Source organism: Canis lupus, chromosome 11 (assembly GCF_048164855.1).
Source record: "Canis lupus baileyi chromosome 11, mCanLup2.hap1, whole genome shotgun sequence".
Taxonomy (NCBI): domain Eukaryota; kingdom Metazoa; phylum Chordata; class Mammalia; order Carnivora; family Canidae; genus Canis; species Canis lupus.
The window spans coordinates 67,382,099-67,453,337 of NC_132848.1; the positions used below are offsets into that span (position 1 = coordinate 67,382,099).

The 71,239-nt window shown below is 43.9% G+C and overlaps 2 protein-coding genes across 4 annotated transcripts; one reads left to right on the forward strand and one right to left on the reverse strand.

Moving 5' to 3' along the window:
- Positions 1-4,303: 4,303 nt before the first annotated feature.
- Positions 4,304-29,967, forward strand: CEP68 (centrosomal protein 68). Of its 3 annotated transcripts, XM_072768625.1 has the most exons (8): positions 4,318-4,419; positions 11,956-12,136; positions 15,463-15,868; positions 17,403-18,857; positions 20,067-20,189; positions 22,532-22,628; positions 25,559-25,731; positions 26,585-29,967. In XM_072768625.1, exons 3-8 carry the CDS (start codon positions 15,506-15,508, stop codon positions 26,606-26,608), a joined length of 2,235 nt encoding a protein of 744 aa, XP_072624726.1. In that variant the 5' UTR covers positions 4,318-4,419; positions 11,956-12,136; positions 15,463-15,505; the 3' UTR covers positions 26,609-29,967. The 3 variants fall into 3 exon arrangements, 2 of the variants coding, with proteins under 2 accessions (XP_072624725.1, XP_072624726.1); XM_072768624.1 differs by lacking the exon at positions 11,956-12,136 and having other exon boundaries at positions 4,304-4,419; XR_012003632.1 differs by lacking the exons at positions 11,956-12,136; positions 25,559-25,731; positions 26,585-29,967 and adding an exon at positions 19,477-19,705 and having other exon boundaries at positions 4,304-4,419; positions 22,532-22,544.
- On the reverse strand, positions 29,805-57,789 carry RAB1A (RAB1A, member RAS oncogene family). The gene is made up of 6 exons (XM_072768626.1): positions 57,450-57,789; positions 42,629-42,701; positions 37,876-37,971; positions 33,599-33,694; positions 31,894-32,025; positions 29,805-31,646 (listed from the first exon to the last, which is right to left on the reverse strand). Exons 1-6 carry the CDS (start codon positions 57,470-57,472, stop codon positions 31,449-31,451), a joined length of 618 nt encoding a protein of 205 aa, XP_072624727.1. The 5' UTR covers positions 57,473-57,789; the 3' UTR covers positions 29,805-31,448.
- Between the last annotated feature and the right edge of the window lie 13,450 nt (positions 57,790-71,239).

Genomic DNA, 71,239 nt, shown 5'->3' on the forward strand with positions numbered 1-71,239 from the left:
CTTAGATGCCATATAATTTAGTTTTCATATCTCAAGATCGCTTTTTTCTTTCCTGAACTCAGTCAATCCTCACTTTGCCGTTTTCTACTGTGAGTTTTTAAATATTTTTTTAATATTCTTTATAGCTGCTGTTGCTTGCTAAATGATATTTAATCCATGTTGAGAGAGCTGTGATGCAGTTTTCCTCTGCTTTTTGGTCGTATTCTCTTTAGCTAAAAAGGTTTGATTATTATTTTGTTCTGCGGTTGTTTTATATGGATTCTGTTTTGTTTATCCCAAAGAATCTTGGATCCTCCTGCACCAGAAATAACAGGTGTTTCTACTGAGGGGAAATGACAGTATAGCAGGCATAAGGAATAGGTTGAAGTTACAGCAGGAGCTCAGAAGGAAAGCAAGGAAGGATGATTTCTTAGGAAAGAAAACATCTGGGGGAAAATGGGAATGGTAGATGAATGTGAGCATTTCAAACAAAGTACTGGTAGAAATATGTCACATCTAATGGAAAAAATAAGAGGAGATACAATGAAATCTATGCGGGTAAAAAAAAAAAAATCATTAGCTCCAGGAAAAACAAAAAGCTATAAGAGAAAGGAAACATACCACTATGTGGAACTCCTCTGTAAACAATATTTACCAGATCATGATATAAAAGGTATCTACTGACTTAATTATGAAAATTGTGATATACCAAATTTAAGGTGGATGAGAGAAAATAGGAAAGGAGCTATAATAGGGCTAGGTCCTTATCTAACATAATAAAAAGTCAGCAGATTGGGTCTCATATTCATAAACCAAAAAATAACAAGTACATTATTTAAAAATATGGAAATAACAGAAGAGAAAGTTAAAAATTTGAAAATGAAAGCCTCTAATAAAGGAGATTAAGGGGTTTAATGGGCAGTAGAGGGCAGCTTGGGTGGCTCAGTGGTTTAAGGCCGCCTTCCAGGCTGTGATCCTGGAGACCCGGGACCGAGTCCCACGTTGGGCTCCCTGCATGGAACCTGCTTCTCCCTCTGCCTGTGTCTCTGCCTCTCTCTCTCTCTCTCTCTCTGTGACTATCATAAATAAATAAAAAAAAAAAAATTAAAAAAAAAAATCTTAAAAAAAAAAAAAGGGCAGTAGACTCTTAGAAGTCTTATGAGTTTTGTAGTACTACATGATTTGAAAAAAAAAATACGTGTATGTGTTACTTTAATAACATAAAAAAATGTAATTAAAACAAGATTAGTTAAAGTGCCTGCTGAGAGTTTGTAGTATTGTCCTTCTGGCTAAAGTGCACACTCTGAGCCAAGGGCCACTACAGTTTCCTCCACAGGAGGCAGATGTCAGGGAACCAGCTGGTGAAAGTAGGTGCGGCACCTCTCAAATTATACCTAATGATTCTCCAAAATAGATGCTTCCCTTTCTTTTCATCAGTTGGTTTAGGTACTTAAGGGCAGTGTTCACAGCAGAGCTTCTAACAATGGTTCCCATTGGCTGGAAACTGAGACTGAAATGGTTCTCTCATGTTGGAAGCTGCAATGTTGGCTGATGACGAGACCTGACCAGCAAGGGGATAGACTGGAGGCAATGGCAGGAGGAGTATGACTGGAGCCCAGGAGGTCTCTGAGGGCGCCTCATCACTAGCGTGCCAGAAATACAAGCTAATGGGAACGTACCACATTACATGCAGGGAGGCCCACTAGGACAGACTCCTCAAGCACAAAGATTTGGTTTACCCCAATGGGTAAAGAATCCTGGTCAGCTTGAAGGTAAGGGGAACCTGGAATGAGGAGGAGTGGAGAGGGCAAATGATAAATGCCAATAGAGCTTCATGACCAGTTGCAAAAATGAAGATTGTAGCCTCTCCTGGTATTTTGTTTTGTTTTGTTTTGTTTTTGTTTTGTTTTGTTTTTGTTTTTTGTTTTTTTTTTCTGTGTCATGAATGAGTGTAGATCTTTAGCTATGGTCCATTTTCTTCATCTCCCTTCATTATTGTATTTTCAGTATATGAGTGATGGTTTCTTTTAAATTGTAGTCTGCATACTACAACACTGAGATAGGATGATGATGAAAGTCAGGGTAAAAATGAACCATCAGGTACAGATGTGGACTTGGGGGCATGGAGCCAGAGCCATGCTGTTCTAGCACTCTGGTTAGGGTACATGTGTGAACTTTTAATGCCACTATGAATTGCTTTTCAATTCTTGTGATATTAGTTATCCACTCAAGATTGTTTTGGGTAGGACCATTGACTTGTTCTACTCTAGGTCATGTGCCTGTGTGTAGCTACCAGTAGGCAAGGAGGGTTCTGGTTTCTATTGAAGCTTCTACTAGATCTACTGGTTCCTACTGTGGGAGGAAAGGCCCAGACTCCTTCCAAGACTGAGAGTAAAGGAGGCTCCCTCACATTTGAAGGATACTCAGATGGTGGGTAGCCAATAGATACTCCATGATCGTCTATCCTTCAGTCTGCCCAATGCAACCATCTGTCCTACAACAAAAAAAAATTCACTCATCCCCTCCTCAAAAGAGGACAGCTCTGTCTCATGAATTATTTTATATGCCCCCAAGTCCACATCTGTAGGTGATGGCCCATTTTCCCCCTTTCAGGGGATTTCAGGCAGTTCCTTAAGGAAAGATTACTTGTCAGGCAAAAACAAAAGATGCTCGACAGAAAATTACAGCTGAAAGGAACCTTGAGAGTCATCCATCCTATCCCCTCTTTTGAAGAGGAAACCATACAGGGTAGAAAATGATAAAGGCCATGGAAAAGGTACATACCAAGTGCTGCAGAGTTCAAAAGAGGGCCAGTGCAGGTCTGGTTGAGATAAGGGTCGGCTTGATGAAGGTGGGAGGATTTAACCTGGGACCTGACACACAGTGGGTGGACTATATTGGTCTTTTGCTAAGCTCAAAATTACTTCTGCCCATAGTCTGCTTATCTCAAACTCCACCACCCATAACTGCTTTGGGGTTTTTTTTTTTTTTTAGACTATTTATTTGGCCTTGATTTTTTTTTTTTCTTTAGGCTCCCTTCATTTTGATTTGATGTCCTGATTCTCCATTTGACCTGGTTGCCTATTTGGACTTGGCCGGATTCTCTGTCCAGCTGAATGTCTTGGCTGGAGAAAAGACCCAAGTCTCAGCCTCTGGGGTTAGGTGACTCTCCCAGAGGTCTTTGGTGTATTCAGGAAAGACCAAGGATCACCCTACGCAAATGCCTTCTGATATCAGGCAGGTAACAAATGTGTGAAGAGGCTGGCTATTGATTAATACACAAGTGGTGCTCATGGGATTTAATTTTTATTAAAAAAAACAAAAAACAAAACAAAAGCAAATAAAGTCAATGTGCTGCCCAAACAAAACCTATCTGGGGGCTAGTTTCTGCTTTTGCTGCCAAAAGTTTGTGACTCCCTGTGTAGACACAACCTGTAGCTATCAGGACAGGCTCGAGAAAACTCAACAAGTCTTTGCGTCCTAACTGCCTGCGGCCCAGGAGCTCCCTGAGAAGGACGTTATCCACACCTGGGGGTCAGGCCTTTACAGACTTGTTTGATAAACTAGTGGAGGCATTGCGTGGAAGCCAGATTGCCCAAAGAGCTGCTGAGCAAAAGGATCAGAAAGGAGGAAGGGATCTAACACGGGCACAGCGTGACCCCCCGCCCCATCCCAGCCTGGATTCCGCTGGGACAAGCATCCCAGCCTTCCACCGCGGGCTCCCTCTTCCCCTTGGTCTCCATCACGGATGTCCCACGGGACCTGGCTGTTCAGAGCCTCTGGGTGGCTCCGGGCTCATCCACCCTCCCCGAGCCTGCCTAAGTCCCACCTCACCCCTGGAGTCGCCCCCAACCCCTCGGGCTGGAGCCCTTCCCCTCTTGCGCTTGTTACCCGGGGCGGGGGGCGGGGGAGGAGAAGAGGCACCTGTTCGGGCCTCGGTCACATGTCCGCGCACAGTCACAGACCGTGGGACCGCTCCTCCAACACCGCCGCATGCCCCGCGCCAAATGAACGCAGGGATGCACGCACGACTGAGGCCGCGACCTGCATCCCGCACCCCGGGGAAAGCGCCCCGCGGGGCCACGTGCCCGCAGGACCCCGCTCCCCGGCCTGCAGCAGCGGAGCCGTGCAGGCGAGCGGAGAAGCCCGGCCGAAGAAGACGCGGCCTCCTATTGGCCAGGACGGCGCGAGGGCGGGCTCTGCTCGGGGGAACCGGGCGTCTATTGGTGGATCCCGCAGGCTCCGGGCTGCGATTGGCCGCGCCGCTCCCCGCGGAGGAGGGGCGGGCCGCGGGGGCGTGGCCGGCGCGCGGTCCCGCCCCGGACGCCGCGGGCTCGGGCGTGAGGGCCGCGGTCTCCGCCTGGGACCCCGCGTCGGGGCAGCCGCGTCCGCCCGCCGTCGCCGCAGGCCCGCCGCGGGCCCCGAAGCGCTCGAGGCGAGGTAGGTGGCTGCCCGCGCGCGGGGCCGGGGCCGGGGCTCCAACGCCTTCCCCCGCGCGGCCCGGCCCCCGCGGCCCCGCCGCGCCTCAGGGGCTGTGAGGCCGCACCGGGCCCCGCGTCGCCGCGTCCGCCGCCGGGAAGGGCCTGTGGGGACCCGGCGCCTCGTGCCGCCGCCTCAGCCTTGCGGGCGGGACGGCGGGGGCCGCGCGCCCCGTGAGCCTCGTGAGCCCCGTGAGCCCCGTGAGCCCCGCGCGCCCGGCGGGACCCGGGGCCCGGGGCGGGGCGGCGGCTCGCGCGGAGGTCGTCTCTCAGCCGCTCGGGGTCGTTCCCGCGGGAGCAACGATGGAGACGACGGATGCTTCCCTGGTGCCCCGAGCGCGGCAGCTGCCGACGACAGACAGAAAATGTGCTTTTTCTTTTTTTCTTTTCTTTTTTTTTTTTTTTTTTAAGGGTCACCCTTTCCAACGGTCCTCACCAGAATTGTCCTCATGCACATGCTCACGCCCTTTATGATTATTGGGTTCGGTGTGTTGTTGGGCAGACAAGTGAGCGGAAACCTTGCCAGGGCCCCCGAGCACGTTGGACCTCGCGGGGAGCTCGGGGAGGGGTGGGGGGTGGGGGTGGGGCCTGCGCAGGACGGGTGCTGTTCCTAAGTACCTGCAACAGCTCCTAGCTCTGGGGTGGGAAGGACGGTGTTAGGATGCAGGACGAAATGCCCTAGGTCAGTCTGCCTCGGGTTTGGTTAAAAAAAAAAAAAAAAAAAAAAAGTTGAGGTCACCACTTCTCATCCTCGTTTTCTCCTTCACCTGGATCGATTCTAGGCCACTTGGTACTGAAAAGAGCAAAGAACTCCGTTTTCGCCACCCTTTCCAACGGGCATCACCAGAACTGTCCTCAGCAGCCTGGGGGCGCATGCACGTGCTCAGGTCCTTTATGATTATTGGGTTGGGTTGGGTGTGTTTATTGGTCAGACAAGTGAGCGGAAACCTTGCCAGGCCAGCCCTCCCCGCCTCCCAGCACGTTGGACCTCACGGGGAGCTCGGGGATGGGTGGGGGGAGTGGGGCCTGCATAGAGAGGGGTGGTATTCATAAGTACCCCCCAGGGTGGGAAGGATGTTGTTAGGATGCAGGACGAAATGTGCTAGGTCAGTCTGCCTCGGGTTTGGTTAAAGAAAAGTTGAAGTCACCACTTCACATCCTCGTTTTCTCCTTCACCTGGATCGATTCTAGGCCACTTGGTACTGAAAAAAGCAAAGAACTCCGTTTTCACCTCTTCCGAAGAACTTTTAAAAGCTCCTCCCCATCCCACAGCTAATTAATCACTTCTTCCCTCAGGCTGCCTTCTGCTGCCTCCCCGTTTTTTGTTTTTTGTTTTTTTGTTTTTTTTTACACATCGTGGTTTCTCCAGCTCCTAGCACGGTGCCTGGGTGATTGAAGACAAAAGAAAACAACAACAAAAAACCCCCAGAGGTGTAGCCAAAAGTTGACAAAACAAAAATTTTCATTCCTTTAATTTGTTGGACCATTTATTTATTTATTTTTTTAAAGATTTCATTTATTTATTTATGATAGACACACGGGGTAGGGGGAGGCAGAGACACCGGCTGAGGGAGAAGCAGGCTCCCTGCCGGGGACCTGACCCAGGATTCGATCTCGGGTTTCCAGCATCAAACCGGCCAAAGGCAGGTACTAAACTGCTGAGCCACCCAGGGATCCTCAGGACCAATTTTTTTTTTTTTTTTTTTTAAGATTTTAGTTATTCATTAGACAGAGAGAGAGGTAGGCAGAGACACAGGCAGAGGGAGAAGCAGGCTCCACACAGGGAGCCCAAAGTGGGACTGGATCCTGGGTCTCCAGGATCACACCCTGGGGTGAAGGCGGCGCTAAACTGCTGAGCTACCCAAGCTGCCCAGGACCAATTATCTTTACAGGTTAGGGAAGCAGTTGCCTTTCGGCTCTCTTCAGTTAAATCAGGTTTTATCTGCCATTTTACTAACTCTGGATAAGTCATTTAACTTCTCTGTGCCTTGATGTCCTTATCTGTAAAATAGGAGTTTTAGTAGGACTTACTCCATGGGTTCTGAGGATTAAATAAGATACTGATAAATAGTGCTTAGCATAGTTCACAGGCCAAAGAAAATGTTCAGGTACTGTTAGTGTTTGTTAGGATAAAAATAAATAGATACTTGAATCAGTTTACTAATATTAAGTGTCTGTATAGTATTTGACCCTTCTGGGTCTCTGCCTTTTAGTCCTTTTCTGTTGCTCTATCTTAAGTCCTTAAACCTTTCATAATTCCACCCCTCCCCCCACAGTAAAAGTATTCCATAGATTATCTGTTATTCATTTAGAGTCTCACCACCATATTACAGTAGTAGTTGACATACTCTTAATGTGGTCTTGATATTCAGAATGGTCCTAGAAGAGCAGAGGAGTAAAACAGAAATTTTTAGGGTGATTGGCCCAGAGAGGCAGAGCTCGTGGAGATGGACTCAGAGTGGCTTTTCTCCTTATAATGTAATTCTGTTCTCATGAAGAAACCGTCTCCTGTCTTTGAAGTTATTCACAAACATTGTGAAAAGTGGAAGACGTCATCTTGTTGGCTTTAGACCTGTTGGCCAGACCTAGAGGTGGCAGATAGAACAGAACCCATGGGGACATTGCCTCACTTTCTGCAGGCAGGAAGCAGGCTAGGTTGTGCATTTCCTTCCAGCTGTCCATCCCCTTGACATGTCAGTTTTTCTTAAATTGTTTGGAGTCTCCAAAATAAATACCTTCTCCTTTTCACTTGTAACTATCACAGGAGAATCCTGGGCTCTGACTCTGTTTTTAATGTAGCCATAATGAATCGTGAATCCTTTCTAGAGAATGTGGTTCTTTCTGGGGACTTCTTTCCAGATGTGACATACTATAATTAGCTATTAAAAACCTGCTATAAGGTGTGAACTTTTTCTCATGTCCTGTTGCAAAGACTTCAATGACAAGGACCATAAATTTCCTTCTCAAGTGTGCCCTGGCATAGGATAGTCCCTGAGCGGAGTGCCTCACTGGTTCAGTGCCTCACTGGCTCACTCTGCAGAGCATGCAACTCTTGATCTTGTAAGTTGGAGCCCCCTTTTGGCTGTAGGGATTACTTTTTTAAGATAAAAATCTTAGGGCAGCCCCAGTGGCCCAGCGGTTTGGCCTCGCCTTTGGCCCGGTGTACAATCCTGGAGACCCCGGGGTCGAGTCCCACGTCGGGCTCCCTGCATGGAGTCTGCTTCTCCTTCTGCCTGTGTCTCTGCCTCTCTCTCTCTCTCTCTGTCATGAATAAATAAATAAAAATCTTTAAAAAGAAAACTCAGTGAATGGTTGTAAAGCCATTATAGTAGTTCTTTCCAACGTGTTGAAACAAGCTTACTGACTAACCTGATAATTCTGAAACATTACCAATCACTTGGAGATCCTGTTCAAATGCAAATTATGATTTCAAGACTGGTGGGGACTGCGAATCTACATTCCCAACAGGCTCTGAGATGCTGATGCTGCTGGTCTGCAGACCACATTTTGAATAGGAAAGTACTAACATTAGTACTACACTTGGTTTTTAGAAATATTGCTAAAAACAGGTTTTGTTTTCTTATGGTTTGGGGATAAAGTCTTAGATTATGATTTTTTTTCTATTTTTTTTTCAAAGACCCTATTTATTCATGGAGACACACACAGAGAGAGAGGGGGGCAGAGACACAGGCAGAGGGAGAAGCAGGCTTCATGCAGGGAGCTTGATGTGGGACTCCATCCCAGGACTCCAGGATCACGCCCTGAGGCAAAGAGAGACGCTCAACCACTGGGCCACCCGGGTGTCCCATGTTATTCTATTTTTAAATAATTCTTATATTTTGTTCCAAAAAGTGATATGAAAAATCATTCCAAGCTACTTCCCAAGTAAAAATCTTCCCAAGATTTTAAATAGAATTGAGGCAGATAGGTTGAAAGAAAAGAGGAAATCAAGGATAAGATTAGTATACAAGGTGAGTGCCTTTCTGTCCTAAGCTTTTTTTTTGCTTGGGTAGGATTGCAGATTTGGTGCTGAGCTTTCTAGTAGTCAAAGCAAAGAGGAAAATTTTCTCAGTTTTGCCAATACCTGTGTGGCCTGATAGTAAAAACAAACGGGCTATTCAGTGAAGTACTTGTTTTTGTTACCAAGACAAGAGAATTCTCCAGTGCTTTCTCCAAAAAGAGCATCCTTTGGTACAGTGAGCAACATTCCTGTCAGTAAGATTTTTTATCAGTCTTCATACATGTAACTTGACTGCCTCACAGAAAATACACAGTACAGTACAAGTAGTGGCTTGTGGAACTGCAGTGTGGTTCAGGGCCAGCTTGCAAAGACGGTAGGAGAGATGTTTGTTACAGGAAAGCTGTTTCTCTGCCTTCGTCTTTGGTGGGAACAGAGGGTATAGTTATTAACATGTTGAGTCCTCAGCGTCCTCATAGTTGGATGGGGACCATCTGCTAAGGAGGCCAGAGAGTTTGCAGTTGAGTGGACAGGGGGCTGGAAGCTCAGCCAAGCCCCTTGTAGATGTGGGAGTTACGTCTGTTGAAAGGCCTTCTGAAGACCTGCGGATAAGTTAGCTGGCTGGCCTTGCCGAAAGGTGGTTCCAGTCACTCGCCAGCCCGTGAGTGAGCGAAGGAGGAAGTAAGAGGAACAGTCTGGCTACAGCTTTCCCACCATATTGATTTAGAGGGAGCCAGGGGCTCCTTCTTGGGCACTGGAGGATTCCCTCTGACTAAGCAAAACACAGGGAAGTTGCTCTGAGAGCAAAAGGAAAGAGGCTGCTGGTGCCTGAGCACTCTGGGGATGGCAGTGGCCCATTACCCACCTCTGGGAAACCTGTCTGCCCTCCATAGCTCTGAGCCTCTTTTTACTTGGCTTTGACCTTCAGAGGAGGTGGACACAAGATGGGGCTAGTGTGGAAGACTGTCGGACCTGGGGGCTGAAGTCTGCTGAACAGCCAGGGAGGCAGCAGGTGGAATGATGATTGCTCTTGGCTGTCGGCTGGTCTCAGACCTCTAGCCACGACGTTCCTGGCACCCGTGCTGCTCTGAGGCAGGCCCTGGCCACTTGTGACTGCCCCTTTTGTTGGCCTCCCCCACATATGTATGTACTCCCTCTCGTGCTACCTCCCCACATCATGGGCTTCTGCCTTTAAGCTTCTTTCCCATAAATCTAGTTCCCCCAGAAACTTGCCAGCAACCTGACAATGTTGGGTCCTACCCTGCTTCCTCCCCTTTCCTTGTGGGCAGTTTCCTGTTTTTAGAGAAAGAGCTCTTGTACTAAGAGCCTCTTTGTCTGGTTCTGTGGTCAGCCTCTGCCACTGTGTGTGCACAGCGTTCAGCACTTATGCCAGTGGCCCCCTGTGAAAACACAGGAGTTTGAGGCCTGAACTGGTGGGACTTGCTCTCTCAAGTGATACATGGCCTGTGTAGCCAGTGCAGGTGGCTGGCTGTGTGCACCAGGTACAGAGATGGGCCTTGCCCGAACACAGCTTCCCTGGCAAAGTGGTTGTAGATCAGATTATTTCAAAGGGAGGTCGTGATTTAAGGTATCCTGGAGATAGTCCTTTACAGGGAGGGGGCGGGGAGAGATGGTCCTTTTTCTGATCAAAAGAGGCTTGCTCCCTGGTTATCATTTCCTTTATCAGAATGGTTTAGTTAAGAGAGAGAGACGAGTGTCCTCTCTCCTAATTTGTGGTCCTCCTTCCCCTCCTGGATAGGAGCGGGTGGGAGGAAGCCCTGGCAGCTGTGACAGGACTGCACGAGGGTGGCGCCGCAGATCCCAAGAAGGGTCAGGTGTCCAGGCTTACAGAGTTGGCGTTGCCACATACGTGACGTGTGAGCATATTTTTACTGCAAGGCAAGTGCATGCCAGGCCTACGTCACTCCTAATTATATACGTCTGGTGGTCATGTGGCCTCTGCCGGGGACTCGTGGAGAATTTTAATAGCAAAGTGCGGGTGGTCACTAGAATACCCTGAAGTTTATGCGGCCTGTCTCTTGGTTTGGCCAGTTGTGGTGTGTGTAGACCTTGCCCAGATAGCGGGTTCAGTTCGCCGTTTGTTGTCTGTGCTCTGAGACTCATTACAGCCGTGTGGTGCTCCCGTTAGGGAGGAGGCTGGCTGAGGCCTCGGCCCCTCCCTGGGCCACTGGTCTATAGGAGCGCTGGAAAATACATGATTTCCGAGCAGGAAGGCCCTACGTAAAGTTACAGGCTCTGTGAAGCCATTGCCTCGGGGGACAGTGCTGGTCCTGTACCACAAGTCCTGTCATCATCCAGGGCAGTCCATTTGAAAAGGAGTAAGCTGCTGCTCCTCAGAAGTGTCCACGCAGAATCCCCACGTCTACCCTCACCCCAGGAGGGTAGAAGGAATGCTGTGTAAAATAGAAACCTATGGAAATGAGGGCTGGGCCTTCATGGAGATGCCCACCTGGCCCGTGCAGGCAGGATGGAACCCTGAAGTCTGAAATTTGTGCATTTGGGATCCCTGGGTGGCGCAGCGGTTTGGCGCCTGCCTTTGGCCCAGGGCGCGATCCTGGAGACCCGGGATCGAATCCCACGTCGGGCTCCCGGTGCATGGAGCCTGCTTCTCCCTCTGCCTGTGTCTCTGCCTCTCTCTCTCTCTCTCTGTGACTATCATAAAATAAAAAAAAATAAAAAAAAAAATTTGAAATTTGTGCATTTGCTAGGCCACTTCATGGTGATGTTTTAAAAATGCCTTTGCCTTCAACAGTCATTACTACAAGGAGTTTTCCCTGATTATTTCTATCCCAGCCGATTTCTCCGTTTGTATTGCATAGTGTCTTATATACGCCGTGAATTAGCTCTCGGGGACCGCTTTTAATTCTTTTCTTTCCCATGTATCTGTCTTCTCATAATTTGTGTGGTTGGAGGGGGCACGATTTGCCAGGCAGATTAATAAGTAAGATTATGCGGAGACTGTTTATCCATACTGAGAAAATAAACCTGCCTTTTTCGAGGCACCGTTTCCATGAAAATCATTATTTCAGACCATCTTACCTGGTTGCAGAAGGGCCTCTGGTGACAGTGTTAACCTAGTTCGGGTTTGTCTGCACACTTGAAAATTACCTGGAGGTGTCTCCTGAATAGCTTATAATTCTAGCTCACCACTCCTCACCCCCAGGATAAATGGATCCTTCTTTCCTAAGAAAGAGTCCAGACAAGGCATAAAAACTACATCATCAAAATAAAGACAGATCATTTGTTTGTACCCTTTTCTTGCCGTAGCATCATCTTACTCCTGCCCCAGTCACAAGACCACACTCCTTAGTGGAACAGGAAAGCAGGCAAAAGGAGAATTAGCCACCCATCAGCCTGATTCTGGCCACTGAGAGAATTTCTAGGAATGGAGCAAGAAGTAGAAATTGGGGGCTGCAGGTTATACTTTTCCAGCTGATGGGCTCAGCGATGATCTTCACGTGTAGCTTTCTTTTATTTTTTTTTTTTTTATAAATTTTTTTTTAAATTTATTTATGATAGTCACAGATAGAGAGAGAGAGAGGCAGAGACACAGGCAGAGGGAGAAGCAGGCTCCATGCACCGGGAGCCCGACGTGGGATTCGATCCCAGGTCTTCAGGATCGCGCCCTGGGCCAAAGGCAGGCGCCAAACCACTGCACCACCCAGGGATCCCCACGTGTAGCTTTCTAAGCAGCCACAAGGTGAGGCTGGGGCTCCGTGAAAACCTGTCTCAGCAGGACTTGGTGGCTCATCTCTCTGTCCTGTCACCTCTTCCCTCTCCTCCATGTGCTCATCTGCTTTGTAACTTCCCTTGGTGGTTCATAAATAGCTTGGGTTCAGGAGTCCTACAGTCCTGAATTTGCATCTCTCTCAGCCTTGGTTTGTCCCTCTGTGAAGGGAGATGGGGGACCTGCCTCCGGTGGGAAACTCACTCTCACATACGGCTGGGGGGGGGGGGTTTGTAAATCAGTGCCACCCCTTAGAGGACCACCTGACAATATATGCCAGAGTATGTGCAGGCCTTCACCTCAGCAGTTGCACTTGTGAATGTTGGTGCTGTGCACGTGCCAGCATGCACACAAGGGCTGTGTGCACTTGTTGGTTCCGCTAGGTGCTTTGTTGTTCCTTGCTGCATGGCTTGTAAGGAAAGATTGGAAATAACCCCAGGATCCACCCCTAAGGGACCAGTGAAATAAACCAGAGGGTGGAGTACAGAGCTGGGCAGGGGTGTGAAGGAAGGGAAGCTCCCTTTTTGTGTATTGCTGAGGAAAGGTCTCCAAGATACTTTAAAAAAAGAAGAAGAAAGAAAACATTCTGAGTAAGATGTCCTGTACAGTGTGCTGCTTTTATGTAAAGAGGGAGAAGGATGCGAGAGACTTTGTGTTTGCGTGTGCATCAAGAGGCGAGAGACACACACAGAATGATGGGACCGTTCGCCTGTTTTTATGGGAGTCTCTAATAGTAAATATTCTTTGTCCTGTGAAATGCTGGCTGCTTTTGCTCCCCCTGTTGGGTTCCTTTGTTGTTTGTAAGGTGACTCGTCACACTGATTCTGTGCCCCCCATGACACTGATGGCACCCGCTGACGCTCTGTGTACCCTGGGCACCAGGCACTGTCGTAATGTAAGGTCGGTGTTATTACCACACCTGCGTGTGTACTTGTTTGAGTGAGGACTGGAGACTTAGATCTGCGGCGCATTTCCTATTTCACCCACCTATTACTCTGCAAAAAAATTGTTCTTCTGCCCCCGGCAGTGGTTGTGAGACGTGAGTACGTGTGAAGTGTGTGTGCCCTTCTCTGGGGTGGCCTTGGAACAGGCCCAGAGCCTCGTGTGCCCAGGCGGACAGAGGGGACCCTTCTGTGGTGTGGCTGCCTTCGGGGTGGTGGTGCCCACCCAGTTGCTTCCCAGGGTCGAGTGGGGTGAGCTGCTTCCCCTTTGCTCCCAGCACCTCCTGCTGTCACATTAGCTCCTGGCTTCGGAGGAAGCGAGGGTATTTTTGTCCAAGTTCTGGCTTGGAGGTCGGCCCGGTGTGTTGCAGGTGGCCTCGTTCCCCTCCTGCCCATTTTCCGGCCCAGCCCCACCCCGCAGGGTGCCCAGCAGCAGTTGTCCAGTTGTCCCCTGGACCCTTAGGCTGAGGGAGTGGGGTCCCTGCTATTCCTGAGGCTCTTAAAGGAACGGTTGTATTTTCGGGGCCCGCTCCCTCACTGTCCCTTCTTCCCTCCCTGGGGCTTGCCCTGCTTCTCCCCTGCCCGCCCACCCGGTCCGCGGCCCATCTCCCTGTCACGTGCACACCTTGCACACCTGCCATGCAGCCCGTGCCACCATTGCCCACCTGCATTTGCACAGCTTCAGGTGCGGGATGCTTGTAACCAGGCTGCTGGGGGAGAGTGGCCACCGCGCCCTCTCTGCTCCCTGGCCGTCCTCCCAATGGGAAGCAGCCCCTGCCTACAGCCGCGGCAGGGTTTCCGTGCTTGGGAGGACCCTGCTGCCCCCCCAGGCACAGGGGGCACCGTGGGACCCCGTGGGCTCAGCCAAGGCCTGAGCTGCCCCCTAGAACAGCGCCGTCACCGCCGGGCCGGAGCCGCCTGCCGTGAGAACACTGCACGGAAGCTGTGCGGGGACGCTTCTGTGGTGCTTTCGAGCCCCGGGCCCTGGCCAGCGCGCTGGAAGCCTGGCCTTGACCCGGACCTGCACTTGCTGCCTGGGCACCACGGCCGGTCCTGGCCCTATGGAAGCAGAGGACAAAAGGGTCTGCCACTGTGTCCTCTTCGGAGGGCTCTGGAGCCAAGGAAGAGCCGGACCTGTGTTCTCGGAGGAAGCAGACACCATTTGTTCTTTCTTTTTTTGACCAAAAAAAAAAAAAAAGAAAAGAGGTTGTCCCTTTTTTTTTAAAATATAGTTGACATATTAGTTTCATACGTACAACATAGTGGTTCAACAATCGTATATATCCCACAGTGCTCACCATGACAGGTGGGTAAGTGGAGTCACCAGTTGTCCCCATGCGGTGCCATCACAGTATTATAGATGGTATTTATTCCCCATGCTGGGCTTGCTTACCTGGCAGGCACATCCCCATGACTTCCTTGGTAACGGAAGTTGGTATCTCTTACTCCCCTTCACCTCTCATCCTCCCACCTCCCTCCCCTCTGGCAACCACTCCTTTGTTCTCTATGAGTCTGTTTCTTTTTGTCGGTCTTTGTTTTGATTTTTAAACTCCACATATAAATGAAAACGTGTGGTATTTGTTTTTCTCTGACTTTCTTAGCATGATGCCCTCTAGGTCCAGCCATGTTGTCATGAGTGGCACGATTTCATTCCTTGTTTCCATATTCTTCTTTTCGTTTAAGATTTTATTTATTGAAAGAGAATGAGAGATCACAAGCGGGGGGAGGGGCAGAAGGAGAAGCTGGCCCCCCACTGAGCAGGGAGCCCCCTGTGGGACTCCATCCCCTGACCCTGGGATCATGACCTGAGCCGAAGGCGGACCCTTAACCAACGGAGCCACCCAGGTGCCCTCGTTGTAGTTTTTTGAGGACCCTCCATACTGTGTCCCACAGTGGCTGTACCAGTTATAGTAACTTACAAACACTGCACAAGGGGTTCCCTTTTCTTTACCTCGTGACCAACACTTATTTTCTGTCTTCTTGATTTTAGCCATTCTGACAGGTGTGAGAGGATATCTCATTGTGGTTTTGATTTTGCATTCCCTGGTGATGAGTGATGTTGAGCATCTTTTCATGTGTCTGTTGGCCCACCTGATGTCTGTTCAGGTCGTCTGCCCATTTTTAAAAAATGAGATTATGTTTTTGGCGTTGAGTTGCATGAGTTCTTTATATATTTGGATATTAAACCCTTGTTGGATGCATGATTTGCAGTATCTTCTCCCATTCAGTAGGCTACTTTTTCTTTTTGTTGCTGGTTTCCTTCACTGTGCAAATGTCTGTCTTAATCATGAAAAAGCAAGGTTTCTTGGACACAGATGCAGAGGTTATAACTTTTTCTTTTCCTTTCCCATTTTATAGAGAGCTGAAGGCTTCAGGGGAACCCTGACTTAGGGACATCTCCATGGCTTTGGGAGAAGAAAAGGCAGAGGTGGAGGCGTCCGCAGACACAAAGACCCCGTCCTATGGGCAGTGGAGCTGCAGGGAGCAGGAGGTGGACACCCCGGGCCTTGTGAGCGGGGAGCAGGAGCAGCCACCATGCCTGGAAGCTGCGGGCGGGGCTGCCTCCCCTGTGTGGGGAGCGGAGGGACTGTGTGCCCCTGCCTGCGGTGATGGAGCTGGCTCCAGCCCCTCCGGAGCCTACCAGCCACAGGCCAGCAGCACCAGCAGGGAGCCAGTAGCTGGTATATCTAAGCTTGCTCTTGGTTGCCTGCTTCCTCCGGCTGGCACTGGCACTAGAGACCTTTTGCACTCTGTGGGAAGCCAGGTAGGTAACAAGGCAAATGGGACTGTAGCTTTAACTAGTGTGGGCCTTTGGGAGTGTGTACTCGCGTTTTCTTGCTGTCTTACCTGCTTTCCCAGTTCCTGTACAAGCTGGGCCATCGGGGGAGTCTGGGTGTGATGATTTCTGTTTTACAGGCTCACCTGGAGAGTTGGGCCTTGGGGCCAGCGAGGGGACTCTGTCCACAGCATCTCCTGTTCCTCAAGAGCATGACTGGTGACCTTCTGAAGACTGGGGATGCTGTGGCCACGACCTGTTGCCCAGGGGGCCAGGCTGGGGGAGCTGTGATAGGGGAGCCGTGTCCTGTTTCTGACTTGGTGATCTGAGCTCTTCAGGGGGCCCCTAAGGGTCCAGGCCAGGGGGTTCCTTTGAGCTCTTAGCCTATATCCCTTGGGACCCAGGGCACCTGGCAGAGCCGTGGAGCCCCCGTGCTGGGGGGCACTGTCCCTGGGGAAGAAGAATTTCTTGGGCCTCCCTGACTGCCTGGAAGCTTTGCCTGGTCAAGTCTCATGGCCCAATGAGTCCTGCTTCACTCTATGACCCCAGGCATATCACCAGATCTTTCAGGCCCTCCGTATAATTGGGAAGGTGATCTGGATGATCTGTCCCTGCCAGCTCTGACATCCTGTTGTGTTCTGCTTGGCCTGCCACGGGCATGGCTTTGATGTCTTTGCCGTCACTGGGGCCTTGGCTGCAGCATGCTCCTCCCATGCCGTTCTCTCCTGTGAGCGTGACTGGGAGAGAACGAGGCTGAGCCCGTCTGCCTGGGAGTCAGGGGTGCTCGGGAGCCCGGGCACCTGTGAGTCCGAGGTTTAGCGAGGCAGGGAGCAAGTAAGTAAACCTAGAAATAGGCTGTTGAATGGGCTTGTTAATTGTGGTACCTAGTGTTGGTTGAGCTCCTACCCTGGGCTTTTCACACGCGAGTTGCTTTGATCCTCATGTCCTGAGGAAGTGGTACCGTTACCATTCCCATTTTACAGGTGAGGGAAGTGAGGCCCAGAGTCGTCCATCTGGAAGGTAGCAGTTGGGTTGGCATCAAGTCTGTCTGGTTCCAAAGTATACAGCCTTAACCACTGTTGTCCTGCCTCCCAGGGGGCAGGTTCTTTATGGAGCAGAATGAAAACTCAGAATAAAGAAGCTGAGTTGAGGGGCTCACTTTGTTCATTGCTAACAGGTGTGAGCCAAGTGGGTGGGGCTTGGGGGGTCACCTGGCTGCCTGGTGTGGCTGCGTCCCAAGGCAGGGCTGGCTTCTCTGAGGGTAGGTGTTGTGCCCACTGCCCGCCTGCGGGAAGATGGGAGGGGTGTGGGGACACGGTCTGCCCCCCGGGAGCGTGCTGTGCTTCGTGCTGGCCGCCCGGCCGCACACCGTCTGGTTCCCGCACCGGATGGTCGACTCTCGTCGCCGGGGCTCTCCTGACTATCACCCGGGCCCCAAGGAGAATCCAGAGTTGTCCTCTAGGAGGGAAGTTTGGTTTGCTGTTTTAACCTCAGAGCTTTGTCTTCTGTCTCATCATTGCAGGTGGAGGAGACGAGGCTTTCTGCCTCAGAGGAACTACCTCAGACTCCGAGCGTTGCCAGAGCTGCAGGCCTTCACTCAGGATACGATGCCCACAGCGAGGATGAGCCATCCCCTGTGGAGTGGCCGCGGGCGCCGGACCTCAGCCAGCAGCCCCACAGCCCAGGTGTCCCTTGCCTGCCACAGTGGAGGCCGCTGGGGAGCCGAGCCTCCTCCCCAGGCAGCAGTCTCCAGGGTCACCGGGAAGAGGCTGGACCTCCACGTTGCTCCGCTGCCAAGGTCTCGTCCTCCCTGGAGCTGGTCGGCCGCCACTCGGCCTCCAACGTGGCGGGGCAGGGGCCACGGCTCCAGTGGCCACCACAGCCTGCGTCGTCTGGGGTGGATGCTCCTGGGCTGGGCAGGAGGCGCCTCTCCTTCCAGGCCGAGTACTGGGCCTGTGTGCTGCCAGACTCCCTGCCTCCTTCCCCCGACCGCCACTCCCCGCTCTGGAACCCAAATAAAGAGTATGAAGATCTGCTGGACTACACTTACCCACTCAGGCCCGGGCCTCAACTCCCAAAGCACCTGGACAGCCACACACTGGCCGACCCTCTCCTGCAGGACTCAGGTGTAGACCTTGATAGCTTTTCTGTCTCCCCGGCAAGTACCCTGAAGTCACCCACTAATGGCTCCCAGAATTGCCCATCCGCAGAGGCCTCCGCTCTGCCCTTCTCTAGGCTCAGAGAGCAGAGCCTCACACGGCGGCCCTCTGGAACACCGCAGAAGCAGAGCCACGTGGGGTCGGCCTCTTGTAACCTGCTCGCGTCCACCCCCAGAGCCCCGGGCAGTAGGGATGCTCCTTGGGAGAGTGGAGAGCCAGCCCTGAGGGCTGTGAAGGACTGGCTCCCTGTGGGCAGGCAGCGTGAGCTGAGGACGTGGGACAGAGGCTGGCCCTTGCCCTGGACGGAGAGAGAGAAGGGGGCTGGCCCGGGGGTCTGGCCGCCTGCCCACGCGGAGTCCGGATGGAAACCCGAAGAGGAGCTAGAAAGCGACGATGAGTATCTTGCCCTGCCCACTCGGCTGACGCAGGTTTCTAGTTTAGTCTCCCATCGAGGCTCTGTCCCCCCGTCGGTGACCCTGCCCACCGGGGCTGCTGAAGGGCGCACCTCCCTGGACGCGTCGGACAGTGATGGGCCGGCCTCCCTCCCGTCGGATGCGGGTCGTGGCCGGCTTCCGCCTGGGGCTGCCCGCAGAGCGCCCGGGGGCCCCGGGGGCCCCGACCACCGTTTGCTGCGCTCCTTCATCTGCACAAGGGGCTCGGCCAGGGAAGGTGGTCTGGGGGGCAGCCGGGCCCTGGGGGGCTCCTGCGGGCCACTGAGAGCGCGCTCCTCCTTGCCGGCCGTGTGGGACCCAGACACCGCGGGGCAGCCTCCCGGGAGGGGAGAGCAGGGAAGAGAATCACTCGTGCAGTGCGTGAAGGTAAACTGGGCTCGGGGCCTTTGCCTCCACGTGCGTCTCCGCTCGCGGTAACCCTGAGCACTGGCTCTGCGCTCTGCGCTGTGCCGTGCCCTCCCCTTGCTTTTCAGCGCTCTCCCTTAAGATACGGAGGCCAGGCAGCGAGGGGTTAGCTGACTGCCCACCTCGGGCTGCAGCCGGAGTCTAACCGCCACTGCGCTGCTTCCTAGGGCTCTTGACCCTGAGGGGTAGGAGGTGTGTTGCACGAAGAACGTCCGTGCTCACGAGCCCGTAGGAAATGCTGGGCAGAGGGAAGTGGTGCTCCAGCCCGTAGGCCTGCTGGGAGCTCCGGCTGACCAAGTGGTGGAGCACGGAGCAGGAGTCGGGGGTGCCCAGTGTCCTGGCCATCCTGGCCACCACACCTATAGATGCGTGCCTGTCTGGAGGGGAATGAATGCTCCGTGCACTGGCGTTGGCCACATCAGGCGGATCTGAATTCGAATCGTGGCTCTGCCATATTTGGAATTTCAGCTCAATCTTTTGAGTTTGCTCACCAGTAAAACGTGGAGCCTCCCTCTTCGGGATGTGGTGTGGGTTATGTGAAGTATTTCACGTTGAGGGCTTTGCATCGTCCCTGACACAGGCCACTCGGGAGCGTGGGTCTCTGCACACGGGGAGTCCGCACACGGCCTGGTGTCCTGGGAGGCACAGCCCTGCACACCCACGGCAGCAGGCCGGGTGCGGGAGACCCATGAGCCCACCGTGCAGACGTCTCCCGGCCTCCGAGGGCCTGTGATCTTGTGTGTCGTGTGGAGCAGGAGGACGGATGTTAGCGTGGGCCTCTTTGGGGATAACGGCTGAAATACTGCAAGGCAAGTGCAAAGCTGGGATACGCGGCTTTAATTCACTTGTTTCCTGCCATAGGTTCAAGTTAGTCACCATTCTAGTCATTTATTTTATGTTTTCCCTCTGGGACAGTTAGAAAGTTAGCGGTGGTGCTCACCCGAGTCAAGTTCCGGGGTAGGCGCGTGTGTCCTGGGCTTTTCTCAGCCTGTCGTTGTCGGTGCACAGAGGCTGAGGGAGACCGAAGGGGTCATGGAGCGGGGACAGGCCAGGGACAGGGAGAGGCACTCGGGGAAGGGGGCGCAGTCTGTCTCCCGGAACCCCTGGCCTTGGAAACGCCAGCAGCAGTTTGGTCAGTAATACCGCGCGTTCTCTGCTTTGTCTGCACAGACCTTCTGCTGTCAGCTGGAGGAGCTGATCCGCTGGCTGCGTAACGTGGCGGACGTTACCGACCACCTGATCCCACCCAAGTCCAGTCTTACAGGTCTCAAGTCTTCTCTGCAGCTTTACCGGGTAATTCGCGGTCCTGGCTTCTGGCCGTGCACCTGCCAGTGCTAAGTACTTGATTACAGTGTAAAAGCTCAAATAACTGATTCTCGGTATGTTACGGCGCAGTGACTGCTTGCCCTGAAATCTAATCAGACGCCTTCCTCAAGTTTCTAATGGTGAGAAACTGTAAAATGTGGGAGTTATTTCCCAGACCAAGCAGAGTTTGGAGAAAGTAGATCCTCAATCAAGTATGCTTACGGGTGATTGCAGTGTCCCCGGGGTTAAGTGTAGAACTGGCTCGTTACGAGTCACTAGTCACATACAACTATTTAAAGTCAGTCAAAGATTCATATTTTCCAGTTGCGCTGGCTCCATTCCAGGTGTCCCAGCATCTCGTTTGCTCGCGGCCACCATAGTGAACGGTGTCCATGGGACACTTCCATCATCACAGAACGTTCTGTTGGCCAGTACTGACTAGAATTTGCTTCTCAAGTGTGTTTGTTTGGGGTTGGGGGGGGGGGTTTGTTTTTGTTGGGTTTTCTTTCTTTTTCTTTTTTTTTTTTTGCCTCTTTTTCATTAAGGTTTTATTTTTAAATCTCTTTAATTGTGGGTTCTGGTTAATTTGACTTCAGATCAGGTGTATTTGGAGTGATAGTTTGTGCCTGATGCTCAGAAATAGTGATCAATAGATCCCCCTTCATTCCCAGAAGTGTTGTGAGTTGGATGATAAATTATCGTTTCCCTAAGTCTAACCATAACCTCGACTGAGCTACCCTCAGGCCTCTAGCGTGTCTGGTTGGCCAAGCATTTCTAGCCTTTTCTGAAGGAGCAGAGGCAGTGTATGTGGTCTGAGGCTGATGCTAGTCTAGAAGGGATCTTCTAAGGCAGTTCTTTGAATGTCTACACCCGAATCAGGTGCCTTGGGAGGAGGATATGATTTCCATGTGCCTCCACCAGAGCAGCAGCCCCCCAGCTCCCACCACACCCTGGCAGGAGAGAGGTCCTTTGTTTTCCAACTTAGAGCCAGCTCCTCGCCTGATGGGTCAGCTGTCCCACCTCAGTGGGAGCGCCATTTCCTGCATGTGCAGAGAGGCTGCCCTGGGTTCCTGGCCCAGAGCATGCTTGAGGAAGGAGAAGGGGGTTGGGCTTGACGGGGCCTTCTGTGGCAGCTCCCCAGTGCGTGTGCTGGGCTGAGCAAGATGCGCCCCTTGGGCCCTGGGCAGTACCACCTGGAGAGAGGAAATGCCTGGAAGTTGCCCTCTGACTACCAGGTGGTCTCTGCAGAGTGCCTCAGGCCCATCCCTGTCACAGCAGCTGCCAAATAGAAGTCTCTCCCTCCCTTTTATCCCCACACTCTCTCCTCGGCCTCAACTGGAAGGTTAGCCAGAGCAGCTTCCTTGCTTGGTGAGCTGGGAGTTACCCTCACAAGTCAGTGAACACTAGCCCCCGTGTTACCCGCACAGCCGTGTCGCGTGGCGGAACCACAGTCAGGCCAGGCCCTTCCCCACACGGAATGGTGCACGTCTCTGTGTATGTGGGGGCCCCTTGACCCCTGCTCAGATACCTCAGGCAAGCAGGTGTGTGCACACATATTGTTGATCATGACGGTCTCCTATGCTTTGGCTTAACACAGTGGGCTTATGGCAGCATATAAACTACAGAAGATACCAAAGAATAAAATAATAAGTACAGGTATTAGAGCAAAGGAAAACTAAAGACAGGAAGAGAGTATAATCCAAGAGTAAAATTCTGACTCCAGAATGTGAACCACCAGGTTCTGTGCCTAAAGCTCATTGTGGACTTGACTTTACACATCTTAGTGGCTAAAGGGACATCAGAGAGGACGACAGGGTTCCCAGGTACCCACGGAGGGGAAACAAACCGGCTACTTGGGAGACTTGCAGCTTCCCTGCTTCCTCCCGAGGCCCCAGGTCTGCAGGAGCAAACACGGAGGGTGGTGGGTGAAGGCACCTCTGGCGGCTCTTACCAGGCCCATTGGCATAGAAGGCCCCGTGTTTGGGGAATCCCTTAGCCTTGTGAGCTTAAAGAAAACCCTGAGAGAAATGACAGAAAGAAACCCCGACCCCCAAGCTGTTCACCAACCAGGCTCTGCTAGGGAAAAGGAAACTCTTTGTTTTGTCCAACTGTAAACAGAAAAAAAAGGACTGAGTCTGGATTTACTTTGGACTCAAGGTGAAGTTAGACTAATGTCCTGTTTACTTCAGGAATTCTGAAGGTTGGGGGGGTTTGTCTTCCAGGTGAGAGGGGAGTCAAGCTACCCCTACGAAGGATCATTTTGAGTAAGTTTTACAAAACAATAGTAACGAAGCTTTTTCTTTCTTTTCTCTCTTCTCACATGCTTTAAGCAATTTAAGAAAGATCTAGATGAACACCAGTCCCTGACGGAGAGCGTTGTGCAGAAAGGGGAGATTCTTCTTCAGTGCCTGTTGGAGAACACCCCAGGTGAGACTTGAGCCAGAGCTCCCTCCCTCCCTCCCAGCAGTAGGTCCAGGGGTCACGGGGTCCCCGGTAAGGATCCAGTAGTGCAGGAGCGCCTCCGTCTGCACTGCGTCTGCACTGCTGCCGTAGGTCCCCACTGCCTGCCAGGCCTCATGGCATCCCTGTCCCCCAGCCATGCGGCGAGCCGGGCATGCAAGGGCCGCCCTCTTTTCCCTCGTAGGGACCTGCGTGGGAATGCTGGTTTTCATCCAGGGGGCCCTCAGGGGCTCCCTTCCTTCCCCAGCACAGGCCGGACCCCTCTCTTGTCATCTGTGGTTCGGTGTTGGAGAGCGCTCGGTTGTAAGGGCACAGACTCAAAAAGCTGCGCACCGATGAGAGGACGGGCTTGAGTTCGTTTTGCAGGCTCCCGGTTTAGGAAAATGTAAAATCACAGACTAGGAGCACACCAGGCCCGCAGGGTGCAAGTTGCAGGTGGCCCTGCCCTTGCTGGGGCACACGGGCAGTGGAGGATGAGCTCGGTTAGAGCAAGAACTGGCGGTCCCGAGCGGCCCCTGATTTCCTGTGAGTCTAAGCACGCAAGAGCTGTGACATCCCATCTGTGTGAGGCCTCAGTTCTGGAGTGAGCTGGGGCTCGTGCTGGAAAGAACCCACGGGAGCAAAGCTGGGCGGGACCCTCCTGCTGGAGAGGCACTGAGGTAGCCTGTCCCCACCAGAAGTGGGGGAGCGTGTTAGGGAGCTGCTAGAGTTTCTCACACCGGCAGTGTCCTCTTTCTGGGCCGCACGGTGGTTGTGAGGAGGGCTGTGCTTCACGCTGCAGGACATTTAACAACATCCCTGGCCTTCACCCGTTAGGTACCAGTCACCCCCGCCTCCTCCTCTCCAGTTGTGACAACCCAGAATACCTCCAGACTTGCCACATAGCCCCTAGGGAGAAAAGTGGGTTGAGAACTGGGGACAGGCAGAGGGACAGGGAGCCTCCGAAGGGCTGTGGCAGGGCAGCAATTACCCAGGGTGGATTGTGGGAACCCTTGGCAATCCCTTGCCTGCAGGAGGCCTTTGTTTCAGTTCTTGCACTAGTATTTTTTCGGTTTTATTGGGCCAGAAATTCAGTATGTCAGGCTCCTCTGCTACTTGTAACACCATGAGCGTTACACTGAACGCCGTGCACCAGACACCGTGCTGACACGGTTAACATCAGGTCTCCTCCCATTTAATCAGAGTCCTGTGAGATGATGTTATCACCCCCACCTCAGAGCTGTGAACTGGCCTTGGACCCCAGCCCTCTACGCTGCTGCCTCGCTGCTGCCTCCCCTGCTGCAGGTGCGGGGCCTGAGCTGGAAGGGAAGGAGCTCCAGGCCAGGAAACTGCCCTGGGGCCACTTGTAACAATGGGCCTCTTAGGAGGCTCTTGAACCTTCGTTTAAAAACCAACCCAGTAATACTTCTCAGTGCTTAATCTGGAGTAAGAACGTCCCCCTTTGCCCTGGTCTCATAATGTGAGACATATGAGGTTCCTGTGATTTTCAGAGATGGGCCCCTTGCCCCCCCATCCCCTGCTGGACTGACCGGGAACTTGAGTGTCACGTGAAGATGGGTGTTCCCCGTGACCGTCACAGGGCTTCCCCAGCTAGAGGCATGAGCCTTCAGCGCTCTCCAGGGCGCGCACACCCCTACGCAGCTTTGCAGCCGGCTTTCCTCGTCAGCCACAAGCAGAACCGTAGGGACAAGCAGCACATTTATTCCCCCCCAAAAAATATCTCTCAGCCTCTGCCGGAGGCCTCCCCATGGACAGCACTGGCCTTTTCACTGCTTCAGCGCACACGTGCCCAGTCCTCTCTGGGACCCACGCCACTGGAACCTGTGGGCGTGAAGCCGAACCAGGCTCCTGTGTGTATGGAGTCAGCTACACCATGGAAGGAAGTCTGAATGCGAAAGATTTCATTCTCAGGCCCAGCTTTCTGTTTACTTGGCCCCAACCGAATATTCTAACATAGTACAGTAAAAGTTCAGAAAGAAAAGAAAGGTCCCCCGAATCCCACTGACGAACACACAGGAGGGCGGGGCGCAGCCTGGCAGCGGCCCAGGGCAGTAGCTCCCCGAGGGCTGAGGTCCCCTCCCGGCCCGGTCCCACCCTGCCACCCGCTGCCCGCATCCGCTGCAGAGGGGCGGCTTCCCCTTTCCCTTCCGCTGCTGGCAGATGTTGCGGCCGCAGCAGGAAGCTGGAGAGCGAGAGAACGCGGCTGATAAAGGCTCAGGAAGCCAAGGCAGCCTTTGTGTTTAACAAAGGAAATAAGGTTTCCGAGAGAACGAGCCTGATATGTGTGGTGCACTCCAAACGTGGCCCATCCCTTCCTCGGGGGAGCACTTGGCCCATGGGGGGCGGGGGAATCTGCACCTCACTAAGCTCATCCGCCTGCTTTCAGAGGATTTTCTTTTGAAGTCTGCTTATTGAGGACCCAGAGAAGGGTTCACATTCCCAGGTGACCCGTATGCAGGCCGAGCCCCAGATGCCCCACCCCACCCCACCCCCCGCGGGAGCTGTTAGCCCCTGACAGCCAGAGCCAGCGTCCCCATCTTGGCCTTGGCCTGCCATTCTGGGGAGCCTGCTCCTCAGGATCTGGGCGTGCCCTGCGGCGGGACTCCGAAAGCCAGAGCATACCCGAGTCACGCTTGTGTGCCTTTGTGTGAACCAGGTAAATCCAAAGAGGAGCTCGTGAAATTCTTCTCTTGGCCCTAATCAGGAGGGAACAGATCCTCGGCAACAGCAGTCCCTGGAGTCACTGTTAAAGAGCCTGAACATCCTGAAACTATCGCCACGTTCCTATTTTGTGTAAAATGCTACACCCCTTGGGGATTCTTTAGAAAAGACAGTTACTTACACGTTGTATTTTGGTTTTGGTTTTTGGCCTAACTGCTCTGCACCTCACTTGTCAGTGCTGAAGGATGTCCTCGGGAGAATCTCGAAGCAGCCCAGTGAGCTGGAGGGCCACGCAGACCGCCTGTACGACGCCATCCTAGCCTCTCTGGACATGCTGGCTGGCTGCACCCTCATGCCTGACGACTCGCCAGCAGCACGTGGGAGCCCGGATGTGAGAGGGCTAAGCCTGGTGAGTAGGCACCCCGAGTTCTGGCCAGGGGCCCCGGTGCTGGCGTAGGGCACGCAGCTCCTGCTCCGAGAGCTGGCTAGTTCCTAGACGCTTGCTGAACCAAGGGCTTTCGAAACAAGAGAAGCTAGAAGGCCCTTATCACTGGAGGGAGGTTGGGCGGTGCTTCCCAGGACTTGACTTCACCCCTGCCTGCAGCCTGCCTGGGACCAGGGTGCCCCACGCTCACACTTCTGTGGCCATCCCTTCACCCCCATCCCTTACAGACAACAGGGGCAAAGCTCTGTCCCTAAGCCAGTCAGCCGGCGTCGGCCTCCAGTACGGCCCATCAGGCCGCGTGCTCTGTAGGCTCTTGCGGCGCCCCATCCCCAGCAGCCCCAGCACCAGGTGCCCGTCCCTCCCTCCTAGCAGTGGTCTCAGCACACTGCCTGGCAGACAGGGCGGGGGGGAGACGGAGGGCCACACGCCCTAGAGACCTAACAGTACAACCTCCTTTTGATCTTTGGGAAAATCAGGAAGAGGAGCTAAGAGCCAGAGGGGTTTGGTGCCCAGTGTGGGATCGCCACTGTGCCACTTTCCTCGCGTTCCCACAACTGGACCATACCTTCTCTGAAACTTCCTCTCCCACAACCAGAATGCGGCGCTTAATTTACAGACTTCCTAGGTGACAATTTACTGTAGCCAAGAGGGGATGAAGGATAAAATCAAGGTATGTCAAGAGGAGGGAATCCCTGTACTTGCCTCCGGGATTTGAGCAATGGTCATTTCAGGTCTAAAATGAATACAAGTGATTGCTGTTGTCACTTCTTCCTCTGCAGCATCCCACCTGTAAAAAGTGTGTCCCCTTCTCTTTCAGGCATCTTCTCAAGCAGAGATGTAATCTGTCGACTAAAACCTGGCTGGTGGGAAACTTCCAGGAAGCCCTTGTAAGAACCATTTAACACTGAAGTGAAGGGGAAACTGAACTCTAATGTACTAGCTTTAAAAATGCCTTTCTCTCCCTGAAGTAAGGGCTATTGAGTTACTATTTAAGATGAATCCTTCCAAACTGAGGTTTCCTTTTGGTGCTTCTCTACAAAAGCATGTAGTTTTGCAGTTTTTGATAAAATGAGGCTAATAAGGCTTACAGATCTTTCATTCCCCTGTATCCAATTAAAAAGAACAGGGCTCCTGAAATAGTCCACGTGCTGAGATCATTTGAAGAAGGTTCACGTGATAGAAGGCACCAGATACTTGGTATTCTCAGGCATACCGGAAGACCCAAGAGGCTGGGAAAAATGAGTCACTGGCCAGGCACTTGGGTCTTTTTTATAAAATTAAGCTTAGGTTTATAAATCCCTCTTGAAGATTTTAGAGGAGACTTTAAATCTCCAAATTAATAGAAAGTTCTGAACAAATTTATTCTGGGCTGTTAAGACACCTTTTAAGGTTTCTTCAGGGCTTAGTGGGGCACCATCTGCCTGCCTAAACGGAAATGTGTCCAAGACTTAGGGAACTGCCACTGAGCTTCTACAGGACCATGGCCTGATCCCCCACACCTCCGGGGTACCTCCCAGAGGACGCATCGCTCCATTCCTACTCTCCCTTGGAAGAGTGGCTCAAGATCAGGGAAGAGAAGGGCACCAATAGGACCACACAGCCTGGTTAACTACGGAAACTAAGGCTGCCAGAAGTGAAAGAAAAAGGGGAAATTCTTCACTGCTTGAGAGTGACCTGTACCTTGATGGGAAAAAAATCCGTGGATCAATCATTTAAAGCATTAGTTCTGTAGCTTTCTAACGCAGAACGATCAGCTGTTGCTGTGGAGTCTGCAAAAAAAAAAAAAAAACCTTTAAAAATTTCTCTTGTGCCATGAATGAAGATGGAAGCAGGAAAGCACATTTTCCCCCCACGTATTTCTAGTATTACAGCGGGTGAAGATGTCAGGAAAGGATTCTTCACACTGAAATATATGTGAGATAAGCACTTAAAGATCTTTTTTTTCAAACTGCTTCCAGATTCTCACTTGAGGAGAGTTCTTAAAGGAAGATCTCATGTTTATAATGAAAAATGAACAAGTCATCTTGAACCTAACGGTGACATTAGAACGATTATTCTCATATAATAATGAGACCTTTGACCTTCCCTCAGAACAAAATATTTAATAATGGCAACTTACCTTCTTTAAAAGACTTAAAAGGACTTTAGTTCTGGGGCCACATAATCATAACACTATGTCATCTAACCTCCATATGAACCTAAAGTCCTATTACTGTGACTTTTCTGGTTTAAAATCTCTGACTTTATTGCCACTGGGAAAGCAGCTGTTAAATTCTAATACTATTTAAAGACTCACTACAGAAGTAAACTATATAAAATGCACTGTATTTCAAGTGCCTGCTGCTATGGTAGGATTTACCAATGAGCAAGGGCACGATCAGAATTAAACTATATCATGACTCTGCTAGCTCCATGTTAATTTTGGTTCCACAGTGAGATTTAAAAAGACAGGACAAAACACCTCCAGAGTGAATAATTATATTGGTAAAACATTCTTAAAAACCTACAAATGCTTTAAAAAGGCAGGTATGTCTAATGGTCTCTTAAATTGATCTTTTTCACTTCTCTTGGACGGGGCTATAAATCGGTACATGCCTTTCTACTCCGTGTTACAGGATAGCCCCGAGGCTTTAAACTCATGAATTTGCTAGTATCTGATAGACATGTTTCTGGTAGTTCACACAAAAATGATAACAACAACAAAAAAAAAAAAACTCGAAGATAACTGTAGGGAAACAAAGTTGGCCAATGTTACAGCAAGTGAACGCTGACCACGCCATCCTGTTCCCATCCAACCTAACAGCTACCAGCTTCAGCAGACAGGACAGTATTTCACTTCAGAGTACCCTGATTCCCGAGGAAGTATTACTTTATTCAGAGATGACCTAGAATATTTTTGTTCATCTCCTTTGAAATAAAGTGTGACTCTGAAGGTACTCTGCACCCAGCTGTGCCACGGAAGGGTTCTCAGCACAGCGTTAAGTCTACGTGCAGCGGGGCCGTAGGAAGTTTAAGGCTGTCCCTCAAACTCCAGCTGGAGTGGTTTCAGCCTAGGAAGACGCTGCCAGCGGCACGTCCATGAGCGGACACGGCTGGGTTGGGGCAGACGGCAGTGGCTCACGCTGACAGAACAGTAGTTTTAAGAGCCCGAGTTTACCTGTAGTAACGTCTCCTAGCAGTCCCTGTCAGTAAACAGATTCGAGTCCACAGGGAAGGGGTAGCACCAAGTAAGACCTGGGTTCGTGTTGCAACTCCACGAATAGGCAACGCTGGCAATACAGAACTGTTTAGGAGCTTAAACGGGAACATCAAGAATGTATGATGTAAACTACGCTGCAGTGGCAACATGTATGCTAGAGACTTCAGTCCACGGTAGAAGAACAGGAAGTTCCTGCTCAGGCCAGAATGGCTATCATTCTACAAGAGTTTCCCAGAGACCGCAACCACTCGGGCTTAGAACACCCCACTTAGGTAAGCTAATTCATGGCAGCCACTGACATTAAAATGACAAGTGGGAATTCCCCTTATTAAATGAGCGAATTGTTAAAGCCCATAGTACCTTGAGGTGTTTGTACTTGAAAATGGGAGTAGAAATGGGAATATATTTGTTTTTGAACTGCATTTATTGTCATATGCATAAAAGCAAATAGTGAAGCATGCTGAAACATCTTGTGGTAAGCCCCAGTCTTGACTGCCATGGGGGAAAGAACACTAGATTTTTCAAGACTACATAAGTATGTAAATATGCTTATATCTTAAATTCATGTAATGTTTCTTGTTAACTCACCAATAAGCTGCCAGTTTGAACAACTTGCTGTATGAAACTGAAGTGCACAGCATCATGCTAACATTTGTAGCATTCGTCTACTTTAGAAGATAGTTTCTGAGTCCTTTCCCCCTCTATACTGCATCATTAAGGGAAAAACCAAAACTTCAAAACATTAAAAAAAAAATCTTCACCCAAATAACTATTGGTAACTTGAGGGATTTTTTTTCAGTTGCCTTATGCGAGGATGAATAGATCCAACAAGCACATCTATAATACAAAGTAAACTATGATTTTATTGTGAAATTCTCATAGATGGAAAATTAAATTGAATATTTATTCTGTCCATTTCATTTTACAATAATCTTACCACTTATTTTTGTACCATGTATTTCAATTGCCTGTTTAGTGAAAATAAAGAAACCTATCATTTTCGGCTTGTTTTTAGTTTAAATTTTATCACCGGATTAAAGATCCCACCATAAAATGTGTTGCCAACAGCCACATCCCAAGTGCCTAAGTAGAGAAAATGTTTTGGCTGCTATTTCAACCCCAAGGAAACAATCTCTGACATCTATCACCTCAAAATGTCATCGTTAGCGAGACTTTTGTTTCCCACCATAAAAGCAAACCTTAGGATCTTTAAGGTCCTATTTAACAAAATTTTCACATGTGCAAAATTCCACTGAAATAAATACATCCTTCTCATTTATCATTCCCACCTAGCATTTGTGTTTTCAGTTAATTTTTAGGGATATAGTTCCTAAAATTAGGGCAATCAATAGTAAATTTCCTGTTTTCTACTTTAATGCTTTAACTCTCCTCCAACCTAAATTATACAGTTGTGGAGGATCAAATAGTTGACACGTGACTCAGAGCATGGAAGAAACAATATCAGCACACACATTCGTCTGATCACTGGCCAGTTAGGAAAGGTGTGCTGCTTTCCACCTCCCCTCTACCACAGAAGAATTAACGAAATGTTGATCGATGAAGCCATTTCGGATGGTTTCAGAGAAGGAGCAGAGATAACAGACTGGATAGCATACATTCTAAACTTGTTTTCCATACAATTTAGTCTCCCTGAACCGCTAAGGCTTGGTTAAATCCCTATACAGCACAGAAGCCTCCCTAGGTCATTTACTGGGTATATTATCTGGAAAGCATATTGGATGCTGCTCTAAGATAGGTCTACGAGTGCCCTGGTTGCACACAAATGGCTGTTTTGAGTATAATGCAAGGCTCTATTTCCCTTTAACCATAAGAATTAAAACAATACTTATCACCATACAGTTTGATATTACTTCCAATAAGTACAATATTTATTAAACATATCTTCAGTTGTTTTGTTACATAGTGTGCAACAAATTACAATATTCTGCAGCCACAAATTATATGCAGAGTATGAAGAAACTATTAATCAGATAGTGTAATCTTTCCGTTTATAACTCTACAAGGAAGAACTAGCAAATCAGATCTTACATATAACATCTCACTAAACTTTATGCATGGAAAGTGACAGACACTGGTTGTGCTGTTTGATACAAAATGGCTGAACTTCATCTTCAGAAGACTAAACCTGACATCTAAACATGCCAATATAAACATCAAAACAAAATATATTCTAACCAACCACGGGAAACAGTCTGGTATCAGGAAAGCAACAAGGATTACACACATTATTTTATAAACCAGCACACAAAGGTTTAAAACAGTTCTGAAAATGAAGTTAGCTGTCTTGAGTCAAGGGAATAAAAAAAAAGTCAGTATTGACCATTTACAATCTCTGACCTTTGTGGAGACGGTAAGAATCTGTTGTAGTGCAGCTACATACAGTACAATTCAGGCAATTTTGTTTTTTCACTTGGGTTCAGATTGCAAATTCTTTGCTGTGAGAGAAAGACGGAGGCAAATTTTAGCAGCAACCTCCACCTGACTGCTTGACCGGAGTGCTCTGAATTTTCACATTGGACTTCTCTGCACCACCAGCTGTTGCTCCAGGACCCATTCGCTTTTTAATCTCAGCTGCCATCGTCATGAAAGACTGTTCTACATTCGTTGCGTTCTTAGCACTGGTTTCCAAAAATGGAATTCCAAGGGAATCCGCAAATTCCTAAGAGAATAGGAAGCCTTAATTAACACTGACAATTTTTTCCCACCTAGTGCATTTCTATCATCTGAAATGGGGAGTGAGGAAGGACTAAGTTTAAGTGAATCCATAGATACTGCATGGATTGTCACTATCTGCGTGATCCAGTGCACATATGTAGGTGGCTATGGCTGTCGTGTGACTCCACACCCACACACAATTCAAACTGAACACCTTCAAATTCTGGCTGAAAATCAAACTTGAAACATACCTTTGCTGTTGTGTAGTCTACTACTTTCTTTGTGGTCAGATCGCATTTGTTCCCTACCAACAACTTGTTGACGTTTTCACTGGCATAACGGTCTATTTCCTGCAGCCACTGTTTAACATTATTGAAGGACTCCTAAGAAAACAGACATTTTTAAGAATGATCATAGCTCTGGACACAACAGCTCTAAACAAGCAAGTAAAAGGTCTTTCCTGGCCTAAGAAGAGACTAGTGAGACAATTTGAGCTGTGCTGGGAAGAAAGTGAAGTGACATACTAAAATGACTAACCGTACCTGCATGAAAAAGAGATTAGAATTTGAATGCTTAAGAAAGAGAACATACCAGTTCATCATTAAACTACAGCTCAGTCAAATCTAGCTGTTTTGGAATATGCAATTTAAATGCACCTATAAAAACCTGGTTTTTGAAATTTGATAAAACGCTGGTTCATATACTAGAGTGCCTACCTACATGATAATACTAGAGATATCAAAAGATATTAAATAAATGGGTCCAAGGTAAAGAAAGATGTTTTTCTTTTTCACAGACCTATTGAGGGGAGGAAAATTTTCATACTTCATAATATCATGGTAATGACTTGAGATTTTTAAAATTAGCATCATTTCTTCTATTGACATCAGTGACCCAATACTTCTAATGGCACTAAAGTCTAGGATTCTAGCTATCTCTTAATTAGCTATGATTTCACAGTAGCAGTGAGATTTAACATCTGCCCCAAGAAAAATGTATTTAAATAGTCAAAGTTTACCTTTCATTATTTGATAAGAAAAAAAGGACCCTGAAGTTTTCTTATCAAAAGAACATTCATGGCCCCTAGACCACCATCTTCACACTACCTCTATATCCCCTATGTTCTTTCAACAGCTTATCTTTTAAAAGGGGGGAGGGGAAAATTTTTTTTTAAAAAGGGGGAGGGAGGGGAACAATGAGCATCTAAAGATTATTTTATTTTTTAAAGATTTTATTTATTTATTCATGAGAGAAACAAAGACACAGGCAGAGGGAGAAGCAGGCCCCATGCAGGGAGCCCGATGCAGGACTCGATCCTGGGTCTCCAGGATCAGGCCCTGGGCCAAAGGTGGCACTAAACCGCTGAGCCACTGGGGCTGCCCCAAGATTATTTCTTTTAGAGCAAAAGAGCTGCTCAAACGGGAGGATGGGGCAGAGAGAAAGAAGCAGCAGACTCCCTGCTGAGCATGGAGCCTGATTTGGGGCTTGAGCTGTGACCCCGAGATCACAACTTGAGCCTGAGCTGAAACCAAGAGTTGGCCACTCCACAGACTGAGCTACCCAGGTGCCCCCTCATTGTCCTCTTAAAAATCTTCCTCCAGCTCATCCTATTTCGGACCCATATCCTCCACACACAGAGACCTCTAATCTCACTTTTGACAACTCTAAGAGGTCTAGCAAATTCCTGCTAATACTTAACACCAAGAACACAGTACACACTAAACAATCCACAGTTCCCTATGAACTCTTGCTGAAATGATCAAAAGATTTAGTTGATAATAAATATAAGCAGAGTCCCTTGAAAGCAAATGTAAAGCCAATTACTAAATTTTCTATTAAAGGAAAATAATGTAAAATTTTGGTTGGATATTCAAATAATGGAGGGGAGAAAAATATCAATGTACCTGCTTTAAACTTCCTACTTTGTCACTAACAAAACGTACCCCCGGAACTTACCTGATCTGTCACGTCATACACAACTATGATGCCATGGGCTCCTCTGTAATAACTGGAGGTGATTGTTCGAAATCTTTCTTGGCCTGCTGTGTCCCACTGTTAAAAACAATCAAGAAATCCAAAAAATTCCATTAAGTAAGAGTTGGAGGAAAGGGAAGGAAGAGGGAGAACAGTTTAATTTACATAGTTTTGGAGATTATCAACATTTGACATGGAAACATGACACTCAGTGCTCACACTACTAAACCACTAATGGTTATTAGCAAATACCTGAAGGCTCAGAAAATGGATCATACCTTTCATATGCCCTAGAGCCCTTAGCATTAAGCAAGGCATTCAGTATGAATGCAGAGACAGGCTGACTTATTAGGCCGGCAGCTTTCCTAACACCTCGCTAACACTCTATACTTCCACTTGCTGGCACAGGCACTGAAAGGACCCAAATCTGGTACCTACTAGTCAAGACAGCATTTCAACCATCTCAGGAAGATACTATCTCAATCCGAGGAAAAACAATTTAAAGAAGAGGACTCCTTACACCTTTATAAAACTAATTTTAAGAGCCATTTACCACACTTCAACCATGTAGGCTTAAGCAATGAAAAGAAATGCTTACGTTGTTACACTAAAATTCTGGGTTTAAAAAACATTGTTAAAAACATCAAGAGGCAAACTCAATTGTTAAGGCTTGGTTTTAAGAAGAGCAATTACTCCTACTCAATGACCTCTTCTTAAAATACTTTAGTAATTAGAATAGCTACCTACCCCACTAAAAGTTACTGGTAAAATATAACAGCTTGACTGATGGGGAAATAAATAGCACAGTGGTTATTTAATGGTTACCAATAACAAAACAAAACAAAACAAAAAAATGGATTCAATGCCTAAGTGGAGATTAAGACGTAACAGCCTTTTTAAAAATTATTAAAAATTTTATTTTTAAGCAATCTTCACACCCAACATGGGGCTCAAACTCATAACCCTGAGATCAAGAGTCCACTGACCCAGCCAGGCACCCCAACAGCCTTCAAAGGTAAGAACTGTAAGGTTTTGTAATATACCTATGAACTTGACACTGATCTCCACTAACATCTTAAATGGCAGAACTAAAGGTTCAGGAACACTCCGTGAAATCTTTTTTTTTGTTTGTTTGTTTTTAAAGACCCAGCCCACTTAGGGGTGTTAAAAACAAGTTGCAATCCGGGGGGACATCCAAATACAGACTGGATATTAGAGAATATTATGACAATAGTGTCAATTTTGTTAGATGTGAAAATGGTGGTTACACAGTAAAACAGATGCATTCTAGAGTATTTTTGGAGTAAAGCATAATGTCCATAATTTAGCATGCTCCAGGAAAAAAAAGAATGAAGCGAATAAGGTAAAATGTTAACAACTGTTAATCTAAAGCAAACAAACAAAAACAAGTCACCACAGCTTGATTACCTTTTCTGTCCAAAGTACTAAGGTTGAGAGCGCAGAAGACTATTAAGATCTACTGTATAAGTGAGGAGCCTCAAAGTCTTTCAGGATATCCGTGAAGCAGCATGAGCTTTGGAGTCAAGGCAACCTGACTTCAAAACATCAAACCTACATTCCTGGTTATTTAACACTAGGGAGAGTCACCTAACACTTTGCTCATCTACAGATCCTAGGTATCACTCACCTTATTGAGCTGCTAACGGGGTTTAAATGAACTAATGTTTGCAAAATGCCTAGCCTGATTATAGAAGCTGCTCTATAAAATAGGGGTTCCCTTTCTTCCACCCACCAACCCTTTTCACAAAGAGAACGTTAGACAAGAAAAGGAAGAAATTGTTTCTGAACAAATGTTAACATAAATAATTGTAGCTAAGCAGAGGCATCCAAAGAGTAAGCTGTCTGATGTCTCCTCTCCGCTCTGAAAACTCCTGTGACTTTTCATCCTAACAGTACCTTCCTCTCTAACTGATCACCCTTTGTATCTAATTCTCCTTACCCCTCATAATCACAGGGTAACTGATTTTCCCACATTTGTCTTTCCCACTAAAATGGAATCTCCTCCTATGGGGCCCTGTTTCCTTCATCTATCTCTACAACTTCATATCTGAATGGATTTTGAGAAAAGGGCATGAATCCTGAAGTGCAAAGGAGGAGAAAAAAAATTCAAAGTCCAAATCAAAAGAAAATTTGCCACATGTAGTTCACACTGGCTGGACTCTATCTCATATTTGATTTGAGGAATCACATTTTAATAAAAGGCATTCATACAATGTGCAAGAGTGACTCGAACTGTAACAGGCTCTGGAAACATGCTTCCAGAAAGGAATGACTGACTTCAGGGGTAGAAAGTTGTGGTAAGATCAATCTAAAAGGCAGGCTGCCAATCAAAATTGAATTAATTGTGTTTAGGCAGTGCCAAAAGGCAGAAGAATATGAGAAATTAAAGGAAACTGGCTTCAGCTCAATATAAAGAATTAACAATCAAAAGTTATTTATTAAAAGAAAAAAAAAAAAGGTGGGGCGGGGGACAACCCTCAGCAGTTCAGCGCCGCCTTCGACCCAGGGCCTGATCCTGAAGACCTGGGATCGAGTCCCACATCAGGCTTCCTGCATGGAGCCTGCTTCTCCCTCTGCCTGTGTCTCTGCCTCTCTCTCTGTGCCTCTCATGAATAAATAAAATCTTTTAAAAAAATTATTTATAAATGGAACTGCTTTGAAAAATGGTGAACTTCCCAGAAGTGTTCAAAAAAAGGCACCAGCTAGCAAAAGGAAACCCCCATTGAAGATGAAAGGAAGACTGAGTATCTGACCTGTAAGATGCCCTCCAGCCACAGGGAAGTAATAATAAATGGATGTTTCACAAACATACACTCAAATCTTATGAGCTCAATGATCACACATAATCATTTCACATTAATGATTAGACAGCTGAGTACATCTTTTTTTGCAAAAGTATTTGTGATACACCAAGTATACAGTTGGCAATCTACATATAACAGGAAAAATCAATATGGCACCTAATCTCACTAGTTCAAAGAAAAAAAGCTATTTTTGATAACTCTATCCTTGCAAGTCCTAATTTATAGTATCAAGTATGTTCACTTGTATTGAAGTCCACAGTTCTTTTGTAATGTACCTTCTTTTTTCTTATCAAAGGCAGATGAGAAAAGGGAGCAACTAAAAAAAAAACCTGTCAAACATCCATTTATTTGGGTATGTCACACGACCAGTAGCATTTATATAATGCCCAAAAGTTTACGATGGGCTTTCACATACATCATTGTGTGCACATACAGAGCTACTAAATTTGGTTCTCACAACTACCTTTTAAGTTAGTAAATCAAGTATCATCATGGTCATTTTAGAGATAAGAAATGGAGTCCCAGGAAAAAGGCTGAAGTAAGTTAAACACATGACTCTTTCACTAGTAAATACCAGAGTGAAGACAACATATCCAAGTTTTCCGACTTAAATCCAGAACTCCTAGCAGTCACTGGTTTTCTATGTTACCTCATATGAAGAGTCAACACCAAAAGATACTAAGAAATTAGTGTTTTTAAAGACCACTGGTATGTCCATACTGTAGTGCCTAAACCCATACAAAGGTGATACAACTGAACTACAATTGCCTATTTTTAATTTGGGGTTGGGGACGGAAGGAACCCATAAGGGGGCTAGGATGGCACAGGGACATAAAATACTGAAGAAAGCTGTAAGTCACTTGGTTCTCCCAGTAACTGTGGACAAGTTATTAAATCCCTTGGCATTAATTTTCTGAGCTCTAAAACATGGTAGTTCCTCTTCAATAAAATTCTTTCTACAGAGTTGGTACATACAATCTAATAAATACAAAAGAACTAAATAAAACTCTTCAACTGTCCACATATGAAAATCCTCTCCTAAGGTTCCTTTTAATGTTTCGCAGTATTCGGCACAGTTAGACACCAGAAAATGCTTAATCTACTTTCACTATTAAGACAAATTTCAACTGAGACCCTTACCCCAACACCTCCCAACGCTGCTGGTAAAAGCACAAGAACTAGGACCAAGTTTGACTTAACAACATGTATTTCTTTGCTTTATGAAAAGCAAATTCAATGAGGAAGGCAATCTTAGAGAAATCTTTTTTTTTTTTGAGAAATCATTTTAAGTCTAAATCTTATTCTACCATTCTATCATAGGTGCGTGATTCTTACGATCCTTTAAATTTTAGCATGTTAAAAAATGACAAATACTACATTCTAAATTTACCAAAATAATTTCCAAAAACAAATTCTAGTCTAAAAATGACTTACTATTTGAAGCTTGATTGTTTTCCCATCTAACTCTATAGTTCTTATTTTGAAATCCACACCAATTGTGCTGATGTAGCTTTCTGTATATGTATCATCCTGAAGGGAAAAAAGGTCAACAAATAAAATTAATGTTCAACAGAGGAAATAAGAAAACATGTCAACTTTTATCTACGAAGCTGAAAAAGCTTATAAACCATAACATGTTGAGAACAGCTACTTTATCCCACTCTAGTACTCAGTTCATGTTCAGATTACAATACATTGTTTAATAGTAGTTTCTTCTTAGGATTTTCTAAAGAACTGTCCTCTAATTTTACCAAACCTCTCTAGGCAAATTCTTTACATACATATCAAAAGAGGTCTCATATTTTCATTGATTACAAATGATCTTTCTAATCGCCTAATCAAAACTCCTGCTCCTCTGACCCTCCATCCAACGTATTCACCACAAAGAAATGATCATGTCATTCTCTTCCAGTTTTTTTAGAAGTCAATTTTATTTCCTAGCTATGACTTTTAAATATCAAGATATAATGCATATACCATAAAATTCACTTTTTTAAAGTACACAACTCAGTGGTTTTTAGTATGTTCCCAAAGTTGTGCAACCATAACCATTATTTAATTGCAAAACATTGTTATCACCCTAAAAAGAAACACTGTTAGTAGCAATCGCTCCCCATTTCCTCATCTCCCCTTTAATCCCAGAAACCACTATTAATACACTTTATGTCCCTATGGCTTTGTATATTCTGGACATTTCATGTGAATACAATCATGTATGTGGCCTTTTGTGTTTGGCTTTTCATTCAGCATAAAGTTTCCAAGGTTCATTCATGTTACAGCATGTATCAGCACTTCGTTCCTTTTTATGACTGAATAAGTTCATTGTGTGGACAGACAACATTTTGTGATACATCCGTCAGCTGATGGACATTCGGGTTGTTTCCACTTCTTGGCTACTATGAATAATGCTGCTATGAACATCTGTGCATAAGTTTTTGTGTGAACAATGTTTAAACCCAAACTTTTAAAATTGCACCTGTTTTTCTCAAGTATCTGTTATTCAGAACGGAAACAAAACTTTTAAGTGAAAATGTTTTTCAAAAAGATATGTGAATAGAGAAATGAGGCTATCACCACCTAAACCCACTGAATAATCTTAAAGATGCAAGCACAAAGCAACACCTACCAAGTACTCTGCTAACGAAGATGGGCCTAAATCTATTAAGAGCAGCCCTGTCTAACAGGGCTTTGATGATAGAAAGGTTCTATAATCTGTGCTGGTCAACACAGTAACCACTAGCTAGTGAGAATAAGGAACTGAATTTTAAATTTTATTCAAATTTAATTAAATTTAAATAGCCACATGAGGCTAGTAGCTACTATAGGAATATCACAGTTCTGGGGCTTCCAAATACTGTGTAACACAAGGGATAAAGGAATAAGTTTAAAGTAGCCACAAAGAAACAAAGTGACAAATCTAAAATGTTGGATAATATATATAACAACTGCCCAAGTTCTGTGAAAAGTAAAAGACACGAAAAATACATAAAATAAAAAAGGAGGTTGGAAAAACTCTAAGATTTAAGCAGCAAACAACCAAATAGAATGTACAGACCATGCCTGAATCCTGATTGAAACCAACTATGATACCATACTTCTGCGACAGTGAAATTTATTTTGTAAGCTGACAATCGCACTATTTTATAAGAAAATGACCAGTTTTTTACATTTTTTAAAAGATTTTAAGTAATCACCTGCAATGTGAGGCACGAACTCACAACCCCAAGATCAAGAGTTGCATGCTCCACCAATTAAGCCAGGCAGGCACTCCAAAAATGTCGTTTTTAGAAGTGCATAATAAAGTACATAGGAATAAAATGACACATTTGGGATTTGCATTGTAACACTCCAAAAAGAAAGAGAAGAAAGAAGGAAGGGGAAGGGGAGGAAAGGAAGAAAGGAAGAAAGGAAGGAAGGAAGGAAGGAAGGAAGGAAGGAAGGAAGGAAGGAAGGAAGAAAGAAAGAAAGAAAGAAAGAAAGAAAGAAAGAAAGAAAGAAAGAAAGAAAGAAAGAAAAGAGAAAAGAAAAAAGAAAAGAAAAAAAAAGAAGAGAAGAGAAGAGAAGAGAAGAAAAGAAAGAAAAGAAAAAGAAAAGAAAAGAAAAGAAAAGAAAAGAAAAGAAAAGAAAAGAGAAAAAAGAAAAGAAAAGAAATCAATGTGGGCAAGTCTCAGTAATAATGAATGTAATGTATACATGAAATTAAAACAAAAACGATCTCTTAAGAAAACTGTAAAATGTGATGAGAAAGAGTCCCAGGTGGCCAGAGGTAGCTATGCACATGCAGAATCACTGGGTAAAAGGATATTTTTAAAGCACAAAATGCAATGTGACAAAATGCTGGGTCACCATTACTAGGCATTCATTTTTTTCAAATCTTCTTTTTAACTGAATGTCTAATAAGTATCAGGTACTACAGAAAGTGGATGGAGAATGAGTGCATTCACTTAGCACTCCCACAACAGGTACTTTGTTGTAAGTACTTATTATAAATGCTTTGTCAGAGTTCTTCTAGGTCCCTAATGTGCCTTACTTGCATGCCACTGCACCACTGCACATGCTCTTCCTTCTGCCCAAGTTTTCAACATCTCTTTCTGCGTACCTCCTAATCCCCAGCTCCTGGGTCACAATTCTTATTCATTCTTCGATGCTTAGCTCAGGTACTACCGACTGTCCAAATGTTCTTGAACTCCTTGGCTAACAGAGATTCTTTCCTCTGTGCTCCTGCAGCTTGTACATTTCTTTATTATACCCTCTGCAACTCATCTCTATTCTAGGGGCCCGGAATCAGTATTTCTTAAATGCTTCCTGGGCAATTCTACTGTGCAGGTAGGCAGTACTGAACACCTGAGACTTACATCAAAAAGCATCCTAGAGAGGATTTTCTCAGACACAGACACCTCAGGCTGTAACTATGTTCATCGAGAGATGCCAATTTCTTCCAACATAACCTAGCACTGCTGATTTAATATTAGGGATGATTCCTGATTTTACTATTTACCAATTTAATAAAAATTAAGTACTACCTAATTTTAAAGTCTGTGATTTCAAATAAAACTGAAATTTTCATATTTATTGTCAATTTGTACTTCTTTTGTGAACTGCCTGTTTGTGTAGTGTTTGCCCATACCTCCATTAGGACAAACATCCTTTTCTTATATATTGAGACTATCATCCCTTCCTCATAATATGTATTTTTGCTAGTATCGTGTTTCCTAACATTTTTATGGATGTGACATTAATTTTAATGCAATCAAATTTAAAAACCCTTTCTTTCCTGATATGTTTCCATGTTAGAAAATATTTTCATACACGATTAAAGAGCCACCTATGGGGGGGAATAAAAAGAGCCACCTATGTTTTATTCTAGTAGTTCCTTGGTTTCACTGTTACATATAATGAAATTATATATTTTTAAATGATATTAATATAGTCACTCATCAGAAAAGTCACAGTATCTGGCATGCTATCAAACTCACAGTGATGAATTTTAAGTTTTCTAAACTTCTAATTTTCCCTTGAAAGCTTGAGTTTCATTACAGCAAATGCTATCAGATATTTTCCTTCAAAGATAGTCTCAGTTCATTTGAGGAAATGTCTGTGCAATACCACCAAATTCTACATTACCAGTTTGTCCATTCTTTCAAGTAAAACAAAAGAAACAAAAAAAAAAAAAAAGGAAAAAAAACAGCTATTTCAGCTCACAACTCAAACACCTATACAAGTGCTTTAATCTTCCTCAAGACAACCAACTAACATACTTCAGTCTGCAGTACAATGTACTCCTCATTTTTTTTTCCACACACAACATTGAAAAAAAAAAACCTCAAGGATCAAGATTTTTAAAAATTAATCATTTTTACTGTTCTCATCAGACACTCTTAAATGAAAATCCACCTCCCCACCACCCACCCCACAAATACAGGTAAATACTATGACTATGAATACAGTTCAGCACTTAGCACTGCCTTATTGTGGTGATGAGGCACCAGCAATTTTACCCACCACAGCATTTGCATCATCAGAGCAAATGTCAACACAGTGAAAAAGGCAAATGTCTTTTGTCTTAGTACTAAGTAAGTACTTACTTAGTAAATACTAATGGCTTAGTATTATTAGGATAAAAGTTTTAATCTCATGGACCCTCTGAGAAAGTCTTGATGATCCCCAAGGGTCTTTGGTCCATACTCTGAGAACCAATGACCTAGACAGTGAGAAGGAAAACATGCTAAATTTGAAGGCAGTTGATAAAGACTATGAAGGGGACTGTGGATTCTATTCAGTAGGTTCAAAGTTATATACCTATTCGTAAAGTGCAGCATATAGAACACTATGCCATTGTCAAAAAAAAGTTAGTACCAGGCCCTTTGTCTTTAATTCGACTAAAATTTTAGTTGAAAATTCATTTTTTCATCAAGTCACTTGAACACAGGTCAACTATTTGAACTCTACCAAGAGTATTAGACATTCTAAGTTTAATAATCATGCTTTGCTGAATTTCTTTTAAAAGCAAAAGCATTTCTTCTACTTTAAGAGTCTAAGATATCACTGGGAATATATGCTTGGAGGCTTTTAAACATATAAATTCTGGAAGAACTACTTTAATCTGAATAAAATTGTTTAATCCTTTGTCTACCTAGAAAACACACACGGCATTAATTTCTTTAAAGGCATTTCAATTTCAACTTACTGCAAACCTAAGAAGGAGGCAAGACTTTCCAACCCCAGAGTCGCCAATCAGAAGTAACTTGAATAAATAATCACTGCAAAAAGAAAAAGAAGATTATATTAATAAAAAGCATACTGCACTGTAAGTTCTACAACAAAAATATAGCCAAGAATAATAGCTCATCCGAGGACTTCTGAAAGGCCCATAAATGGCTTCAGAAGCCAAAACTGCAACCAACAGCAGAAACCCTTTTTATGAATCACTGGACATGACAGAATTATGTAAAGTTAAGATATAAGCAATGCCACCCATGGTCTCTTGAGATCAATGAACTTCTACTTCCAAGGAAGGAATGAAAGAACATATAAGCCATGTGTACTCCTGGAGAGCCCAAGAGACTTACGCTAGATAAATCCAACTCCTCTGCACTATTAGAATACAGGGAGTTAACTTTCCACTGTTCTTGCCAATGAAACATAAATCTTTCTTTCAAATTCCAAGACCAGATCAGTATTTCAGTATTTCATAGCAATACTCCAAAGAAGGGGCTTTTACAACCCTTTCCTAAGTGGAAAGTGGAATCTTGCATCTAAGTGGAATTCTCCCCATTAAAAAAAAAAAAAAAAAAAAAAGGATCATTTAACTTCTGAAAACCTGTATTAAAATATTTTAGACTTGAGATGTGGTAAGATCAAATGCTGTTTATGTCAACACACAACAAGAATGCTTCCTAAGTGTGTTACAAATTATATTATGGTTAAATGAAATTAGTAATCAATTTTCCAAAAATCAACTTTTCCAATTACCATATTCTTCATTTAATTGATGAGAGTTTCTGATAATTTAAGGTTAACAGCTACTATAAATAATATGAACAGTTGAGCAGTCTTCTCTGCAAAGAAATAATTATTGCTAAAGACTACTTTTGTTCTCTTCCAAACCATCAGCTTTACTACATGACCAGAGAAACGGAAGAGAATGGCAAACAAAATCAAAATTGAATACACATACCTGGAGAGTGCAATTAATAGCATGTTATTTGCATTGGGGCATTTAAAATTACCTACAACTAAAAAAAATGGTAATAAAATCACCTACTACTGTAGTAGCTTATCTCTAAATTATTAATTTCCAAATGTTCAAGAGAATTCAGAGATTTGAGACTGCTTAAAAACATTTCTCTATAATTTATGAAACAGAACACAGTAAAAATATTGACAAAAATATGCAAATCTAAAAATAGAGCACACAGGTGAGAATTCTGGTATAGAGAAAGAATAATTTAGCAACCGGTAAGACTTTACACCTATTTTTTCTTCATTCCCCAAGAATTTGGATTTTCAGTCTACAATATAATTTGACTTGAGTGAAAAAACCGTATTATTCTAGTTCAGGAATCTATAGAGTTACAACTGTTAGTAATCACTCTTCCACTTTAGATTTTCTAGCAAACCCTATTCAATGTTCTCAAATCAGAACTTCCTCTAGTTTTTTTCATGTCTAAATATTTAGACACTGAATATTTTCTCCTTGTAAGTAGTCTAGAGTTTATTTTTCCCTACTCTTATGTCTGACATACCTTGTCTATAAACTGAATTATTATTCTGTGTATCCAAAATCTAGCATTGTACTTTTACATAGCACATGCCAAGACATTAAAGAACATTTTAATTTTGCATTTTTTTTAAAGATTTATTTATTCATGGGAGACAGAGAAAGAAGGACAGGTAGAGACACGGCAGAGGGAGAAGCAGGCTCCGTGCAGGGAGCCCGATGTGGGACTCGATCCCAGGTCACGCCCTGGGCCAAAGGCAGGCACTAAACCGCTGAGCCACCCAGGGATCCCTAATTTTGCATTTTTAATCAGGTCTCTTTCATTGTAAAACACTACTAAAGATGATCTACAGCCAACCTTGATTAACATTTTGGGCAAAAAAACTAGGGGGAAAAATGGATGGGGCCATGATGTCAAAAGGACACAGGAGCCAACCTGAAAGAAAGTTCTCTCGCTGGCCAAAAGGAGAATAACTTGAGCCACAAAATAAGCAACCATGAATATGGGGTTATAAGCCAAAGAATAAAATAAAATCTATGAGTTCATACTGGTTATCAATTATTAAATAGAAAAGTGGGATAAGAGACTAATCTTCCTTACTTACAAGAGTCCAAATAGTATGTGTTGAAGGAATTCAGAGGTAGAAACTCATCAATAGATCACCACAGTAATAACTGCTACAGGCAAAATCCACTGGTGAATGCTAAAATTTGTGAATGAAACTTCAAGGAGAAACAAGATATTTACATGGCCTCAAAGTATGTCCCACCCCCAAATATTACTGTGGCAGCTTTAACATATACCCACAGATTCTTTGAATACTCCTCCCTCTAGAGGATGAACTTAATTCCGTTTTTGCTGAGTATGGGCTCTTAATAACTGCTAAGAGTATGGAAAGGGAAATACAGTAACTTTACAAAGTAGAAACTTGACAGACACCACCTTAACTGATTAAGGTGAGTATCACCAGGAAAAGATCATGTTGATATCATGTACCCTCTAAGATGACGTGATGAGTAGAGTGCTTCACCTTTACAGTATCTTCCCCCAAAGTCCAGAACCCCAGTCCAATTATGAGAAAACTCATACAAATCCAAATTGAAGGACATTTTGAGAAAATACGTAATAGTACTCTTTGGAAAGTGACAAGATCATGAAAAACAGGACACTCTGAAACTCACAGACTGAAGGAAGCTAACACAGAACAACTAAATATGACATGGTATCCTGGACTAGATTCTGCAACAGAAAACAAACAGTAACAGAAAAACTCAAGAAATTGGTAATAAAAGTCTATAGTTTAGTTAATAACACTCCAATGTTAATTTCTTAAATGTACCTTAGTATGAAAAATGTTAATATTAGAGGAAGCTAGGTAAAGGGGACATAGGAATTCTCTGTACTATTTTTACAACTCTTCTATAAATCTAAATTCATTTCAAAATAAAAAGTTAAAAAAAAACCCCACTAAGTATGAAGACATTAGTGAAATGGGTACAAAACCACAATCTTTTTGAAAAGAGTTTTTAAACCTAAGAGAGACATCGTGTTTCTTTGTGTTTTCTCAAGTTAAATCAACATAAATAAAAACTTAATACCTGCTTCTGAGGCACGAGTATTTTTTTTATTTATTTTTTTAAAAGATTTTACTTATTCATGAGAGAGAGAGAGAGAGAGAGGCAGAGACAGAGGCAGAGGCAGAGGAAGAAGCAGGCTCCATGCAGGGAGCCCGACGTGGGACTCGATCCCAGGACCCCAGGATCACGCCCTGGGCTGAAGGCAGCGCTAAGCCACTGAGCCACCTGGGCTGCCCACAAGTATTTTTATTATCAGAGAAAATTCTTTTGAGCTACTTGAACTTAATAGCAACGCAAGCAGATATTATTTTAATTTAAAAAAAGAGATAATTCAGTGAGAAAGCAAAGAAAGGTAAAACTGACACAGATTAAGGCTAGACGGGTAGTTCAGGGAAATTAACAGCCTTTAACAACTGGATGGTGGAGCATCAAAGATAATAGCAAGTGAAAAATGTTTTGCTATCAGTTTTTCCTATAAGTCGATTCGTGGTCTACTTTGGCATTATTGGAGATTCTTTATGTCCATTATTTAAGATCTGAACATAATCTTGATACCTCTACCATCTTTGCATGCAAGCACTAACAGAAAGTTTCCTGTACCTTTAAAAAAAAGACTATTGTGAGAGTATGTAACATTACACTTTTAAAAAATCACGAAAATAAACTTTGGTTCAAAATTCTACTTAGGTAAAATGGTTTCCTTCTCATGGAATTACCAAACTACATACAAAAAATATGTAGTAAGGGATGAATCTGCTTATGTCGGAATCTAAAATGCTACTGGGAATTCTAAACCCTCTAAAAGGACTGTTTATGTGAAACACTATCATTGTGAAAAGATTATATTTTGTTTAGTATAACCCATTTCACATTGTTTTAAATTTTCACAAACATAAAAAATGTGGGGGAAAATGGACACGTCTAAATTTTAGGATTACAATTGATATTTTCTTTTTTATACTTTTTTCGCAGTCTGCAGCAAGTCCATGATACTCTTATAGCCAAAAAACAACAACAAAAAAATGTTGACAAGAGGAATAAGTTTTAATCAGAGGGTTTTTTCAAAGACTTAATATCTTTGCAAGTTTGCCCAGAGTAACTGACATAACACAAATGATTTCTAAGTAGGTAGAGCAGGGAAAGTAAATTTGTTTTTTCATCTGGAACAAATTCACTTGCATGATAGGAATCATGTTATTTTGCCATTTTATAAATGTCGTAACTTGAAAATAGCCTAAAACTAAGCTTACATATAAAATTTAAAACAAAATTATGACTGATACTATGACGTAGTGGCCAAACATATTTTAATTCACTATTAAACTATATACACTATTAGACTTTGGGGTATGGAATGATTAATTAAAACTTGGGCTACAGTTTAATTGTGTCTGAACCTACTTGGTCTTCTTCACTCATCTTAAGTATGATCCACAGAAAACAATTCAAAATTGACCATCAGGCTGGAGAAGCGGTAACAACTTTTAGTTCTTTCACATATTTGTACGTTGATTTTTAGAAAGCACATATTACTTTGAGGATTAAACTAAATAAAAAACAAAATAAACCTTCAGCTATGGACAAAAGCAGTCTGTTAGTCAAAATAAACAGTCAAAGAACCAATTATCAAGAATCTGAGAGTACAAGAGTTGTTCCTCCAAATTTAAGGAAATAGCTCAGCAATTTTTTAAAAACTGTCCCCATAATCTACTCCTAATACTACACATTTTTTCTTTCATAATTAGAGACAATTAATTAGTTTTCCAGATTCCATTTTAGCTCTATTTAGAACAGTGTTCCAAAAATTCAAAGCTGGAATTATGAAAATGAAGTTTGGTAGTGCTAAAGGAAGTGCCAAGTCATACATGAGGACAAGAAAGTAGATAGATGGGTCTTACAACCTATAAAACAAGTATTTGCTGAAAATTATTCCAAGGAGGAGGTGTATCATCCACTACCTCTTTTACCTTTCAAAGCCTGCATGGGTTTTACAGCTGGAAAGACCTGTATTTGAATCCAGGCTCCATCGCATACCAGCCGTCAGGTCTCGAGGCAAGGGACTCCCTCACCACACGCCTCAATTTCCTCATTTGTGGGAGATTCTATTAGCACCCTCTGCCACCCAATTAGGCTTTTCGTCAGAATTAGAAATAATGCCTCTAAAACCTGTAGCACAGTATCTGGCACATTACAGGACCACACAACAATAAGTGGCTATTATTATTCCTCCTCCCTCTCCAAATTGCAAGGTAACTTGATGGAAACCTTCAAGAGCTGTGACATTACTTTGAAGCTATTTATCCAAAGCTTCTGTTCAGATGATAGGTGACAAAATGTCACAGGAGTTTACCAGTAGAATCTCAGGCAAAAGTTTAAAAATTACACAACTAACAGTTATAAGTACTATGATCACACTAGTCACAACTCAGAAAGTCTAGTAACACTTAAAATAGTAACATGGTCTGCAGCAAATGTGCCCTCTCCAGCAAAAGAAAAGCAATTCTCTGCTTCTTTAGCTTTACTCACAAAAAGACATCCATGACTTCTAAGACTCCAAATATTCAACAATAGTCATGAGGATAGAAAAACCAAGAATGGATGCAACAATTAACTTCAAGCCTAAAGCAGCTTTAAATATCAACCCAACACAAGACGTGGAGAAAACCAAAGACCATAATATGTAGCTCATAACATGTACTTCATAAAACTTTAACATTTCTAAAAAGACCTAATCATGAATTTTAAAACAAACTGACCACAAAAATGTTAGTCGCCTAATTAACTGGCTCAAAATTTAAATTCCTAGAGTTAACCACACATAGTAAATTAGAAACAGCATACTAGAACTGTGAAATCACAGGCCCTTGAGTTAAAATTCCAATTCTGCTACTTACTCTGAATGCCCTTAGGCAAGCCATTTAAACTCTTCTCTTCCTCTGTTTCCCCATTTGTATAACGGGACACTGTTTCTTCAGAGGATTGAGGAAATAATGTACATACATAAAATTTCTGGCTGGTGGTGACAACTCAAATTGTTAGTTGTTGACCACATCCCATGACTAGCACACCAAGGGTTCTGGAGAATCCTCCTCAGTGCTCTGTCACTCTCCAGCTAAGCCAAACATAAGTAAAACTTTCTGTTAATGACAGAAATCACACCTCTTTTCTCTAAATCTTTCATGCTATTTAGCCATCCTATTCTTTATTTTTTCATCCTATTCTTTAAAAGTATCTATCACAAGATGTAATTTGTGCTAATACTGTGATATTCATTATATTTGTTTGAGGATGAGTAAGCACGTGGGAGCAGAGTCCATGTTTCATAATCAAAACAACAAAAACAAAAAACCTCCCAACTTCTAGCATACTCTTTCCTGGTGACAGAGAAAGGGCTGGATGTTTTCTTTACTGAGCTTTTTTTTCTAAGGTTAAATTAACTCTGTAAGTGTGTGTGTGCGTGCACATGCATGTGTATACACACACATACATGTATGCATTTACGGGAAGATTTTTAAAAATCTGTACTGAAAAAATTGTTAAGGTAAAAAACAGACATAATTGTGTGATTATGTGCAAAAAAAAGCTTTAGAATTGAAACTACTTGCCATTTACATATGTTCTAACCTTCTTTATTAGAATATACATGTCAAATAACATCTTCATAGTACTGTACAGTTTACTGTTGAGACTCAGAAGTGAGGTGGTACTAACCATATTTTATGGATAAAGAAACAGGCTCAAAATGCATAAATAGCTTGCAGATGTAAGTGGCAGTCTGAACTTAAACCCAGGGTTATAACTCCAAATGCTATTTTTTTTTATCATATGACATCCTTCAATAATATACTTTATACTCAGATGATAAAAATATCAGTAAGTTAACCTAGAGAAATGAATCAAATCATCTATGAACTAGCACACAGGACCTGACCAAATATAAAGAAAAGTGTGATTCACTGCCTAAATTAATTCAGAACATCTGTGTTAGTAGGGAATAAGTTGAGCTTAGCTCAAAAAGCATGGTAAATTTTAGAGCTCAGACTTCATTAGCTTTAGTAAGTGATGAACTCAACTGCTCTTTATGAAAACAAGTATTAGCTACCAATCTACAAATAAAGCACTAAATAATTATCCACAGTGTGCACAAAGTTGCTTCAAATGTCCTTTTGTAAACCTAGCTATTCAACTTATAAGTTTCATCAAATGCTTAAGACTATAATAAACTTGGCTAGGCATTTATCCTATCTACAGCCACATGGATTCTTTTTTTTTTTAAGATTTTATTTATTTATTTTTTTTTTTAATTTTTTTTAATTTTTATTTATTTATGATAGTCACAGAGAGAGAGAGAGAGAGAGAGGCAGAGGGAGAAGCAGGCTCCATGCACCGGGAGCCTGATGTGGGATTCGATCCCGGGTCTCCAGGATCGCGCCCTGGGCCAAAGGCAGGCACCAAACCGCTGTGCCACCCAGGGATCCCCAGATTTTATTTATTTATTCATGAGAGACAGAGAATGAAAGACAGACACAGATTCTGAGGTAGTAAAGATACTAGAGATAACCTATTGTTCTTAAATGCTAATGTTCTGTGAACTTATTAGTATGCCTCATTTCAAGGCTCTTAGAAACAATCATATATTAGTAACTTAACAGAAAGGTAGCATTTAAAAAAAAAGAGAACAGAACAGGTCATCAAAATAAAATATGCCCAAAGAAATCTCACATTTTAAAACTAATTAGTAGTTCAGGACCAGATTTTAAATTAAACTGTCAGGGGATCCCTGGGTGGCTCAGCGGTTTGGCGCCTGCCTGTGGCCCAGGGCGCGATCCTGGAATCCCGGGATCAAGTCCCGCGTAGGGCTCCCAGCATGGAGCCTGCTTCTCCCTCCTCCTGTGTCTCTGCCTCTCTCTCTCTCTCTCTGTCTGTCGTGAATAAATAAATAAATAAATCTTTTTAAAATGATTAATTAATTAATTAATTAAACTGTCATATTCAGGGCAGCCTGGGTGGCCCAGCGGTTTAGCGCCGCCTTCAGTCCAGGGCCTGATCCTGGAGACCCAGGATCGAGACCCACATCGGGCTCCCTGCATGGAGCCTGCTTTTCCCTCTGCCTGTGTCTCTGCCTCTCTCTCTCTCTCTCTGTGTCTCTCATAAATAAATAAAATCTTAAATAAAAATAAACTGTCATATTCAGGTCTTCATGTTTTCAAGAGTAGTAGTAAACATTCTTTTCTGTTTTCAATCTCCTAAATCATTCTTAAGGTTCTTTAACTTAAGGTCCATTAATAGGCTCAGAAAATATTAACAACATACACTTTTACGCAAAATGTTATGAGCATGTATGCACAAGGGGAGCAGGTCCACAGAGTTCATCAAATGCTCCGAGGGGTACATGATCATAATGGGTTAAGAATAATTTCCCTATATACCCAAAGAATACAAGACACTAGTTCAAAGGGATACATGCACCCCTATATTTATAGCAGCATTATTTACAAAAACTAAGGTCCGAAACCAGCCTAAGTGTCATCGACTGACGAATGGCCAAAGAAGATGTAAAATATATATGTTTATATATAATGTAATATTGTTCAGCCATTAAAAAAAGAAAACCTTTGGCATTTGCAACAACATGGATGGAGCTAAAGAGTTAATGCTAAGCAAACTAAGTCAATCAGAGAAAAATACCATATGATTTCATTATATGTGAGATGTAAGAAACAAAGGGAAAAAATAAAAGAGACAAATCAAGAAACAAGTTCTTAATTACAGAAAACTAATGGCTATCAGAGAGGAGGGAAGTGGGGGGATGGATGAAACAGGTGACTGGTATTAAGGAGTAAATTTTTGAGATGAGCACGTGGTGATGTATGGAAGTGTTGGATTACCATATTGTAGACCTGAAACTAATTACACTGTTAACTAACTGGAGTTAAAATAAAAACTTAAAAAAAAAAAGAGTAACTGCCCTCAATCAGGTTGTTGGGAAAGATCTATAGGCAGAGTGGAAAAGACAAAGAATAATTCCATTTAAGTACTACTGTTATTCATAAGAAATACATTCAGACAAGTTGAATCCATTGCTGTTCCTGGAAAATTTCAATTACATAATTTATTCAATTTCATTTGTAAAGCTCACTAGTTTGAAGCACAGACTACATAAAATGCCCTGTGTAAAGATCTTATGCCAAGTGGCTAGCACACAGAGTAAGGACTCATTAAATAGTAGCTACTATTAAAAAATGGTGTTTCCAAAGAATGGTCCCCTTTGTGAGCAAAGGCACTTCCATGTAACAGGACCTGTCAGAATTAGGAATCCACAAACAGAAGAGTAAACTATCACAATCTTGGATTTAATAAAACAGAGTGTTCTGACCAAATGACCCAACTAGTCACAAAACTAGCAAGAAAAACTTCATTTCCTAGTTCTCCTTTGTACCCCATTTCTTTAATTACTAAAGTCAGTCAACATACCACCACTTGTTCCCTTGCTCCTCAAGACTATTTTTTTTTTTTTCAAATATCACCCCACCATTACCCTCTTATATTCTGAAACATTCACAGAGCAGTTCCAAAGAAAAGCCAAGACCTGGGTGTTCTTCCCTAAATTCTATTCTAGACATCAAAGAAGCAATAGCAGCTCCACCTTCTACAGGAAAACAGTGGAATAGAATAGTCCGACTACTCCCCTCTCCCTATAAGATTTAAAAAAAAAAAAAAAAGCAGGCATTTTTTACTAAAAAACTAGAGTTTTTCTTACTAAAAATCTAAAGTTGAATTTACAGTGGTAAGCTGCTAAGCTATATATCTAAAATACCTCATGCACTGGCATCCTATACTCATTTTGGTTTATTTTCATCTTAAAAACCCAAGTATTTTTTAGCAAATCTTAAAAAAAATTCTCAAAAACTTAAAAAAGTATTTTACTTGACCTTAAATATTTTCATGTTAAAGAAAAAGTAGATAATATTAGCAAAAAGAATCTTTTTTTTTTTTAAAGATTTTATTTATTTATTCATGCTAGTCACACAGAGAGAGACAGAGAGGCAGAGACACAGGCAGAGGGAGAAGCAGGCTCCATGCAGGGAACCCGACGTGGGATTCGATCCAGGGTCTCCAGGATCGCGCCCCGGGCCAAAGGCAGGCGCCAAACCGCTGTGCCACCCAGGGATCCCTATTCTTAATTATCAAAAACAAAACTATCACAACTGCAAATAGTAAAACTATCATAAATGTATAGTCAGAAGTTGCCAAGAAAACACACATACACAAAAGATTGCGAATAGGATATGAACATAACAGAATGTTAGTACAAAAAAAAAAAAAAGAATGTTAGTACCAAAATTACTAAGATTGCTTGTAGAATAAAAAAAAACAAACTGAAATATCCAAGAAATAAAATTATTTATAAAGCAAAATTCTCCTTAAAAGTCAGAGAGTTGTTAAGAGAACATTTGATTCTGAAGCTCTTCCATCTTCAACATTATTTTTTAAACTTTAAAAATTTTATTTGGAATATGTAAGAAAGAGTCAACAATTCTCATTTTACCTTAATCATGAAAAAAATTTTGTAATGCAAAATTTCCGTTATCTTCCAATGATCTTATAAAATCTATTCATACAAAACTCTTAAGATTCATTCTGTGGAGATTGTATACAGCTCCTAGAAACTTACACTACCTAAAGAATTACGTATGCTGCTTCTCTACAGACATTAAGAAATCATATTGGGAATGGTGAGAATACTGATTATTATTTTTGTTAAACTTTTCTGAATTTTTCAAACCACTACAAACTCCACCAAAAAGTCATCAAAACAACAAAAAGGCAACTTACTTTTAACTGATTTACGCTTCTTTTCTAATGAAAAAAGTTGTAAATAAAAATTATATGAAAGCCAATTAGGACATACTCATTAATGAAATTATACTGACAGATAAAAAAACTGATTAAGTTGCTTTTACATTCAAACTCTTATGTTAAAAGACAGATTAATTCGAAACAATGGCGGCAAAAAAAAAAAAAAAAGTCAAATGTTCCTGGAGTCTGCTATGACAGAAGAGCAAAGTTTAAGAGACTGATTAAATCTTGAGCTATGATCTTAAACATCACTCCAGAGCCATATTAAAAAATAAAAACAAGGCACTTACTATAAAATTTTTCTGCATTAAAGAACTACAGTTGATCCAAGCAGACTACTATAGTCCCTCCTATTGTAAACTGGTATATTCATGTAGGTACACATACTTTATTAACACATTCCTTATAGATGAAGTAGCCAAAATGATTTTCTTGACACTAAAAAATCCACTAAAAGCTAATGGATTAGAAAAAATGTTTCTGGTATGAGAATAATGTTAAGCATTTCTTAGCCAGTGTGCTGAAATAATCACTGCCTGCTTCAATACCTAGCTCATAAAATCAAAATCTGTCTTCAGCTCTCCAGAAAAAAAAAGCTCTGATCTTTTCCATCTACCTTTTCCACTATTCAGATCCACTTCCAGTTGCTTTTTCTTTTTGTTTGTACTTGAAATTCAAACAAGTCATTACCCTTAATTTCTGCCATAAAGGGTTTCATCCAGGGTTGTCATTTCTCCTGTATTAGCCACATAACACAGAAAGTAATCAAAGGGACAGCTTAAAATTTAATCTTTGACTGATATATTTCTTATTCTCCTCACTTCCAAACCAAGCTTACAATTTAAAGATCATAAAGTAAAAGCATTCAATAAAAAAGCTACCAAGAGGTAACCCTATGTCGACCAATAAATCTAAAATCCTGTTCCTTCTTAGAGAACCAAACCTCTTCTCTTGTCAAGAACCCACTTTCATTTCCAAAGTCAGCAGCACCCATGAAGCAGATTTTAAATGTTTCTAAAAGGAATAAACTAGTAGATGATAAACCAAAACCAAGGAACATTTAGACTGCACTTTTAAACACTACCTAGAAAAAATAAAAATAAAAAAAAAAATAAACACTACCTAGTACACTACTCTTTCCCATCAACATATAATGTGTATGCTATATAATACACATGTATTATAATGTTTAATATGCCTAACATATATGTAGCTATAAATGCTAGGTATTAAGACAACATCATGGAATTATGAAAGGCACTCACCCACTAAAAGTTTTAATTTAAGAAAAAATACAAGGTTTTAAAGTTTAGAACAAGGTATTAAAAGTAAATGGACTTGTATTCAGTAATTAAACTAAGAATTTCTTTCCTTCTTTCTTCTATTTTCCACTAATTACTTTTTGATGGTAACAAACTTCATTAAAGACAAAAAAAAAAAAACCTGCTGAAGTCACATTATTAAAAATCTGCCTGCTGGTTGCCCTTGTGACCTCCTCTAATAAAATACCCATCACCTCCTCTCACTAGTGCTCTTCCAAAGGTTTTTCCAAACTCCTATGTTACTAGTCTAGAATACAAATACAGTAGACCTGATACTGGCATATACTCGGTGGCAAAAAAGTATAATTTCTGGGTTTGATTCTGTTAACGTCATTAATTTAATGGATGTTTGGCACGGTATTTACTGAAGAATTACTATCACTGCCATTTATTAACCATTCTTCCTTCTTCCCCCTTGAAAAATCCTCCTCACTCCCTAGTGCTTCTCTAAATCTGTTAATAATTCTCTTAGGATTCTCTTTTTTATAAAATTTTCCTGAAACCAACTAGCCAACCACAATCCTTCACCCTCCTTTGAAATCTTGTTGCTCCTATCCATCCTGTAAATTTGGAACAAACTAGATCTACTGGTATTTGACATATATAACGGTTTTCTATACTCCATTATAAACTCCTTGAGGGTAAGGATTGTATTCCTAAATCCCAGCACTATTACGATGCCATACATGGTAATGACATAACACCACCTAGAGTCCTCTTATGTTTTCTTTTACATGCACTTAAATCTCACAACTACCCTGATACGAATAATGACTCCTATTATCCTATTTTACAAAAGGGGAAACAAATTCAGAGGCTAATGTGTCATGGCTCTGTCCAACTAATCGTAAAGATCTACTTATGCTACTTGACATACTTAGCAAATATAAGAAACTCCCTGAACAGAGGAGGTTTACAAGTCTCCGTAAAGTGGTAGATCCATGTACTTTATTGTTGCCAGGAAAACCACCAGATTAGGTACCTCAAGTTCCATTCTCCCTAACTATGCAAAACCCACTTTGTCCTCGGAGCCCTTGATAAAGAAACTAAAAACTGCCGCCGTGGCCAAATGTGGCACCATGAGAACACCAGCCTCAACTTCTGCAAGAACATAAAATTTTAGTGAAATACCACGGCTTCTGTTTAGTGCAAAAGGGGACATTTCTGCTTCAAACCACTGTTATTACAAAACTTGGAAGTCAGAATGCATTTTGCAAGAGCCATGTGACACACACATGACAGTCAGCTAAACTGATGGGTGGACCTTTAGGGGAAATGTTTAGCAGTAAATGACCAAAGCTGCAAATACATTCACAGCTTTTAAAATACCAATTTTTTCCTTTAAAAAAAAAAATTCCTCCCCCCCCAAGCCTTCTGACGCTGAAGGGGAATACCAATTAAATGTCTGCCAATTATTCGTTAATTTATATAGGTAAACCCAAGGAGGAATTTAAAGGGCCATGAAGGAGAACCCAACGAAGTCTTCCCAAGGAAGGTGAACACCAGTTCCCAGGAAAGGTGCCAGGTGTGTCACATATGCTGCGGGGACTTCTTGAGTGAGCAAGAAAAAGAAATGCATTAACTTTTCATGACACGTCATGGAACCTCACTCCCTATCTTCGAGTATTCAAGCAGGTAATCCAAAACCTACGGATTACATAGAGAGCCCCTTCGTTCTCTCTTTCAATTTGACAGCAGTCTTCCTTTAATCTGATAGTATCAGAAAAAAGAAAAGAAAAAAACGTTCCTACGTCTTAGTTCTCTTTATTCTTTTCCTCGACCTTACACAAGACCAAATGACTTCAGTGCCCTCTAAAAAAAGAAAAAGAAAAAAAGGAAATCTCACAAATGCTTAGGTTTTTAGGGAGGCAATGGGCCCCGTCGTGACTTCTTGGAAAAAAAACAAAAACAAAAAAAACTCCAGGAAATAACCTAAACCCCCCCTCCACTAAAAATTTAAAATCTCTTCTCCCCTTCTACTCATTTCCCCGCTCCATCCCACGCAGTCCTGAAAAGCATCCGTGTTACCTGCAACCTGGCCGGGGAGGGGTGAAAGGACGGAGCCAACGAGCTCAAGATGTGCAAGTGGGGCTGGCTTCCCACCGCGACGGTTCTGACAGCTCGGCGGGCGCGGGCGCCGGCCCCGACAGGGCCCTCTAGGGCAGCCCTCCCACCCTAAAAACAAGTCTTCCTTCCAAAGTCACTGCCTGGGCGTGAAGCTACCCCTTCCCACCGCCCCACCCCCCCTCCGAAGACTGTTCCTCCGCCCTGGCCCGGCATTCAAGGCCTCCAACCTGCCCGGGCGCCCCCCCGTCGGCCCCCCCGGCCCCCCTGACGCCCCCCCCCCCCCCGGGCCGATCCCTCTTCCGTCAGACAATGGGCCCCGGCTCCCGGCATCTCCGGCCCTACCACCGTCCGCCCGCCCTGGCCGAGGCCCCCGCCTCTGCCTCAGCCCTCCTCGCCTCCCCCCCTTAGGCTTTTCCGGGCTGCCCCACGGCCCCAGCCGACCGGTGCTCTCCTGCACTCACTATTCGGGATTCATGCTGGACATGTCACTGCAGCCGCCGCCGCCGCCACCGCCGCCCTTGCTGCCGCAGCCGCCGCCCCGACTCTCGACGCCACGGGTAATCGAGGGACGGGAACGAGAACGGGCTGTTCCGGGAGAGCAAACGTCTTCCCCTGCTCCGTCCCCTTAGAACACAATCAGCAGCCGCCGCCACTCAGCGATCGCTTCCACCCAAAATGGCCGCCGGCGAACCAGGAAATAGGAAAGCCTTAGACCGAGGGGTCTTTACACGGCCCGGAGGGCGGCCGCACCGCGCGGCACGCCGGGAAAGAGAGTTCCAACGCGGCGGCGGGCGCCGAAGGCCTACGGGGCGGCGCGGCCGCCGCGACTCAGCTTCCCGCCAAGCCCCGCGCCTCCGGCGCAGGCGCACTCGAGCGCTTGTCGCCCGCCCCATGCCCCACTCGCTCACCGCCCCCCCCCGTCTTGCCCCTCCCTGCTCCCCGCCCCGCTGACTCGCTGGCTTAGGACTTCGCTCGGACTCCCCCTAGCGGATTGGCTAAGCCCGAGCGGCCCCGGTGATGTCATCAGTGAGACGTGGCAGCAGGGCGCGTCGGCGCCCCAAGGGGGGAGGGGGAGGGGAGGGACGGAGGGCGGTGCCGGCCGCGGACAGAGGATGGGGCGGGGGCGGGGGCTGCGGGCGCTGCGGGGGGGGGGGGTGCAGCGGCGACCGCGGGGCGCTGGAGGGCGGGGCCGCGGGGGAAATGCGGGCTGCAGGTCGCGCCTGGCCAGTGGTTTGCTGAGAGCTCGAGCTCCCAGCTGGTCCCAGGACGGAGGAGGAATTGAGGGGCCCCTACTGGGAACCTCGGGGGTCCGGAGAGCGCGGAGCTCGGTGGTGTTCCCCAGCCGGCCGGCCCCGCTGGGTCAGGTCCCCGTGCAAGGCCACGGTCCCGCGCTGGCCGCACACGGTGCCGTCTCCTTGGTCGCATTGCCCCCCGGCTCCCCGTGCAGCCCGGCTCCGACCACCCGGCCCGGCGACGACGGGAGCCTCGGCCTCCTCTCTGCCCCCGCCGCTGGCCGACGCAGCCGGATTATCTCCCCGAAACCGCGCTGCATCCCGAGCCCACCACCGTTTTGCGGGGGCCGCGCCTCTCCGTGGCCGCGGTGCAGCCCAGAGTCGGCCCGAAATTCAGGGTCTTCCCGCCCTGGTCCCAGGCTTCAAGCCGAACTGTAATTTTAGCTACTCAAGGCGGAGCTGCTCTGCAAGACTGAAGAATGATAAGCGAGGGGAAGGTGCAACTAACGCATCGGTGCACGGTGCCTAGAGACTCCGGGAACGGCATTCACAACATTTCTGAGACCCGATTGATAGTCGTAACTCTTCTTTTAATCAGCTCAGGAATTTAAACCTCCAGTAAACTTTAACACATTATCTTGGGTTGTCTAACTGCAGAGGGCATAGTGTAATAGGTTGTCCAAAGTTTATCTTCCAACTTGCGCTAAGAACCAAGAAAATTGCCTCCTCTGCGAGCGGTTGCAAAAGCACTTTAAATTCTCATGACACCAAAATATGGAAAGAAGGGAGCGATGATTCCCCGCTTTACTAAACGATGTGCTCCTTAACCCCCAAATTCTACCCTGCGCCTCAGCTGACAACCTCATCCAACAGGGCACTAGAGTTCCTTCGCATCCTGTCGGGGTCTTCTCACACCAAGAGAAGCACCCTGAATGGATGGATGATGAAAGAAAAGAAGAAAGAAAGAAAAGAAAGAAGAAAGGGAGGAAGGAAAGAAAGAGAAAGAAAAGAAAATGTTTATTCCTCTGGAAAAGAAAATGTGTATTCTTCTGGACGAAAGAAAGAAAGGGAGAAAGAAAGAGAAAGAAGGAAGGAAGGAAGGAAGGAAGGAGGAAGGAAGGAAAGGAGAGAGAAAGAAGAAAAGAAAAAAGAAAAAAAAAAGAAAAGAAAAGAAAGAAAAGAAAAGAAAATGTTTATTCCTCTGGAAAAGAAAATGTTTACTCTTCTGGAAGAAAGAAGAAAGAAAGAAAGAAAGAAGAAAGAAAGAAAGAAAGAAAGAAAGAAAGAAAGAAAGAAAGAAAGAAAGAAAGAAAGAAAGAAAGAAGGAAAGAAAAAGGAAAGAAAGAAAAGAAAGAAGGAAGGAAAAAGGAAAGAAAGAAAGAAAAAAGAAAATGTTTATTCCTCTGGAAAAGAAAATGTTTATTCCTCTGGACTCGAAAGAAAGAAAGAAAAGAAGGAAAGAAAGAGAAAGAAAAGAAAAGAAAATGTTTATTCCTCTGGAAAAGAAAATGTTTATTCTTCTGGAAGAAAGAAGGAAAGAAAGAAAGGAAGGAAGGAAGGAAGGAAGGAAGGAAGGAAGGAAGGAAGGAAGGAAGGAAGGAAGGAGGAAGGAAAGAAAGGGAGAAAGAGAAAGAAAAAGGAAGGAAGGAAGGAAGAAGGAAAGAGAGAAAGAAAGAAAAGAAAAGAAAAGAAAATGTTTATTCCTCTGGAAAAGAAAATGTTTACTCTTCTGGACGAAAGAAAGAAAGAGAAAGAAGGAAAGAAAGAAAAGAAAGAAGGAAGGAAGGAAAAAGGAAAGAAAGAAAAGAAAAGAAAATGTTTATTCCTCTGGAAAAGAAAATGTTTATTCCTCTGGACTCTTGTCCCTTCTCACTTATTGTGATTTCACAGAAGAAAAACTGAAAAATCTCCAAAGAACTTACCCTGAACTAAAAATAGTTTTTAACTTTGTCCCTCCCCTTAGGAGGTCCACCCCTAAACTTCCTTTATCTATTTCCTTTCCCAAAAAAGAGAGTTACCTCCTAATTACTTTTAACTTCAGTGAGAAAGTAGTTGTAAGAATTAAAGAAAACTGTACAAACTGTATATAACACCGTGACTTTGGGGCACTTAACATTACCTTTCTCCTTCCCTTAACTCCCCTGGAGGTTTTCAGGGCCTGGGCTATATATATCAAGAACAGAGCATCTCATAGGTTAGTCATGCTGGTGTGATACATGAGGGGATCAGAGGCAGCTCTCGCCTGGGAGTGGTGGGTGGTCATTTCCTGCCTTATGTCCTTTACATTAAGGTTTCCTTCCCAAACTTGAATGTCAGTTTTGCTGATTCACACATCAATATATTTTATGTTTAGGTGTTTAAGAGTAACTGCTTTTGTAGTTCAGATTAATAACTCAGAAAAATTCACTAAACTAGCATGGGACTCTGTTGGCTGCCCCATTGCTGAATCAGAATTCACCTTAGGCTATTTGTCCATTTATTCCTTGGCTCATTCTTTTCTTCCTTCCTTTTTTTTTTTTTTTCTTTCTTTCCTTTCTTCTGGCCTTCCTTTCTGCCTATTCTGCCTTTTTCTCATTTATCAAATATTTATGACCTGGCATGTAATAAGTACATTTGGAACAAACGTGAATGATTAGAGCTCTCTGCCTGCAAGGAGATTACATACAACCCAGTGAGAGAAAGACGGGTACACAAACGAGGCCTATAGGGGAAAATGCAAAAATACATTTAAATGACATGAGGTGTGTGGGACCAAAATTAGACCAATGATTGCCAGGAATAGGAATGGGAGGAGGGAAGTGTCTACAAAGAGATACAAGGGAATTTTTTGGTCTCACTAAAATATCACTTCATTGTAATGATAGTTAATTATTCAACTATATGTTTTGCTTGGCAAAACTCAGAGAACAATACACCTGAAAGGGGTCGATTTTGCTGTGTATTAATTATACCTCAATTATGAACCTGACTTTCAAAAAATGATATAAGCTGGAAATACAGAGGAAGGAAACAACTCACACTATTAGGAAAGCTTTCATGAAGGAGGTGATATTTGAATTAGGCACTGAAAAAAAATAGTGGTCATTGGCAGAAATGGGGAAGAGGGAGCTGTATATCCCAGAATGACAAAATAATGTGAGCATAATCCTTGAAGTGTGAAGATACACATGTGTTTAAGGAATAAAGACCATAGGTTCCGTGGTAGATAAGGTAGGAGATGTTTAGGTTAAGGTAAGGTGGTGGGGTGGGGCGCAAATGCCTTCTAAGGAGTTTTAGTTTTGTTCAGTAGGTTGAGTAGGTGGTGGAGAGAGCCAAGAAAAGTTCTGAGAAGGAAAGTGAGGTGATCAGCTCAGTGATTGATTGATTGATTGATTCAGTCGATGTTTTAAAAAGAGCATTTTGCAGTTCTTTGGAGACTAGAGGTAGGGAGATTAGTTAAAAGGTAATTAGATTCATTTAGGCAAGAGACCATATGTCCTGATCTAGGATAGTTGCATCCAGAATGGAAAGGAGGGAAGATTCCAGAGAGGAGGATGTAGAACTTAAAGGTGTGGAGGAGGGAAGGAACCTAAAGTGACCCAGAGACCTTCAGTTTACCTGCCAGCATGGACACCAAGGCCCCAGTTAAAGTCCGAGAACTGAGGGAAAGGCCATGGAAAGGGGTACAGGTGGAAGATTGGCAGTGCTATGCAGTTTGAGGGCAGAGTTAAAGCTGCCCTGGTATAGAAGTAGTAGGACGTCTGGAAATTGTACTCTTTCTGAGTCAGCACACACACACACACACACACACACACACACACACACGACTGTCAAAGACAAAACCAGAAAACCCTAAAGACTCCACCAAAAAACTACTAGAACTGATGAATGAATTCAGTAAAGTTGCAGGATCCAAAATCAATCTACAGAAAAATATTGCATTCCTATACACCAACAATGAAGCAGTAGAAAGTAAAATTAGGAAAGCAATCCCATTTATGATTGCAGCAAAAACAATAAAATACCTAGGAATAAACTTAACCAAAGAGATGAAAGATCTATACTCTGAAAGCTGTAAAACGCTGATGAATGAAATTCAAGACAACACAAAGAAATGTAAAGACATTCCATGCTCATGGGTTAGAAGAACAAATATTGTTAAAATGTCCATACTACCCAAAGCAACCTGCAGATTTAGTGCAATCCCTATTAAAATACCGACAGCATTTTTCACATAACTAAAACAATCCTAAAATTTGTATGAAACCACACACACAAAAAAAAAACCTGAATAGCCAAAGCAATCTTGAAAAAGAAAAACAAAGATGGAGGTATCACAATTCCAGACTTCAAGTTACATGATAAAGCTGTAGTAAATTTTTAAAAGACGTCATTTTTAAGTAATCTTTACATTCAACATGGGACTTGAACACACAACCCTGAGATCAACAATTGCATACTGTTCTGACTGAGCCAACAAGTTGCCCCACGAAGTAGTAGTAATTAAAACAGTATAGTTCTGGCATAAAAATAAACACATAAATCAATGGAACAGAATAGAAAACCCAGAAAGAAGCCTACAATTATACGGTCAATTAATCTTCAACAAAGGAGGAATGAATATGCAATTGGAAAAAGAGTCTCTTCAGAAATGTCGTTGGGAAAACTGGACAGTTACATACAAAAAAATGAAACTGGACCACTCTCTTTCACCATACACAAAAATAAACTCAAAATGGATCAAGAAACCTAAGTGTGAGAACTGAAACTATAAAAATCCTAGAGGAGAGCACAGGCAGTAATTTCTCTGACATTGGATGTAAGCAACATTTTTCTGGATATGTCTCCCGAGGCGAGGGAAACAAAAGAAACTTCCGGGACTATGTCAAAATAAAAAGCTTCTGAACAGCAAGAGAAACAATCAACAAAACTAAAAAGCAACCTCCTGAATGGGAGAAGATATCTGCAAGTGATATATCTGTTAAAGTGTTAGTATTCAAAGTATGTAAAGAACTGATACACATAAAACAATCCAATTAAAAAATGGACAGAAGACATCAACAGACATTTCTCCAGAAAGACATCCAGATGGTGAACAGACACATGAAAAGATGCTTAGTACCACTCATTATCAGGGAAATGCACGTCAAAACCACAATGAGATATCACCTGACGTCTGCCGGAATGGCTAAAACCAAAAACACAAAAAATAACAAGTGTTGACAAGTATATGGAGGAAAAGGAACTCTCTCGCACTGTTGGTGGGAATGCAAACTGGAGCAGTCACTGTGGAAAGCAGTATGAAGGTTCCTCAGACAAGGAAAAACAGAATTACCATACGATCCAGTAATTCCACTACTGGCTATTTACCCCCAAAATACAAAAACATTAATTCAGAGGGATACGTGCACCCGTATGTTTATTGCAGCATTTTACACAACAGCCAATCTATGGAAGCAACCCAAGTGTTCATTAATAGATGAACGGATAAAGAAGAGGTGGTATAAATATATAGTAGAATATTACACAGCCATAAAAAAATGAAATCTTGCCATTTGCAACAACATGAATGGACCTGGAGAGTATAATGTTAAGCAAAATAAGTCTGTTAGAGAAAGATTTCTGACATGATCTCACTCATATATGGAATTTAAGAAACAAATGAGTGAAGGGAAGAGAGATGGAAGCCAAGAAATAGAGTCTTCACTCTAGAAAACAAAAAGATGGCTACCAGAGGGGAGGCCGGTGCGGGGAGGGGTGAAATTGATGATGGGGATTAAAAGTATACTTATCAGGGATCCCTGGGTGGCGCAGTGGTTTGGTGCCTGCCTTTGGCCCAGGGTGCGATCCTGGAGACCCGGGATCGAATCCCACGTCAGGCTCCCGGTGCATGGAGCCTGCTTCTCTCTCTGCCTCTCTCTCTCTCTCTCTCTCTCTCTCTCTCTGTGACTATCATAAATAAATAAAAAAAAAAGAATTTAGAAAAGAAAAAAGTATACTTATCATCATGAGCACTGAGTAATGTATAGAGTTTAAAAAAAAAAAAAGACAAAAGTAGACCCTACTTAAAGAGGTCAAAAGAATAGACTTCATTCAGTAGTAACCATGGCAATAGGGAAGGCTCAGTGTGAACCAAACTTACCATCTGTGAAAGGAGAGACTTTCTAAAGCTTGCATGTGCTAAGAAAAGGCATTGACAGGTTCACAGGTGTTAACGGGGTTGGTCCACGGGTTTAGGACGACTGGGTTTGTCAACAGGCACTTTTTGCATCTTTGGGATAGGAAGCAGCAAGCAAGTTAGAGCAAGGCGCCCGGTGCCCCACGGTGCCACTGGGCTGCGAGTGAGAGTTTCCTCTTGGAATGTTTGCATTTCAAAGAAACAGGAAGAAGGGAAGGATTTACAATTAGAAGTGTCCTAAAGTGACTACGAGGGGGTTTGGGGACCTCTCTGCCTGCCACCATGTTTTGGCTGGAACAAGCAATAAATTCTCCAGGCAGCATTGAGCTTTCTCAGGCAGGCACTAAGAGGGGCCTGGTTGTCCCAAAGATGTGGCCTTGAGCTGTTAGAAACTATCCTGGTGTTTGTTCAAATCTTGTAAGTGTATGTTGGTGGACAAAATAATTTAGGCTGAGAGTCTGTAGTTTTTATAAGCCAAGGTTGAGACCTACTTGAGAAGAGGGTTCCAAGGAGACTGACTGCTAGAGTTTAGTCAAAGAGAGTCTTTGTCAAGACAAAACTCTGAAATTTAAGATGTCCGGTAATTGTGTAAGAAACATCCCTTTTTGTCAATGACTCTGAAGTACCACATTTGATCTGTAGTAATGGTAGGCAGGAATGGCAAAAAAAAAAATAAATAAAAAAATAAAAAAAAATTCTTATGTCAGGTTGGAAAATGTTTCCAGGACTTGAATTTACCAGTTACCACCAGACACCCCTTCCCCATACCCAACCTTACTTCAAATACATATTGCAAATACACGTTAAACTCATTCTCACTTCAGTTGAAGGTGTTCCCTTCTTCTATTCCACCTTTTCCCACCTTTCCCAACCTATCAAAGACCGCTGTTGCCTTAGGGGTGAGAGATACAGTAGAAGTGAGGTTCCCATTCCTTCACCTCTGTTTTCTTCCTCCAAAACAGGAGGGTGTAGAGGATGTAGTAGACTCTTGCATCCCTATACCTCCCCCAACCCCTACTTGTAATGACTCTATTCTCTACCCTGAGCAAGACTTTAAGTTGGGTGATATTGAATTGCATCATCATGTTCCACTAAAATGTGGGGGAAATCGGAGAACCCTGGTACAGGACAATGTTGGAAAATATTTACTAAAGAACCCTTGTTCCTTTTTAGACCAACAAAACAAAACAAAACAAAAACAACTAAGCCCATGTGAGTTAATGACATAGCAGGAATAGAACCCATGTATCCTGACTCCAATTCTAGTGCTCTTCCCATTTCTTTAAGGTTATTTGCTCAGACCCCTGGAAAGGAAGTGTCACAGAGCTCTAAAGACGGATACTTGTCTCATGAAATCCAACCATCTTTTTAACACAATAGATGAATGAAAACTGAAATAAGATATCTACTCTAGGGGATCCCTGGGTGGCGCAGCGGTTTGGTGCCTGCCTTTGGCCCAGGGCGCAATCCTGGAGACCCGGGATCAAATCCCACGTCGGGCTCCCAGTGCATGGAACCTGCTTCTCCCTCTGCCTGTGTCTCTGCCTCTCTCTCTCTCTCTCTGTGTGTGTGTGACTATCATAAATAAATAATAAAATAAATATTAAAAAAAAAAGATATCTACTCTATTCAGTAATTATTCTCTGGTACCCCCAAGCGTGCTCTGAAAGTCCCCAGGAGCTAATGCCATCTTCTACATATTGTCCTCTCAGAATGCTACTTATTCCTAAGGACCAACTCCAATCACACCCCTTTCTGGAAGCCTTCCCTAATGCCTCATACAAAGCTGTCCAGTTCAGAAACCTTGATCCACATATGACTATTTAAAGGAGTTAAAGTTAAGTTAAAAATTCAGTTTAGTTCCTCAATTGCATTAACCACATTTCAGGTGCTGAATTGCCATATTAGACAATGCACACTAAAGAACATGAGGAGGAGGGAGGGGCAGAGGGAGAGGGACAAGCAGACTCCCCACCGAGCAGGGAGCCCAATGCGGGGCTGGATCCCAGGACCTCAGGATTATGACCTGAGCTTAAGGCAGACGCTTCACCGACTGAGCCACCCAGGCACCCTGGAACAGCACTACATACTGTTAGTTATAATTTTTTATGTGTATGTTTAATCTTTTTAGCTAGAGTATCAGCTCCTTGAGGAGTTTTTCAACTCTATATCCCTTCCCAGCTTAGCACAGCGCTTTATACCTAATAAATATCTATTCATTGATTGGCTCCTCAGGAAAGAATTGCCTCATTAGTAAGCTCTAGGACTACTTAAATCTTTTTCCTTTATTCTCAGCCAAAAATAAAGCCCAGTCCATCTTCCCAGAAAGAAGAAAAATGTGTTAAAGGCTAATCTATAAGAAATTCCTGTCCATCTAGTAATGGTCAGCGGGAAGAAAGGGCAAAGGAAAGGACTGGCCGTAGTGCACTATGCTTGCCATAGATATCAAACTCCCGGCCTACAATATTCTGAAAAGAACCTCTGTCTGGACACCTGGTTCCCTTTACCTCCTATAGAGTTGTCCCCAATTTGGAATATTTGTGATGTCAGGGTGCTGCCAAGGTCACCACAGTGTTCAGCAAATGGCAGGGTGGGGCCACAGGTGTGTCAAATAAAATCAAATCAAAAATTCCCAAAATAGGTCTCAGAACCATTACAGAGGAGTGTGACACCTGTGCTAAAGGGTTCTGCGAGCCAATCTGGACCTGTTTCAGAGCCCAGCTCTAGCAGCCTGACCTTCCCCAGCTCTCAACTACCTACCTGATCTCAATCAGGAGGGTTTTGGGATTCAGTTACTGGAGACTCCTTTCTCCCAGAAATCCACTAGCAAGCAAGAGCTGAACCATACTTGACCATATTCATTCCAGTGTTTTCTTCCCTGTCATCTTCTATGGTCTTCTAATTGTTCTAACTGTAATGCTCATACCCTTGAAAGCAGAGAACTCATTGTCATCATTGTCTCCCATCTTTTTTGAAATGATTAAAAGGTGATGCCTGTAAAAATGCCTGCCATGGAAGAGGCCTCAAAATTGTCTCTGTCCCTGGCATCTACCCCCGAGCTAACACCTCCTTTGTTCATTCCTCTAAGTCTTCCCCCTTCTAAAGGTACAATTTAAAATCTTCTTTCTCTCCATGAACGCTCTCCTTAAACCCAGCAGGAAACGATCCCTCTCACTTCTCAGCTTGCACTACCACGCTGCTGGGCCCCTCCACACTCTGTTGGCATGAGTATTGTCACCTTTCCGTGTATGCATCTTGAGTATTTTATACTTCTTTGGGTCTCCAGGGCTTAGCCCGGAATAGATTTTTTATAAATATGTAAGTGTTTGATTTGTTTGTAAAACCAACAAATATATCTTAATAAATAGCTGATTATATTGAGCACACAAGCATCAGTCATCTTTCTCCATAATGGAATATATTCAAGACAAAGGCTTTTATTTTTACTTATTTTTTATTTTCTTAAAGATTTTATTTATTTATTCATGAGAGACACAGAGAGAGGCAGAGACATAGGCAGAGGGAGAAGCAGGCTCCCTGTGGGGAGCTGGATGCAGGACTCCACCCCCAGACAGGGATCACGCCCTGAACCAAAGGCAGACGCTCAACTGCTGAGCCACCCAGGCATTCCTTTTTATTTTATTTTTTAAAATAATCTCTATACCTAATGTGGGGCTCAAACTCACAACCCCAAGATAAAGAGTCTCGGGTTCTGAGCCAGCCAGGCACCCCAGAACAAACCATTTAAAGTGCTTTAAAGTGCTTTTCAAAAATACTCATATTTCAAAGCACTTTACATAGTGCCTAAGATGTTTTAAGTACTGAGTGTTGATTGAGTGAAGTTTCTAAATAAGCCCTATAGGAAACAAGTCAGTCTTCTGGCCATTTATATTCTAATGTACACGTAACAGTGCATGTATCAGCCATGCTAGTGATGGACAAATCTCAGTAATGGCTCTTCTTATGGGGCATGTTCCCATGCCACTGCCACCATACCATCCATGAGTGGGGCGCTGTCATCTTCATAGGATCGCTCAAATTTCAGTTGACACTCTTTCAGGAGAGCATCTTTTTCCCTTTATTCATCTTAGATTTATTGGCTAGTGCCCCATAAATTAGACTGATAGAAAACAGATTGACAATAGAAACATAGAAGTTTATTAACATATGCATCATGCATACTCAGAGATGAGCAACTCAAAAGAGTGTTTAGAACTTGGCTCATACAGCGTTTCAACCTAAGAATATTACATCTGTAGAAATGTGACAAAAGAAAGGAAAAGACTGGGTTTCTGGGGGTAGCAAATTATGGGAAGGTATATATCTGGGGAATGAATGGAAGATATGGACTAGTTATAAGATTTGTTATGTAGATTCCTCTGGTGTCATCTCTGGGCCAGTAAGTGTCTAGAGGTGTCTCTGATAATTAAGTCCTCTCTTCTAGATATAAAAAAGAGGGGTACATCTTTATAAATTTATGTCCTGCTTTGAGGCAAATAGGCAAATAGCAGAGACGGTTGTTTTTGTTTGTTTGTTTGTTTGTTTGTCTTACATTTGCTTCTTCTCAGTTGCCTTCAGCTCAAAACAATCTTTATGCCAAAATAGCATATTTTGAGGTGGCACGTGCTACTACCCTTCACTCTTCAATTACCCAAGTCACACCGACGTATTATGTGCTGCTAGGAACTCATTTTCACTCATTTCTAAAACAATGGCAACCTTATGGACAATTTCTACTTTACATAACTAGTCTGGGCAAATCAAAATCATGAACTAATAGATAAGCAACTGTATGACAATATGAGGTCACCCTCAGAGATCCTTTTTCTTTTAAGATTTATTTATTTATTTGAGAGAGAGAGAGAGCGAGGGGTAGGGCAGAGGGAGAGGGAGAGAGAGAATCTTTTTATTTTTTTATTTTTTTTTATTTTTTTTTAAGAGAGAGAGAATCTTAAGCAGGCTCCATGCTCAGCACAGAGCCCAATGTGGGGCTTGATCTCACAACTCCAAGATCATGAACCCTGAGATCATAACCTGAGCTGAAATCAAGAGTCAGACACTTAATCAATAAAGTCACGCAGGTGCCCCAATCATCAGAGCTCCTTGTAAAACCCTTATAGTCGTGTGATGTTCTCTGAGATTGGGTTAGAACAGAAGGGTGAGAAAGTGGAGCTATCTTCCCTGATTCGTTTTGCCGCAAGAGTCTCAACCAGGAAGTCTCATCAGTAAGAATTGTCCTTCTACTTCATGAAATCCAGCTTTGTGTGTCATCTACTCATTGATCCACTCATTCATTCAACAATTATATATTAAGCACCTATTCTGCTCTGACATGGAGATAAACCAATGAGAAAAACTGGCTGGGTCTATGCCCTTATGAAGAATATAAATTCTCATAAGAGGTATATCAGTCAACTAGGTTTCCTCAAATCTAAGGTATCATTGATTTCCCTCATGGATTTAATAATAGCTTTTCAGGAGGAAAAAGTGCTACCACACTAAATATGCACAGTGATTCGATGTCACCATCACAAATTCCTCTCCAAAAATATCACGAAAGCAATGTGTTGGTATGACAAAACTCAGTTTATTTCTTACCTAGGTAAGGGAAAGCATTATCTAAATAAGCTTTGTAGCATCTCAGGGGAGGATAAGGACAAAATTGGGCGATTTCTTAAACTTTAAAAGTCCAGTTTAATGTGAGTCTTTCACTGGAAGGTAGGGGGGTAGTCTTGGTTAGCATTGGATAAGGATCATGATATCATAGTTTAGGGTTGGTACACACAGCAATTGAGACAAGGGGCTCAGTCTTGAAATAAAAAATTGTTGTCTGATGCTTTGTTTTGAAGAATAGAAGAGTCTTTCAAGCAGATCCTGGAATCAACAGTGAAGTCATTTGTAACTTTTATCTTCCTGGTAAAGAGTTGCCTGGAATGGTGAAGTCATGTTGATATATAGACTAAGCTACTTAGATGGTGCCATCAACATGTGAAAAATATGCCCCTTCAAAAAAATAATTACACAATTAAGGGTATGTAATTATAATTGCAAAACATGCTGTGATGGATAAATATAGGGTACTATGGGAGCATATAACTGGGGCACCTCACCTACTCTGCAGAAGTCAGAAAAAGCATCTTTGAGGAACTTGTGTTTGAACCGAAGCAAAATGATGAATTCAGCAAGTTGAAGAAATGGAGAGGTGGGGGTAGGAGGATAAGATAGCACTTGCAAAGGTCCCATAGCAGGAAGGAATATGGTATATGAGGACTTGTTGAAAGATTAGCAAGACTGGAGCATAGGAAAGAGGCACACAGTGTAGGCCAATTGGCTGGGAGTGGGCAAGAGATTGCTGTCCAGGGCACCTGGGTGGTTCAGTTGGTTGGGTGTCTGCCTTTGGCTCAGATCATGATCCTGGGGGTCCTTGGATCAACCAACCCCATACTGGCTATCTGCTTGGTGGGGAGCCTGCTTCTTCCTCTATTCTGCCTGCCACTCCCCCTGCTTGTGCTCTCTCTGTCTCTCTGTGTCAAATAAATAACTAAATAAAATCTTAAAAGAAGAAGAAGAAGAAGAAGAAGAAGAAGAAGAAGAAGAAGAAGAAGAAGAAGAAATTGTTGTCCACTTCTATGCTTCAGAGTGACTTTCTATTTTTGATACAAGAAAACACTTAATGCTCTGAGATCTGAAGACAATATCCCCAGAATCAAAATCTAACATCCTCAAAGTTTAAAAAGAGTGATGAGTGAACCTCCGTGGTAGTCTACCATAACAACATCAGATTGAAATTGTTGCCCAACAACAGCAGAACCAGTTCTAGAATATCCTCCTACTTGTGCTCAGACTTGTGATCAACAGATTA

What these genes read in the sequence shown, in the direction of transcription:
- CEP68 (XM_072768624.1), top strand. Translation starts at nt 15,506, where the DNA reads ATGGCTTTGGGAGAAGAAAAGGCAGAGGTGGAGGCGTCCGCAGACACA. An exon ending in TGCACTCTGTGGGAAGCCAG is followed by an intron (nt 15,869 to 17,402) that starts GTAGGTAACAAG and finishes TCATCATTGCAG; the next exon opens with GTGGAGGAGACGAGGCTTTC. An exon ending in ATGTGAGAGGGCTAAGCCTG is followed by an intron (nt 25,732 to 26,584) that starts GTGAGTAGGCAC and finishes CTTCTCTTTCAG; the next exon opens with GCATCTTCTCAAGCAGAGAT.
- RAB1A (XM_072768626.1), bottom strand. Translation starts at nt 57,472, where the DNA reads ATGTCCAGCATGAATCCCGAATA. An exon ending in GCCTCCTTCTTAGGTTTGCA is followed by an intron (nt 37,972 to 42,628) that starts GTAAGTTGAAAT and finishes TTTTCCCTTCAG; the next exon opens with GATGATACATATACAGAAAG. An exon ending in TAGACTACACAACAGCAAAG is followed by an intron (nt 31,647 to 31,893) that starts GTATGTTTCAAG and finishes CTATTCTCTTAG; the next exon opens with GAATTTGCGGATTCCCTTGG.